Source organism: Camellia sinensis, chromosome 15 (assembly GCF_055761805.1).
Source record: "Camellia sinensis isolate YWXY chromosome 15, ASM5576180v1, whole genome shotgun sequence".
Lineage (NCBI taxonomy): Eukaryota > Viridiplantae > Streptophyta > Magnoliopsida > Ericales > Theaceae > Camellia > Camellia sinensis.
In genome coordinates, this window is record NC_138975.1 from 125,326,270 (window position 1) to 125,398,358 (window position 72,089).

At 37.3% G+C, this 72,089-nt stretch overlaps 1 protein-coding gene, 1 long non-coding RNA gene, 1 other non-coding gene and 1 pseudogene across 9 annotated transcripts in view; 2 read left to right on the forward strand and 2 right to left on the reverse strand.

Annotated features, from left to right (window-relative positions):
• Window positions 1-1,053, forward strand: part of LOC114280211 (uncharacterized) — a 9,470-nt gene extending 8,417 nt beyond the window's left edge. Inside the window, exon 5 of the long non-coding RNA XR_003649937.2 lies at window positions 669-1,053. This is a non-coding gene — a long non-coding RNA (uncharacterized LOC114280211). The remainder of the gene's footprint in view (window positions 1-668) is intronic.
• An 11,124-nt stretch (window positions 1,054-12,177) lies between these two features.
• LOC145813269 (uncharacterized) lies at window positions 12,178-21,726 on the reverse strand. Its single transcript, XM_082908551.1, has 3 exons — window positions 20,589-21,726; window positions 20,000-20,479; window positions 12,178-12,710 (listed from the first exon to the last, which is right to left on the reverse strand). Exons 1-3 carry the CDS (start codon window positions 21,724-21,726, stop codon window positions 12,178-12,180), a joined length of 2,151 nt encoding a protein of 716 aa, XP_082764677.1.
• A 2,231-nt stretch (window positions 21,727-23,957) lies between these two features.
• Window positions 23,958-31,896, reverse strand: LOC114320557 (uncharacterized). Of its 6 annotated transcripts, none has more exons than XR_014356286.1 (4): window positions 31,629-31,896; window positions 29,390-29,467; window positions 25,846-26,328; window positions 23,958-24,904 (listed from the first exon to the last, which is right to left on the reverse strand). It is a non-coding gene; the product is annotated as an uncharacterized LOC114320557 (transcript). The 6 variants fall into 6 exon arrangements; XR_014356285.1 differs by lacking the exon at window positions 23,958-24,904 and adding an exon at window positions 25,188-25,565; XR_014356283.1 differs by lacking the exon at window positions 23,958-24,904 and adding an exon at window positions 25,188-25,411 and having other exon boundaries at window positions 31,629-31,895.
• A 19,605-nt stretch (window positions 31,897-51,501) lies between these two features.
• On the forward strand, window positions 51,502-53,219 carry LOC114320588 (UDP-glycosyltransferase 89B2 pseudogene; annotated as a pseudogene). The gene has a single exon (XR_014356254.1). The product of XR_014356254.1 is annotated as a UDP-glycosyltransferase 89B2 pseudogene (transcript).
• The last annotated feature ends 18,870 nt before the right edge of the window (window positions 53,220-72,089 follow it).

Genomic DNA, 72,089 nt, shown 5'->3' on the forward strand with positions numbered 1-72,089 from the left:
GCTCGAGCGTGGACCCCTATTTCAACAAATTTTGAAAAGTATTTTAAAGTACATCTTTGCATCCTCATTCCATCCTAGGCATTCCTAGGCCTAGTTTAAGGCATCTTAATGAGGATAATGTTATAGAACCACACCAAGTCGAGTTAAGGGGCTAAGTTATTGATTTCCTAGTGTGTAACTTAGTGTGTGCTCGTTCTATTACTGTGTAAGGTTGGCATCCGAGGATGCTCATTAGCTTGTCTGTAGCCCGGAACTCTGTGAGTAACAATGTTGTAAGGATATGTTCAATGATGATTATTTTCTGAACAATTAATTGTACTGTTTTCTGAAGTGATACTGTTTACCGAATGAATGATGTCCTATTTATGAACTGTACTCGTGGTATCCATAGCAACTACTGTTACTGTACTGTTACTGCTACTGTCACAGAGATCTCTGTCGGTTCCAATACTTGGAACCAATACTGTATACTGTTATGATGGCCATCCACTAACTGTTCGGTCTGTTAAGACCTACTGTACTGTTTGCTATTGGATGTACCACATATGACTGCTATGGTTTCTAACTGACTGAAATGACTGCTTAATTATTGAAAGGACATTCATTCTTAACCTCTTACGCATTTGTTATTCACTGGGCTTTAGCTCACTGTTTATATTTTTATGTAGGTGTTCAGGCACCGGATCGATGCTAGGGGCGTTAAGTTAAACTTTCGTTTTGTCAAGCCAACCATTGTGCCTCACTGAGAGGTTCCAATTCTGTCAAGCCAAGGCTATCTTCGGGGTGTTTTAGACTCACCCTTTTTGTCTCTGTTTTGTACTGACTAAATAAGACTAGACTGTACAGTTATAGTGAAGGGATTTGGTCCCTAACCTGGATGTTTGTGTATATGTTGTAAATATGTTTTGGTAATGAATGTGCGTATGTTCAGGAAAGTCTTTTTGGCATACAGAATGCCACAGCTCGTTGGACATCTTTATTTACTGTTTTGGCTTCTGCCAGCCCCTGTACTCTGTATTATTGTCTTTACTGTTAAGCAGGCCTTTGGTAATCACGGATTATTGGCTGGTTGCGATGCTTAAACCCATAGGGGCGGGTTTGGGTCGTGACAACAGTCCTTGATTTATTTTCGAAGATAATTGAGTTCCTGTTATTCCATAGGCACCAACATATAGTAATAAATAAATTCATGTGCTCCAGATCATTTTTGGCCATAAGATTGCAAACCCACTCAAAACAATTGGTAATAGGAGTAGAATTGATAACCATATATAGTGAGCTCGACATCCAAACTTGCATTGCAAAGCAACAGTTGTGGAAACAATAGCCCTCGGTTTCAGCCTCAACTCCACACCCCGCACATAAATCCATATTCACGATATGTCGTTTCCGCAAATTTGCCCTTACAGCTAGCAACCCAAGACACATTTTCCACCAATAGTTGCACACCATAGAGTCAATTTCATGGCACACTCCATCAGGAAGACGAAAACAAGACATAATATAAGTGGGTATTTCTTGAGCAACAGATTTAATAAGTACCTCTCTACCCGCAACCGATAGGGATTTTTCCTTCTAACCATTTAATCGATTCCATACGCGCTCCTTAACAAACCCCAAAACTGCTCGTTTAGAATGCCCCACACAATACGGTAACCCCAAATACTTCCCGTAAGGCGCTAAGAAACCCACCCCAAGAATGGATGTCACCACTTGCTGAGTAGCCAAGGCCGTATTTTTACTAAAACAAACAGCAGATTTTTGGAAATTAATTTTCTGCCCCGATGGTTGCTCATACATTTGGAGGACATCTCGCAACACACCCGCCTCATCTTCATTTGCGGTCGCAAATAGAAGACTGTCATCTGCAAAAAACAAATGCGATAAGCATGGACTACCCTGGCAAATTGAAATTCCCGACAACCAGTTATCTGCCATAACATGTGCGAGGAGCGCCGACATTCCTTTCACACAAATAGTGAACAAATATGGCAAAAGTGGATCCCTTTGGCGGAGGCCCCTTGTCAGGTGAAACATTCTTGAAGGCTTCCCATTAACAAGCACTGAAAAGGATACTGTCGACACACAATTCATGAGTAGTTGCACAAATCGTTGCGAAAAGCCTAACTGGATCATCATTTGATGAAGGAATGGCCATTCCACTCAGTCATAAGCTTTACTCATATCAAGTTTCAACGCAAGATATCCATCTTTTCCCGCCCGCTTGTTCTTAAGAAAATAAAATGCTTCAAAGGCCAACAACGCATTATCTGTAATCAAACTCCCTGGTATAAAAACACTTTGAGTGTCTGAAATTACAGATGGCAACACCCCTTTAAGACGATTGGCCAACACTTTTGCAATTATCTTATAGACAACATTTCACAAACTAATTGGCCGAAATTCTAACATAAGCTTGGGATTCTTAATTTTAGGAATCAACACAATAAAAGTATGATTAATCTGTGAAATATCATCAACCCCATTCAACACCCCAAGCACCGCAGTACTCACACTAGGACCTACCACTTGCCAAAATTTTTGGAAAAATAAAACAGGCTTACCATCGGGCCCGGGAGCCTTCATTGGATGCATTTGGAAAAGCTCATGGTGGACCTCAATTTCAGAGAAAGGTTTATTTAGTTGAGAAACACTACGATCTGAAACTCTCGCCTGAATTAACTACAAAACTGGGCCCATATTCAATCCCTCACCCGCCGAAAATAACTCCTGAAAGTAATTCACAAAGTTGTCCTCCACCACTCTGTGATCCTCCTGCCAAATTCCATTAGGATCGACAATCCCATCAGTCTTCTTCTTCTTATGATGTTGGGTGGCCTTAGAATGAAAGAAACAAGTATTACGGTCCCCATCTTTTAGCCAATTAGCTCGAGCACGTTGACCCCAAAAAATAGATTCTCGTTCTAAAATCTCATCAATATTGCACCGTATCTTACACACTTCTGCGATATCTTCCGAAAAATTAGAACACAGCGTAAGCAACCGCTGGAGATGATCGGTTTTCTCCTTCAACTGCCTCTTGACACGCCCAAACACATTACGTTCCCACCGTCTCAACGAAGAACTTACATGTGAAATATTAGAAACCTGTAGACACCCCATTTTTGACCGCCCTTAAGACTTGGGCACTACTGATGGTTTGCTCGGTGTTGAGAGATGTGCAGGGCAAAGAATCAATTTCTTCGGCTAGAAGAGAGGCAAATCTTTCAAAACACTTTGTTTAGGGTTTTGGAGTTGAAGAAAAGAGGAAAGGAGAGGAGAAAACTAGTTTGGGAGAAGTTCGGCATGAATCCGGGTAGAAGCGAGTCGAGCAGCCCTCGCTGAATCGGGCTTATCTGTCTGTACACTTGGAGTTTAGCTATGGGGCCACCACCATCGGAAAGCTTACTTCCGAGGCTTCATTTTGCACTCAAGAATCTCCTAGAGCCAAGTCCGGGTGGGGGAGATATGATCAGTTGAAGTCGGGCATCATCCCGGTTGGATCGAATCTGCGCGGCTTCACGAAAAAGGGCATAACTTTTTGCACAGGAGGAATTTTGATGCAAGGTTTGCGCCATTGGAAAGCTAACTTCCGGGGCTTCAATTTGCATACCCACCGGCCGTTTTTTGACATTGGAATCATCTATCGGCAATCTATTTTTCCGACCGGAAAAATGTTATGCTGACCGGCACTTTATTTTGGCCAACGACCAAATTTTCTGGCCGGTTTGCACCATTTGCACTCTCCAAGCCGGGTGCATCCCAGCTGTGCCAGTTGGAATGCACCAGCACACTCCCCCGTGCATATATGTTGCTATTTTGTACCTTGTGAGCCTTTGAACCCCCCTAACCTTCTAGAAGCTTGAACCCTTTGGCCAAGCTTCTTGGAGAAGCTTGGCCAGCTGTTTTAGCTTCCTCTAGAAGCCTTGCACCCCCTTAAACCCCTTTGACCCTTTCCCTTTACTTAGCTTGTAAGTTAAAAGCTTCCCTTGCCTTATATAAGCACCTCTCCTCCTCCTTTGTTTAGGTTAGAGATTTGAGGCAACAAAAAACCAGAGATATATAGATATATCTGATATACATACACACAACCCTTGATCTCTCTCTATATCTCTCCCATCCAACCATCAAACACCCTTGTTCTTGGGCCATTTCTTCATCAACTCATAGCACAAGGCATCCAACGCCCATTCCAGTAGCTTGAGGCTGTTCTCCAAAGCTTAGGAGCACCTAAACTTGGTCCAAGAGGTGCTGATTTGCTGGTCTTCAAGGGTGAGTCCTCATCTTCCCTTTTCTAGCCTTTTCTTGCTTCATATCTAAGCCATAGTTGCTTGCACTTTTGGGCTCCGACCCAAACTTCAAATCATCATATTTTGAGGTCCTCTTCATGTTTGATTGAGGACCTCTTGCTGTTTGAGGATAGTAGCTAGCACTTCCTTCTTTATCTCTCCTTTAGGCCCTAATCTTGCATGTTATTTTTGGCCTATGTGTAATCTGTTTTTGGGCATGTAGTAAACTGTATATAGGCTTATTTTGAGCCCTTCTTCAACATTGAAGAAGGGCTCAACACTGTTTGGGACTTCCATGTTGTACTTCCCTTTATATCCTCTTTTTGGTCCCATTTTTGTATGTCTTGGCAGCCCCTGATGTTGCTGTTTTTGGACCTTGGTCCGAACTAAAAGTGGCTTTATTTTGACCTCCTGAACATGTTTTATTAAGGGAATTTTCTTGTTTGGTGAATGTTTTGTATACCTCATGTTATAGCCACTTTTGAGCTTCATTTTTGCATTGCATTTCTAATATATTTGTATACTGTTTTTGGGGCTGCCATAAACTGTAAATAGTCTTATTTTGGGCCCCTCTTCAATGTTGTTGAAGGGCCCTAACCTGTTTGGAGTTAGAAGCCGTGAGTTGCTTCATAACCTCATGTTTAGGGCCATTTTTGCATGCCATTGTTGCCCTATCTTTGCTTGTTGTTTGGCCATGACTTGTACTAGAAAAATGCTTATTTTGAAGCTGTTTTGCTTCTGTCTTCATGCTCCATGTCCATATTGTGCATGCTTTGTATAGCTGTAAGCCATTTCGGGTGCCAAAAGTCCATGTTTCGGGACTATTCCATGTATCGGTTGTGTTTTCGCCTCATTTCGGGGCTGTTTTCCCCCACATTTCAGTGCTGAAATTCCATTAGCATGATTGCATGCCATTTCCATGCCATTGCATTGCGTATGCCATTGCCTCGGTTTGCGTGCCCGTGTGCACGCATTTCGAGGCACTCCATTTTCATTCATCGGCCTCTTATGTGAGTGTGGCTGAGGCTCTCTCATGTTAGTATAAGTCTATGTTGCATTCTATATGCCGTTTTAGCCATTGCATTGCGTATGCCATTGCCTCGGTTTGCGTGCCCGTGTGCACGCATTTCGAGGCACTTCATTTTCATATTATGGCCACTGTTTTGGGCCTAACTAGAGCTGCCTAATTCATGTTTAAGACCATTCCTTTGCTTATTTGCATGCTTATCTTGCATGTTTGCTTGTATCGGCATGTTGCATCCTTAACTCGTATGCCTAAGTTGCATTGCATCTTGCATGCATCACCTTGCCTCTTGAGATGAGTATGATAGAGGTTAGGCCTCCTTGTGTGTTTATTTGGTTTGCATTGCATTTGAAATCAAAGTTGCATACTTGGTTCTTTGGGCCATCATGCATGGAAATGCGTGATTGGTGGTCCGAGAATCGAGGCACATGTCCCTTTGAGTCATTACAATGATAAGAGACATGGTTGGTGCATATATGCCTTGAAATGTGCTGCCATGCTTTGCCTTGTCCTCTGTTGCTGTGGGTTGCAGGTTCTGCAGGAATACTCTGCCGACCGGCAGTGTAAGGTGCCGGCCGGCAATATTTTCTCTGCCGACAGCTTCAATTTTGTGCCGGTGGCAACATCTCAGTGCCGGTGGCAATTTCACCCAGCCGGTGGTGTCTCCCAGCATCCAAGGAAGCAGTCCTGAAATTTTGGCAGCCTCCAGAAGAGCACAGGAAAGAAAACAGAGGCAGCCTACGCATGGCGGCGCGCTTCCCGAGGCGGTTTACTGTTTTCTTAGAATAATTAATTTGTTAATTAATTTGTAATATTTAATTAGCTCGCGTAGTTAATTAATTTGTAATATTTATTTGGTCCATCCGAGCGAGGGCAAACTTGTAATAAGTGTGGGTGTGTGTGTGCATGTCTTCCAACCCCCACTTCTTTCTCCCTTTTATTTACCTGCTTATGATAGTAGATTAGGGCACATTTATTTTAGCATACCTTATGCTATGCATGCGTGCATCCATACATTTGTACTGCATGCATTAGGCTCGGTACATCACGCTAACTGCATTCGTACTTCAATTCAAAAATTGACTATGTGATAGTTGATCGCATTTCACATGCCATGTTTAGGGTCAGCCGAGCCTGCCTAGATTGCATTTTTGCATGTGATGCATTAGCCATTTTTAACATGAACTAGGACATGCATGTTTTCTAACTAGTTTACTATTTTGGCACGGAGTACGATGTAAGTATTTTCGCTTTAGCATCTCGCATGCGTGTGAATGCTAACATGACAGTATAATTACCATGAGGCTAGCTGCTTATGTGATATAACTGCTTGAATGCCTGTGGATGGAGGCCGAATTGCTTAAATTGGGATAACACATTAAAACTGTGAATTTTAAAGCCCACTAGATAGTGGCAAAACCATCTTTTCTAAAAGCCCACTTGAGGGTGGCAAAACCTGCATTTTAGCCTACTTGCGAGTAGCAAACCATTTTCAAAACAAACATGAAATGTTTTGTTCCAATTTAGGCGATTTGGTCTATACTTGTTTGCTGTGCGCATAACATAGTAATTCTAGGCTAATAACCGGAATAAGAACACATAAAGTTTTCAAAATCAGATATCATGGTTAGTAGAGGCCGGTCTTCGGACCGGGCGAAAGGGGGTGCTCATAGCTGACCTTCCCCGATCGTACCCAAGCTCCCGAGCCGAGACAACTCCGGTGACATGTGGCCTTCGGCACCGAGTCAGGGTTTCCTAAATTCTCCCATTTTAAAACATTTAGGTGGCGACTCTGTATCTGGCAAAGCAGTCCATGTTTGGCACTACTTTTTCAAAAATCTGTTTCTCAAAACGATTTGCCAGATTTGGACTCTTTGCAGATTAAGAACCGTGACACAAATCGAGTCCGAACTGTAGCATGAGGCCCGCGGGCAATGTTACAAAACCAAACTCCGAACATCCGCAGTAGGAGGGGGTAGCCAATTATCGGTAACTACTTGCTCACAACTTGCATTCCGTAGCCACATAGCTTCGAACTGATACATGTGTTAAACAAGAAAGCAACCCAAGCAGGGGGGTGAATTGGGTAATTAAAAATTTGATCAAAAAATAAGGTTCAAATGAACTTATGTAAATAAATGCAACAGATAATCAAAAGATTAACAGAAAGTAGGGAGAGTAGGAAAGAAGTACTTAACACAGAGACTTATAGTGGTTCGACTCACCGGCCTACGACCACTCCTCAAGAATCCTCCTTGAGAATTTATTCACTATGAATCGATACACCACCAAGTTCTTCCAACTTGAGTTTTAATTTTACACAAGGACTTACTTCAATCTGTTGAGGAACTCACTCAACAAAATGCCTCACTTTACAACTGTTTTACTCAGAAACTAAGAACTGAGAAGAAGAGGTTCAACAGTCTTCTTTGGCTATTATAATCTCTCAAAAGATGGAATATGAAAGTGAAAGATCTCACAAAGTTTTGGACTTGTTTAAATTTGAAAAATGGGAGAACACAAGTCAAATCACAGATATACCAGTGATGCTCAGAATGTTTGGAGCTGTTGCAGCGGAATGTCGTACCTGTAGTTGTGGAAAACTTCCTGATGTATAGCTTTCTTGTTCGACTCAAATCGTTGAAGAAGGAACATACTCACGTAAGTAAACTATCCGTTGGAGCTAGACAAGGAGAACCGTTTTCAGCTGTTGTGAGTGGAGAATGTTTGGTGCAAATTGTTTTCTGACCATTGAAAATGAAGCTTCCTCAAAAGAAGTGATGCCCATGCTTGGAAGATAAGAAAATGGTGGAGGGACATAATGTTGTCTCCATGTGCTTTCCTTTTTTTGATCTTGGGAGATGTGTGAGTGGAGAATATTCCCTCAATTATGTCAGAAAATGTTGTCCCAAGATTTCTTTTGATTAGTATAAAATATGTTTGAGAATGATGTCACAGATTCCCTCTTTGAGATGGAAGATGGCTGCGATAACCCTGTTCCGTACTATGCTAAGTAGTCTTAATTGTGATTGTGATTATGTGTTTGATATGATTTGGTGTGCCATTTATATGAATATATGTGGTTTTGAATTTCTATCTGTTCACCGTAGGAAAATCTGTTTGACTTTCTGCTTTGGAATTTAAATTGAAGGCCCTAACGGCCACATCAACCGAAATTGATTACGCCATTGTGATTAACGTAATTTTTAGAGCCTATGGTGAAATTTAATTGAAAATTGATTCAGATAAAATTAAATAGATTAAATTGATGAAATAGTGCTCAATTTATTTGTATTAAAATAATTTGATTAGGAAGGGCTATATAAGGGCCATTATACACTCAATTCCTCTCTTTTTATTCAATTTGGCTGAATTATGCTCTAGAGAGCGAGAGGAGCTGAATTTAGTGAGAGAGGAAGCTCAAGGTAGAGATTTGGCTAGGGAACTTGGTGATCTTGAAGACACACTCAAGAATTTACCATAAATTGGGAAGATTGAGTTTCTAGGTGAGTAAATTCATGGATTCTAGTTTGTAACTTTGTGAATTCAAAGTTAAATAATGATCAAGAACATGAATTGAATTGATTATGATGAAATTGAGTTGGTTTTGTTGAATTGGAAGTCAATATGCACATGCATATGAGAAATTGCTTTGAATTTGCATGTTTGAGCATAAAATGTATAATCCATGTGAGATTTTAGTTGAAGCTCATATTTTTGACCATCTCTTCATCATCTAAGTTGAGAATAGAAGTTGTGTTCCACATGCATGTACAATTCATAAGAGTATGAGTTTTGAATGTATGAAATTGTTATGTTGGAAACAAGTTTGGTGTAATTTGGGGCATGCATGTAATTAATTTATGAAATTGAGCTTCATAAGGTGATAAATTTGGTGTGAGATCATGCTACTAAATGTATATGTGAAGTTTGGGTCATGATATGCAAGATATGTTGATTTGAATGCAAGTTTGAAGCTCAAGAACAATCCTGGATTTTCCAGAATTTGGCATGTCCGCTCGAGCGAGGAGATTCATGCTTAAGCGGGGAATACGAGCTCCCAGAACTTTTTGCAGACATGGATGTACGCTCGAGCGGGGAAGTTCACGCTCGAGCGGGGAGCTATGTACAGTGACTTTCAGCTCGAGCGTTCGAATTCACGCTCGAGCGTAAAAATGATGTAACCAGTACTTTTGTAGACCAAATGGGTCCGCTCGAGCGGGAAAGTCCACGCTCGAGCGGGGACCCCTGTTTCAGAAAATTTGTAGAAATGTTCTATGTTTCGTTTTCCGTTCTCTTTCACTTTTAAACACTCTTAGGCATGCATTGAGCATTATGAATGAATTAAAAGGATAAGAAAGAAGCCTAAGAGGAATGTATGGATTAAGAACGGATTGAATTGTTTGTGACCCATATGTGTTATGTAATGTGTAAGGTCGAGCTCAAGGGTGAATCCACCGGCAGAACACTATGAGCAATATCTTGATAAAGATATCTGAAGTATGTTATTTGTCCAATTGTTTACCTCTATGTAAGTCTTATAAGTTTGTTAATTTGAATGAATGGGTCAAAGGCCAGTCTGACATGAATGAAAGAATGAATGGGCCAAAGGCCAGTCCAACATGAATGGAAAAATGAATGGGCCAAAGGCCAGTCCGACATGAATGAAAGAATGGATAGGCTGATGGTCGTTTGACATGAATGAATTGGGCCCGAGGCCGTCTGATGTGTTTGGAACCGCAGTTACTTGACCTATATATATATATATACTAGATAGAAATATGAATTGGACCCAAGGCTGTCGGGTGCATGTCATTCTAAATACTGTTCGTGTATCTTCTTTATTTGATATTATTCACTAGGCTTTTGCTCACGCTCATTCATGTGTCTGTAGGTGAGCCAATGGAGGTCCAAACCCAACCTCAGTGAAGTTTGTGTGAAATGGTCAAGGTTTTGAAGAGTCAGCCCAATGTCTCACGCACGAGACTTGTCTTCGCCTCTTTTACTCTTTTGATATAGTTTTGTTATATTGGCGAGAACTTTGGATTACAGTTGTATATAGTTTTGATTGGCTGACTTAGACTTGAATGATCCTGTATGTACAAAACTTTGTGTTATTACATATTTGGATGTGAGTTATTAACATGTATATGTATAGATTGTTATGACGTGCCATGTAAGCATAGCTCTATGGACAAAAGTTTGAAATTGCTTCCGTTTGGCCCCTTAACTCTGTTAAAACATATTTGATTTGGTTTAAGGCCATAGGCAATCTCATGATTACTGGCCAGTTATGTCCTTAACCCATAGGGGCGAGCGGCTAGGTTTTGTTCAACCTAGACATAAGGGTGTCGACCCCTGCAAGTTGGGTGTCGACCCTTTGCTCTGATTTTTCTTTCCTGAGTTGAGGTACATGTGTTCCAAGTGTCGACCCTTGCTGCTGTTGGTGTCGACCCTAGTGGCTGGAGTGTATACTTTTTTTGGTGTCGACCTTTGCTGCTGTTGGTGTCGACCTTTACCATTGGAGTGTATACTGCTTTTTGGTGTCGACCCTTGCTGCTGTTGGTGTCAACCCTTACCACTGGAATGTATACTGTTTTTTGGTGTCGACCCTTGCTGCTATTGGTGTCGACCCTTGCATTTGAAACACTTAGCCATTTTTTCAGTTTCTTCCTGGTGTCGACCCCTGCTTTTCTGGTGTCGACCCTTTGTTTTGGAATACTTTAACTTTTTAGAAGATTATTATAGTATCGATCCTTGGACCTGTGTTTAGAAAGAGATAGAGTTTTGCAACCAAGAGCTAATGCTTATGCTTTTGATATTTTAAAAGGTTTTTTGAAACATAATTATCTTGAGTCTCAAAATAATTTGAATCAAGAAGTACTAATGTTAATTTTGAAAACTTCAAATAATAAAGTGTCCGTCATAAATCAAAATCAAATTGAAATTCAAGTTTGAGTAACCTTGGGGCTAATAATCTCCCCCTTTTTGATGATGACAAATAATTAAAGTTTTCAAATGATATGTTTCAAAAACAAGTGTTGAAATAAATCAGGAACTCCCCTATCAATAGGGCTTCATGACCAAAGTAAAGAGAGTCAGAGATGAATAGATAAAAAGAAGGTTGTGAGCTTCCCCTTGTCAATGTGTGTGTTTGTATCACAAGTATTGAATGAAATCACAAGCTAACATAAGTTTCCATGAGAATGTGTGTGAAAGGATTAAATTATTGCTTTCTCATCAACAAGATTCATAAACAACATGAGACATAATCTTTCAACTTGTGTTACCAAAAGTGGTTTGTAGTTAAGATAATTACAACCATTCAAGACAAGTACAACCATCCAAAAGAAAACAAACTGTGCATCATACATATATATCCAGTGCTAGCAAAAAAAAGGTGAAGTAAAAGTCTTAAGGACACCAAAAAGTTTTCAAGATATTGACAAAAAGTTTTAACCCTTTGAGACACCAAAACTATGGACATGAATCCTAAACCCATAACTATTGACAACTGAACCCAAAACTATTGACAAATAGACAATTGACAAATTTGACAAAAGAGAGGCATTCTTCTCCCCCTTTGTCATCAACAAAAAGAGGTACGCAGCTTTAGCGAGGCCAATGTGGGGCAGCTTCGCGCCACCCTTGGACAAACCACAGCATGAATTTACGGATTTGCTCACCCAAATCGGCTTCCCAGCGTTGGTTAAAAAGTTGCCAAAATTCTTCGTTGGAGGCTTTGATCCCATAGACTGCTATCACCGTGCTCTCAACACTTTCTTTAGTAGCGGCAATGACTTGTTCTTGCTGTAGCTTCATGCGGTCATTGTCTTGCTGCATGGCAGTCTGCTGAGTGACAAGTTATAGAACCAAGGCGCTCAATTCATCGATCTTTTCTTCCATGGAAGAGGATGAGGAGGCAGGTATAGTGTGAGAAGAGGATGGAATGTTAGAGGCAGAAATAGAATGAGAGGAGGATGGAATGTTGGAGACAGGAGCAGAGGTGGTCCCTAGGTCGAGATTATTGAGCCTAGAGTTGATTGAAGCAATCCCATCAAAGAGGGGACCCTGAACTAAGGAGTCAAGATGGTCAATTTTAAGAGATAGAGAGGAGAGATCAAAAGAAGATGGTGGAGAAGAGAGGTTAGGAGAGGAGAAGTGTCGAGTGAAGGAACTGGGAAGAGAGGAACCGGGGGTAGAGAAACCAGGGGAAGAGAAACTAGGTTTCTTGGTTTTGGTCCAGGTTTGATTGATTAGAGAGTACCCCATATTACGCAGAGTGTCAATCCCATACCGAGAGGGATCTCGAGGGATTTTTTCTTCCCCCTTTAGGTCGATGTTGAAATGCTTGAAAATCATACCAAAAAGAAGGGCTCGATTATTTGTTTGTGAGCCTAAATGATAAATGAGTTACCAAAAACCCAAAATCAATAAGGTAGCCAATGGCTAGAGCCCAAATGAGAAATGTATGACCGTATGTGATGGCATCGAAACAGCCAGAATGTGAAAGGATGTTGTGTGTGATAATGTGATGGAGTAGTCTCAGTTCAAGGGAAAGGTCTTTCCCTGTTCCCTGAAATGGGGGCATTACCCTGTAAATCAAGGTTATTTGTGATGAACCGAAGACCACGAAGTTGGGAGTAATTTGGCGAGTTAAGGGAACCAACCGTTAGTGTGACCCTTCCACCGTCATTGGAAGTTTTCAAAATCGAGTTTATGACAGAGGGATTTAAGGTGAAGGACACACCCTTGACAAACACTCTAGGGTATGAGAAGAGGATTGTGAATCATAAGAGAGATTAGCAAAGAATTCTTTGATCAGTGTGGGGTAAATGACACAATGTCCTTGTTGAAGGAGGATCGAGCGTCATTGTTCTTGAAGCGTTGGACAGAAGAAGAGGACGTACCAGCGACTGAGGAGGTGGAGGAACGAGGGCATTTTCTAGTTAGAACTGGAGGAGGACTCCATGGTGAGAAGAAAGAGGGCGGTCGCTAGAAGGTGGGAAGATGATCGGAATGTGGATCGCCGGAATAGAGAAAGGGGGTTAGGGCTAGGGATTTAATAGTGTCGTGAGAGAGAGATGAAGGGTCGAGGAGTATTTAAATATATTTGAGCGGGTGTCGACCCTAGTAAAGAGAGGGGTCGACCCTTCGACAAAAAAAAATTCGCGCGGCAAGCCCTTGGGTAACTAACATTTGTTGACCCTTAGGCACGGGGGGTCGACACTAAAAAACAGTGTCCTCAATAACATCAGGTGTCGACCCTATGGAGCAGGGGGTAGACCAGGTTCCGCAGAGCCAAAAAAAAAAAAAAACAGGGCAAACCTCAACAAGTTCCACAAAGACGTATAATAATACATAGGGACCATCATGTAGGAATATTTAACATGCCAAGTTCAGTTCGTATAAGATAAAATTGTTTCTCATTGAGAGGCTTGGTAAAGATATCGACCAGTTGTTGGCTTGTAGGCACAAATTCGAGTTCAATGTCACCTTTAAGTACATGATCTCGTAGAAAATGGTGCCTTATTTCAATGTGTTTAGTGCGTGAGTGTGTAGACACCCCATTTTTGACCGACCTTAAGACTCAGACGTCGCCAGTTGAGCACTTGGTGATATTGCATGTTGTGCTTGTTCAGAAGTCTCAGAGTCGCGGCTGCGAGCCCTGCCTCCGGACTTCCGAACCCTCTTCTGTGCCTTGCCTTGGTTGGCGAACCAGACTCGGTTTTCTCAGTTTCTTTTCCTGAGGGAAGGGAGAGGTCCAGTAGACCATCTCTCAGTGGCCGTGGGCTACATTTTGTGGCCGCAGGCCATTTTGCCCATTTCGGAGTCCGGTTTCCGATTTTTCGGGACCGTTGGCCGTGTGCCTCGGGTCGGGATCGCTTAACCATCTCCGTTTGCTCTAAATTTTGGCATACATCTTATTTTCTCCCTTTTGAGGGACACTGGGGTCTGAGAAACCCACTTCGTGGCCGAATGCCACTTTCGGTGCTTAACAGCCCATTTTCGGGACCCCGAACTGCGCGTTTTGGCCCCCGAACATTTGTTTTGCAACGGTTTTCGTTCATTTTTGGCAGGTACCTCTGTTTTATCATTGGGAAGGCCGTAGAAGGGTGGGAGGCCAGTAATTGTTGCAGCAACCAGTTATATATCCTCTGACGCCCTCCGATGCCCGTTTTTCACACTTCCGGGCTAATGTTGAACACCTTGGGGCCACTTTCTTGAACTCTGAACCACATACTTGTGATGTACACACATGGGAGGACCCTAAAAGTTGGTGGCCGGCCACTAATGTTGCTTGACCCTTTTGAACCCCTCCTTCCGGGCTAATGTTGAACACCTTGGGGCCACTTTCTTGAACTTTGAACCACATATTTGTGATGTACACACATGGGAGGACCCTAAAAGTTGGTGGCCGGCCACTAATGTTGCTTGAACCTTTTGAACCCCTCCTTCCGAGCCAATGTTGAACGCCCTTGAGCCACTTTCTTGGACTTTTAACCACAGGGTTGTGTTGGGGGCACATGGGAGGACACCATTATGTGGTGGCCGGCCACTAAACCAACTTGACCCTTTTGACCCCTAGCCGGCCGGCTAGGGGATGTGGCCGGCCGGCCACCTGAAACAAAAATACCTGGCCGGCCATGATCCTCACACTGTTCACTTTACAGCTGTATGGCTTTATCCCCCAGAAAATATCTCAATCCGGGGGATATTTTGTGGGGGAAAGCTTGTCTCTTTTTTCCCCCACCTTTACTCCCTCTTTTTGTTCCATATAACCAGCCTCCAACACTTGAAGAAGGGGTTAGAAAAAATTGCTTCAAGCCTTGATACACTAATCTCCCTCTATCTCTCTCATTTTCTCAAAAACACCCAAGTTTCACCTCATTTTCTTCATCACCACCAAGCTCTACCACCACCACTCCATTCCAGCAGCAAGGGGAGGAATTCCAGCAGCTAAGAGGCAACAAATTTGGTCCAAGAAGCAACAAAAGTATTGATCTTCAAGGGTGAGTCCATTTTCCCTCTTTTCTAGTTCATTTTTGCACCATTCCTCTAGCCATCATGCTTGCTGTTTTGAGCTCCGACCAAAACTGAAAAGGTCATTTTTTTGAGCTCATTTTCATGTCTCATTAAGGGCTCAACCCTGTTTGAGTCCTCCATCTTGCACTTGCTTCAATACCCTCTTTGTATGTCAATATTTTGCATGCTTTTTCTAACCTACGTGTGATCTATTTTGGAGTTTCTCATGAACTGTAAGTAGGCTTATTTCGAGCCCCTCTTCAACATTGAAGAAGGGCTCATCTTTGTTTGGGACCTCCATGTACCACTTGTCTTTATATCCATCTTTGGTCCCCTATTCTTGTATGACTTGGCAGCCTATCTTGGTTCCATTTTTGGTCATTTTACAGAGCTAGAAAAGTTCTTATTTTGGCCCATTCTTCATGTTTCATTAAGGGCCTTTCATGGTTTGAGGCATATTTTATACACTTCATGTTGTATCTCTCTTTTAATCCCCATTTTTGCATGTTTTTCTAGCCTATCATGCTTCGGTTTTTGGCCTTTTTACAGTACTAAAAATAGTCTTATTTTTGCCCATTCTTCATACTTCATTAAGGGTCTTTTGCCGTTTGTGGAATATTTTGTATACTTTGTGTTATAGCCTCTTTTGAGCCTCATTTTGCATTGCATTTCTAGCATGTTTGTATACTGTTTTGGGGTTTTTACAGTTCTGCAAATAGTCATATTTTTGGTCCCTCTTCAATGTTGTAGAAGGAAATTTTTCAGTTTGGGCTTTGCATATACCACTTGCCTCTTTGGCCACCTTTTGGCCCTTTTTCTTGTATGGGAGTGCAGCCATACCTGTGTTTGTTTTTGGGGTTTTTACAGTTCTGGAAAACATCATATTTTGGGCCCCTCTTCAACTTTGTTGAAGGGCCCTAACCTGTTTGGAGTTAGCAGCTATGAGTCGCTTCATAATCTCATGTTTAGGGCCATTTTTGCATGCCATTGTTGCCCTATCTTTGCTTGCTGTTTGGCCATGATTTGTAATGTAGAAATACTTATTTTGAGGCTGTCTTGCTTCTGTCTTTTCATCTCGTGTACCAATTATGCATGCTTTGTATAGCTGTAGTTCATTCTATGCGCCTAATTTGCATTTCGGGAGAGATTCCATTCATCGGGTGTGTTTTCGCCTCATTTCGGGGCTGTTTTTCCCCCACATTTCATTGCTGAAAATCCATTAGGATGTTTGCATATCATTTCCATGCCATTGCATTACATATGTCATTGCCTCGGTTTGCGTGCCTGTGTGCACGCATTTCGAGGCATTCCATTTTCATCCATCGACCTCTTATGTGAGTGTGGCTGAGGCTCTCTCATGTTAGTATAAGTCCATGTTGCATTCTATATGTCATTTCCATGCCATTGCATTGCATATACCATTGCCTCGGTTTGCGTGCCCGTGTGCACGCATTTCGAGGCACTTCATTTTCATCCACCGGCCTCTTATGTGAGTGTGGCTGAGGCTCTCTCATGTTAGTGTAAGCCCATATCACATTTTCATGTCATTTACATTGCATATGTCATTTTCTCGGTTTGCGTGCCCGTGTGCACGCATTTCGAGGCATCTCATTTTTACAGCATAGTGCATACTAGGTTGTATCTTAGATCGCATTCTGTCATTTTCTCGATTTGCGTGCCCGTGTGCGCGCATTTCGAGGCATCTCATTTTTACAGCATAGTGCATACTAGGTTGTATCTTAGATCGCATTCTGTCATTTTCTCGGTTTGCTTGCCCGTGTGCACGCATTTCGAGGCATCTCATTTTCATAACATTGTGTATGTTAGAATTGTATCTTAGTTGCATTTCATGCATGTCATGCATATTGCATCGTGTTCGGAATAGGAGTTAGCCCGGGCACGGGAAACGAGGTGCGTTTCGTACTTCGAGTGACGGAACGTGTCTCAATTCCCAGTCACCGACACTCCGGATTACCCATGATGGAGTTAGGTTCTTGTTGTGTTTACACGTGCATTCATTCTATATTGAGTTGCACATTTCGACTCCTCTGCCATCATGCATCGATATGCGTGATTGGTGGCACGAGGATCGAGGCATGCATATATCTGTGAAAATACATTGCCATGCCCCTTTCCTGCTCTCTGTTGCAGCAAAATGAAGAATCAGCAACTTTTTGGAGTTTGGCACGCATTTCAAGAAAATGTGTAAACAGAGGCTAATTGGGGCATCCCAGTGGATTTCCGCGCAAGGCAGCCCAAACATACATCATTCATCAGAAGCAAGGCAGTCCCTGGCTTGCACGCCAGTTTTACAGCTTTCTTAGTTAATTTGATTAATTAATTAGGAATTTGTATATTATTCGGACTGTATTATTTGGACTGTAATATTCTTTTATTCGGGACTGTATATTTATTTGGACCCACCGCGCGAGGGCACAACTGTAATAAGTATGCGTGTGTGTGTTGTATGTCTTCCAACCCCACGTCTTTCTTCCCTTTTATTTACCTGCTTATGATGGTTAGATTAGGGCATATTTCAATTAGCATAGAGTATGATAGCATGTTTGCATTCATTCGTCTGTTTTGCATGCACCGGGCTCGGCGCACCATACTAACTGCATCGTACTTTCAATTCCAAATTGAATACATGTTAGCTGTAGCATTCCATATGCCATCTTAGAATAGCCGAGCCTGCTATAGTCGCATTTTTGCATGTGTTGCATTAGGCATTTCTGTATACCTAGGATCATGCATGATTTCTAATACAGTTTTTGTTTTGGCTTGGAGTACTCGGTAAGTTTTATGCTTTAGCATCCTTGCATGCGTGTGAGTGACTGCCATGAATAGCATGCTTACCATGAGGCTAAATGCTTATGTGATATAACTGCCTGAATGCCTGTGGGTGAAGGTTGGGTTATTTGGATTGGAACAAATCATTGACTGTGAGTTTTAAGCCCACTAGATAGTGGCAAAACCATCTTTTCCAAGCCCACCTGCGGGTGGCAAAATCTGCATTTTAAGCCTACTTGCGAGTAGCAAACCATCTTTCAAATAAACAAGTATGAAATGTTTTGTTCCAATTCGGGCGACCCAGTCTATACTTATATGCTGTGTGCATCACATAGTAACCTAGGCTAATAACCAGAATAAGGACATACAAAGTTTTCAAAAATAGATATCATGGTTAGTAGAGGCCGATCTTTGATCGGGCGAGCGGGGGTGCTCACGAAGTGACCTTCCCCAATCGTACCCAAGTTCCCGAGCCGAGGCAACTTTGGTGATGACGGACACGTGGCCTTTGGCACCGAGTCAGGGTTTCCTAAATTTCCCATTAAAAAAACATTTAGGTGGCGACTCTGTATCTGGCAAAGCAGTCCATGTTTGGCACTTCTTTCAAAAATCTGTTTTTCTCAAAACGATTTGCCGAATTTGGACTCTTTGGTTCAGACTTAGAACCGTGACAAATTTGAGAGTCCTGAGCTGTAGTGACCCCAAAATGAACAGAACGGGAGCTCGTTCCTCCCGGGGCGTTCGGGGACGTCTACAGAGTGCTGTATGAGATTTTTAGAAAGATTAATGGCACTGGTGTTATCACATTTAATGGGAATGTGATCAAAGTGAAAATCAAAATCAAGAAGTTGTTGTTTCATCCAAAGTATTTGAGCACAACAGCTAGCAACTGCAATATATTCTGCCTCAGCAGTAGATAATGCCACTGAATTTTGTTTCTTACAAAACCATGAAGTGAGTGAATTTCTAAGAAATTGACAAGTACCACTAGTGCTTTTTTGGTTAAGTCTGCATCCCACAAAATCGGCGTCTGAGTAACCATAGAGATCAAAAACATTTGTTTTAGGGTACCAAAGACCCAAAAGTGGAGTGCCAATGAGATATCCAAAAATGCGTTTTACTGAGGTGATGTGTGATTCTTTTGGAGTTGATTGAAAACGAGCACACATACACACACTAAACATGATATCAGGTCTACTAGCTGTTAGATAGAGTAAAGAGCCAATCATACCTCGATATTTCTTTTCATCTACTGGTTTACCTTGTTCATGTTTGTCGATTTTAATCGATGTGCTCATAGGAGTAACTGTGGGTCTGGATAAGTCCATTTCAAATCTTTTGAGAAGATCTTTGATATATTTTGCTTGAGATAGATGAATACCATCTTGGGTTTGTTTTATTTGTAACCCGAGAAAGTAGGTCAATTCTCCCATCATACTCATTTCAAATTCCCCTTGCATATCCTTAGCAAATTCCTCGCATAAAAATTCATTAGTAGCTCCGAATATGATATCATCGACATAAATTTAAACTATGAGCATATCATCATTTTCTATTTTTATGAAAAGAGTGGTATCAAAATTTTCACGATAAAAACCTTTTTCAATGAGAAAATTGCTCAAGCGTTCATACTAGGCTCTAGGAGCTTGTTTTAAGCCATATAAGGCTTTTGAAAGTTTAAACACGTAGTCAGGGTGTTTGTGATTTTCAAAACCAGGAGGTTGTTCAACATATACTTCCTCCGAAATAAAACCATTTAAAAAGGCACTTTTCACATCCATTTGGTAAAGTTTAAAATTTCTAAAACAAGCAAATGCAAGCAAGGCTTCAAGGCATGCAACGGGTGCAAATATTTCGTCAAAATCAATACCCTCTTCTTGGTAACCTTGGGCTACAATTCTAGCTTTGTTACGAATAACAACACCGGATTCATCCATTTTGTTTCGAAAGATCCATTTAGTTCCAATAATAGAGTGTTCTGTAGGGCGAGGAGACAAATTCGAAACTTCACTTCTTTCAAATTGATTTAACTCTTCTTGCATAGCAAGAATCCAGTTCTCATCAAGTTCAGCCTCAGAAAAATTTTTTGGTTCAATTTGAGAAACAAAGGCTAAATTACCACAAATATTATTAAGAGACGAACGAGTTCTTACTCTTTGAGTAGCGTCTTCTATAATGAGATTTTTGAGATGTCCATGAGCATACTTCCACTCTTTGGGTAGATCATGTTCCTTTATGGGATGGGCATATTCTTTTTGAAGATCTTCCATAGAAATTTCAACATTGGGTTTCCAGGAATGAAGTTTATCATTTTTTGATAAGTAAAGGCTTTCAATCCTTAAATTAGAATCTGTAGCATCATCAATAACAATATTCTTGGAAGCAAATGAGTTAGATTCATCAAAAGCAACAAGTATGGATTCTTCAACGAGTAAGGTTCTTTTATTAAAATGCTTTACTAGAGTTTGCATATCCAAGAAAAATAGCTTCATCAGATTTTGCGTCAAATTTCCCTAGATTCTCTTTATTGTTATTTAGTACGAAGCATTTATAACCAAATGCATGAAAATGGCCAATGTTGGGTTTTCTACCTTTCCATAGTTCATATGGTGTTTTCTTCAAAATGGGTCTAATCACGGCACGATTAATAACATAGCAAGCAGTATTTACGACTTCTGCCCAAAAATATTTTGGCAAATTATTTTCACAAAGCATAGTACGAGCCATTTCCTCAAGAACTCTATTTTTTCTCTCTACCATACCATTTTGCTGAGGCGTTCGAGGACCAGAAAAATTATGATCAGTGCCATGCTCATTATAAAATAGAATAAATTCATCATTATCAAATTCTCTACCATGATCACTTCTAATGGTACAAATAGTAAGACCAACTATATTTTGAATACGTTTACAAAGAGCTGAAAAAGCAGAGTAAGTATCACTTTTGTGTGCCAAGAAAATCACCCAAGTAAATCTAATATAATCATCCACACAAACAAGGAAATAAGATTTTCCTCCAAGACTTAGAGTTCTAGATGGACCAAATAAATCAATATGCAATATTTGAAGTGGTCTAGATGTGGAAATGATATTTTTGGATTTGAAAGAGACTCGTGTTTGTTTTCCTTGTTGACAGGCATCACAAAGTCTATCATTTTCAAAAGTAATTTTTGGCAAGCCAATGACCAAGTCAAATTTTGAAAGTCTTGAAAGTAAATCCATATGAGCATGTCCTAGCTTCCTGTGCCATAACCAACCAGATTCATTTAAAGCAGATAAACACTTAACATTGTGATTATGAGATAAACTAAGCAAGTCAAAAGTATACACGTTCTCATCCCTATGACCAACAAAAAGCACTGAGTTATCATTTGAATTTTCAATAGTGTAGAAGGACTTATCAAAGGAAACATGATTGCCTTTATCACACATTTGACTAATACTAAGCAAGTTATGTTTCAATCCTTTAACAAGCAATACGTTCTCAATAATGGGTGACGAAGTTTTACCGATACCACCTTCACCTATGATTTCTCCCTTACTATTGTCTCCAAAGGTTACATGACCTTCGTCTTTGGATTTAAGAGTTGAGAACATTGCTCTATTGCTGGTCACGTGCCTTGAGCAAGCACTGTCAAGTTACCACCGGTTGTTGCTGAATTTTGACCTAAAGCACACCTGCAAGAATCAAATTTTTGTTGGCTTTTTGGTACCCATTCTTTTTTGGGTCCATGAAGGTTAGAAGTTGAAGTGTTTTTGGGAACCCACTTCTTTTTCATTTTATTGAATGAGTTTCTCTTAGCAGGGCATAAAGGAGAGATATGGCCTTTTTTTCCACAGTATATGAGTATGGTTAGATGAAGAATATCCAAAGGATTTTTGGGAAGTTATAGCTTTCGAAAATGGTTTATAGCCAATCCCCATTCTTCCAAAGGTTTGAGTTTGACTTTTGAGAATTTTGTCTAAGGTATCTCTCACTTGAGTAAATTTTGAAAGAACATTTTTTAGATCTTCTATGTTTTCATTTAAGATAATTTTCTTTTTTTTTTTAAATTTCATTTTGCTTTTGAAAAACTTCTTTTTCCTTTGAGAGTTCTTTCTCTTTTTCCATTGGCAAGACTTCATTTTCTAAAGTTTTAATTTTAGAAGTTAAGAATTCCTTTTCTTGAGATAAATTTAAAATCATTTTCTTTTGACAATTACTTTTCAAACTTAATTTTTTAAATTCATCATGCAAGTCATCCAAAAGCAGTTTGTAATTCATTGAAAGTAAATGAGTCATCATTTACCTCATCTTCAAGTGTCATTAAGCATAGATTTGCTACTTTATTTTTGCAAATATCCATCTCTGAGTCGCTGTCATCACTGTCTTCTCTCCATGCTGCAATCATGGCTTTCTTCTTATCCTTTTTGAATTGTTTTTTAAGCTTTGGACATTTTGATTTGTAATGACCCGGCTTGTTACACTCATAGCAGATTACTTCAGCCTTTTTATGACTTTCTCCTTTTTGAAGATCTTTGTTGAAATCTTTTCTGAAAAACTTCCTTACACCTTGCTTCTTCTTCACAAATCTTTTGAATCTTTTGGTAATGAAAGCCATCTCTTCGTCTTCTTCCGAAGCATCATCTTCTTCCTCTTAAGATTTTGTAGTGGATTTGAAAGCTATCCCTTTCTTCTTATTCTTGTCTTCTTCTTCTTTTCCTTCTTGCATAATGATCTCATGGGTTAGAAGAGATCCCATTAGCTCATCAAGACTTAATGTTAACAGATATCTTGCTTCTATCACTGCAATGACTTTGTTCTCCCAACTTTTTGGCAATGATCGAAGGACTTTTCTAACAATTTCTGCATTAGAGTAAGTCTTCCCAAGGGATTTAAGACTGTTAATAATATTAGTAAAACGAGTAATCATTTGGGATATGTTTTTATCTGGTTTCATCTTGAAGAGCTCATAGTTATGAACGAGTAAACTCACTCTAGATTCTTTAACTTGAGTGGTTCCCTCATGAGTTACAATAAGTTTATCCTAAATTTCTTTAACAGTGGTGCAAGTGCATATTCTGTTAAACTCGGTAGCATCAAGTGCACAATACAACATATTAATAGTTTTGGCATTTAATTGAATATCTTTATAGTTAGCACTCGTCCACTCACTCTCAAGTTTGGGTACTAACAGACCATCTACGGTTTTAGTGGGTACCTTAAGACCCTCACATATGATTTTCCAAACTTCATAGTCAGTAGATTGAATGTGCATAATCATGCGGGTTTTCCAATAGTTAAAATTTGTTCCACTGAAGAAGGGAGGTCTGTTTGAGGCTTGACCTTCAGGGAGAGAAGAGCTAGGGTTTGCCATAGATCACTCTAAGACGATTAAGTCAAGTTACTAAAAACGAGGCTTTGATACCAATTGTTAAACAGGAAAGCAACCCAAGAGGCGGGGTGAATTGGGTAATTAAAAATTTGATCAAAAAAATAAGGTTCAAAAGAACTTATGTAAATAAATACAGCAGATAATCATAAGATTAACAGACAGTAAGGAGAGTAGGAAAGAAGAACTTAACACATAGACTTATAGTGGTTCGGCTCACCGGCCTACGTCCACTCCTCAAGAATCCTCTGTGAGAATTTCTTCACTATGAATCGATGCACCACCAAGTTCTTCCAACTTGAGGTTTAATTTTACACAAGGACTTACTTCAATCTGTTGTGGAACTCACTCAACAAAATGCCTCACTTTACAACTGTTTTACTCAGAAACTAAGAACTTAGAAGAAGAGGTTCAACAATCCTCTTTGGCTATTACAATCTCTCAAAAGATGGAATATGAAAGTGAAAGATCTCACAAAGTTTTGGACTTGTTTAAATCTGAAAAATGGGAGAACACAAGTCAAATCAAAGATATACCAGTGATGCTCAGAATGTTTGGAGTTGTTGCAGTGGAATGTCGTACTTGCAGCTGTGGAAAACTTCCTGATTTATAGCCTTCTTGTTCAACTCAAATCGTTGAAGAAGGAACTTACTCACGTGAGTAAACTATCCGTTGGAGCTAGACAATGAGAATCCTTTCCAGCTGTTGTGAGTGGAGAATGTTTGGTGTTGACTGTTTTCTGACCATTGGAAATGGAGCTTCCTCAAAGGAAGTGATGCCCATGCTTGGAAGATAAGAAAATAGTAGAGGGACATAATGTTGTCTCCATGTTCTTTCCTTTTTCTGATCTTGGGAGAGGTGTGAGTGAAGAATGTTCCCTCCATTATGTTAGAAAATGTTGTCTCAAGATTCCTTTTGATTAGTATAAAATATGTCTGAGAATGATGTCACAGATACCCTCTTTGAGATGGAAGATGGCAGCCAGGTTTTGTTCAACCCAGACATAAGGGTGTCAACCCCTGCAAGTTGGGTGTCGATCCTTTGCTCTGATTTTTCTTTCCTGAGTTGAGGTACACGTGTTCCAGGTGTCAACCCTTGCTACTGATGGTGTCGATCCTTGTGGCTGAAGTGTATACTATTTTTTGGTGTCGACCCTTACCATTGGAGTGTATACTGCTTTTTGGTGTCGACCCTTGCTGCTGTTGGTGTTGACCCTTACCACTGGAATGTATACTGCTTTTTAGTGTCGACCCTTGCTGCTGTTGGTGTCGACCCTTGCATCTGAAACACTTAGCCATTTTTTCAACTTCTTCCTGGTGTCGACCTTTGCTTTTTTGGTGTTGACCTTTTGTTTTGGAACACTTTAACTTTTTAGAAGATTATTATAGTGTCGATCCTTGGACCTGTGTTTAGCCAGAGATAGAGTTTTGCAACCAAGAGCTAATGCTTATGTTTTTGATATTTTAAAAGGTTTTTTGAAACATAATTATCTTGAGTCTCAAAATAATTTGAATCAAGAAGTACAAATGTTAATTTTGAAAACTTTAAATAATAAAGTGTCCGTCATAAATCAAAATCAAATCAAAATTCAAGTTTGAGTAACCTTGGGGCTAACAATCTCCCATTTTTTGATGATGACAAATAATTAAAAATAAATCAAGAACTCCCCCTATCAATAGGGCTTCATGACCAAAGTAAAGAGAGTGAGAGATGAATAGATAAAAAGAAGGCTGTGAGCTTCGCCTTGTCAATGTGTGTGTTCGTATCACAAGTATTGAATGAAATCACAACCTTATAGAAAATGTAAAATATTTGATATTTATTTCAATAAATAAATAAATACAAAAATAAGATTATAAACTCCAATATCGATATGCGAAGATATCATCACGTACTCAAAAGGGTTGCATCTGCAAAAAGAAAAAAAAAAAAGTCATTTACAATATAATTAATTTCAAGCTTACAGAAAATGTAAATATTTCATGTTTATTTCAATAAATAATAAGATTGTAAGCTCCAATATCGATATGTCAAGATATCATCACATACTCAAAAGGATTACATCTGCAAAAAGAAATCAAAAAAAATAATAGTAATCACTTACAATATAATTAATTTCAAGCTTACAGAAAAAGTAAAACTTTTGATATTTGTTTCAACAAATAATAAATACAAAAATAAGATTGTAACATATATATAAATCAAGTGCCAAACAATGATACTTTACAAAACAACACAGTATAGGGTCCATACTATTGTGAGTGTTCTGTAATCCATTCTATGGTTTGTTTGTGTATGTAGAACTACTGTTATAAAATTAGTTCACAAGGCGCATGGGTCAAACCTTTGGATGTGATCGAGAATGAGAAGCCTTGGTCCAAGAGGGATTTGGACATCTCTAAGAGCACTGAAACATATCACTGTGGAAAATACCATCAAAATATAAATATAGTTAAAATGAAAGTGTAAGGGATGGGTGAATCTTAACTACTTGACTATCGGTGAGCAAAGGCAAAATGGTGTCGGTTAACAAGCCTTTCTTGAAATTCTTCTCATAATTCTGGAGGCCAACGTTGATTAACATGCTTCTCGTTTTCACGTAAAGCACATCTTCAACTGCTGGTTGAGAAAACTTTTCCCCTAGCTGCATGACCACATGGAAAATGCTCTAAGCACGGTAAGTATATCAACACAAAACAATTATAGATTCATCTCAACATCCTCACCTGGCTCAGAGAAGGCCACGGACAATGGCATACACAAATCAATTCACGTGATACACAATTGCTTAAACCTTACTTTTCCAGGACATTCATTCAGGTTTTCCCTGTATGAAAGGTTGAATATAAATAGTTCTCTTCATATAGATTAGATACATTTTCTTCTGCTCGATATTCAAGAATTATTTTAAATTTTTTTATAGCATTCCATGCATATTTTCCTCTATATGGAAAATATTGAAAAAATATCAGAAATCCATGCAGACTTTCTTGGCTAGGGATTTAATCTTAGGAAGGAATGCACAAAATCATGTCAAACCCAAATAATGCAATTGAATACAATAACTTTAAGCATTGTCCAAGCCTTTAATGTTCAGCATGTTACCATCACATTGTAATAGATTGACTATATCATGTTGTTTTTGAAAATCTGTGGAGATGTACATAAAGAATCAGAGACAGCATCTCCAAAAACCTTGCCAATGGGACATAACTAAATATGTCTGTCTTTGCAAACTTATTTAAACTAAAGTTTTTTTCTTTGTTCAAGTAGCTACGGTTTCTGGAAGAACCTGAGGGAGTGACAGTCTAATTAGGCTCTAGATTTAAAATCGGTTGAATTAGTCAAGTCAGTTTGGATTAGTCAAGTCAAGTCAGTGACAGTCTACGGTTTCTTTGTTCAAGAGTGAAAGTGAGTTTTCAACAAACTCAGTTTGGCTCTAAACTTAATTTCATAAGTCTTGTTTTTTGATACAAGTCATTTGTGCCTAATTAGTCAAGTGTGTCAAGTTTCATTGACATCCGACGCTGTTTGACCATTTTAGTGAGTCAACCGGTTCGAAAAAAGAGTTTCTGAAGAACAAGTTTTCATAAACGGAAATTAGGCTCTAGATTTAAAACCGGGAATCAGTTTTGAGTTTCGTCTTCTCTTACAAGTCATTTGTGCCTAGTTCGTCGTGTGTGTCATGTTTCGTTGACATCCGACGCCGTTTGAGCATTTTAGTGAGTCAACCGGTTTGAAAAAAGAGTTTCTAAAGAACAAGTTTTTCATAAACGGAAGTTAAGCTCTAGATTTAAAATCAGGAATCGGTTTTAAGTTCCGTCTTCTCCTACAAGTCACTTGTGCCTAGTTAGTCAAGTATGTCAAGTTTCATTGACATCCGACATCGTTTAAATATTTTAGTGAGTCAACCGGTTCGGACAAAGAGTTTGTAAAGAATCGGTTTTCATTAACGGAAAATAGGCTCTAGATTCAAAATTGAGAATCAGTTTCAAGTCTTGTTTTCTCTTACAAGTCATTTGTGCCTTGTTAGTCAAGTGTGTCAAGTTTCATTGACATCCGACGCCATTCGAGCATTTTTGTGAGTCAACCGGTTTGGAAAAAGAGTTTGTAAAGAATAAGTTTTCATAAATGGAAATTAGGCTCTAGATTCAAAGTTAGGAATCAGTTTCGAGTCCCGTCTTCTCCTACAAGTCATTTGTGCCTAGTACATCGTGTGTGTCAAGTTTCATTGACATCCGATGTCATTTGACCATTTTAGTGAGTCAACCGAATCGAAAAAAGAGTTTCTAAAGAACAAATTTTCATAAACAGAAATTAAGCTCGAGATTCAAAACCAGGAATTGGTTTTGAGTCCCGACTTCTCCTACAAGTCATTTGTGCCTAGTTCGTCGTGTATGTCAAGTTTCGTTGACATCCAACGCCGTTTGACCATTTTAGTGAGTCAACCGGCTTGGAAAAAAAGTTTCTAAAGAACAATTTTCATAAACGAAAATTAAGCTCTAGATTCAAAACTGAGAATCAGTTTCAAGTTTCGTCTTCTTCTACAAATCATTTGTGCTTAGTTCGTCGAGTGTGTCAAGTTTCGTTGATATCCGATGTCGTTTGATCATTTTAGTGAGTCAACCAGTTTGGAGAAAAAGTTTCAAAACGAACAAGTTTTCAAACTGTTTGAAAGTTTTACCGCATCATCTGGTGGTGGTGTATGTGGGTTCTCATTGGCCTCATAATCCATAGGTTCACTGTGGCCACTTAATGCATCCGGTACATATGATATTCATGGTATTCTTTCTTAATCGTATTTATATTCAATGATAGAATTGTGCTGAAATTAGATATTTATAAAACATAATTTATACCAAACATGTTTGTTGTGATTTATACTCCTCTTCTTGGGACACATTAGCCAACATTTCAGCTTTCATTTGTCTTATCTGTGTTGAAAGCTCTGCTCTCATCTCCTCCCTCAATTCTTCTCTAATCTCATCCTTCAGCTCGTCTTAACTCTATACAAACCTACTTGGTGATCTCAGCAACAGTCAATGACTAAGATCCTGACTATGATGACTTAGATGCATCTCCATCAAGTGATAAAGCTAACTTGCAAATGCCATAGGTTTCCAAAACATAAGTATATTATAGGCTTTAAAATTAAAAGTTCCCAGAACATTTTTTTTTTTTTTTGGGAAAACATATCCTAGTGGGAAGTGTTTAATTTATGAGTCCCACAAATTTCTAACTAAATGAACATGGACAAAAGTTATGGGAAAGTTGATTTTTCCTGTACTTTGCTTTTTTTTCCTAACAACTGAATGGAGCCTTTATGATTAGACGATTCATCAAAAAACATTCCATGGTTAGTGCATCACTTGACATTGAATTCAGTAGTGCTATACAAACTAACAGACTCAAAAGACACTTTTGAAATAAAAAAACAATTCTTAATACTTCCAAAACTTCCCCAAAACTTCCACTTCAAGCTATTCACAAATTTATTTGCAAAATCTGTCAATTAGAACAACAATTCTCCTATAAGATTGTATAATTGTATCCTTGCCCTATCTATTTGTTGTTTCCTAAAATAATAACATTCATCTAGGACCTAGGTGGAAGTGTGGTTTCAACATGAGAAATGGCACTCTAATGCCAATGGTGATAGAGAAATAGCATCATTGATCAAACACACCATAAGGGTACAGGACCAATAGGCCAAAAATGGGTTTGTGTCGCAATTATTGAACGATCTACTCCATACAGTTATGATCTTATAAGGCTAGGGAAATTTTTTTTCCATACAATGAAGGCCAGAACCATATTAAAAATAAAATTAAAAAAAATACTTTCTATTCAACAGAAAGCTCAAGGTGCAATAGTAAATAAATACTCACTTGTCCTTGTACAAACTGAAAACCCCATTGGAATGAATTAAGTCATAAGACCTTGGATATGTGGAGAAAGCTTCACTCCTGAACCCAAAAGATTATAATTTGTGAATACGTAATTTTTATCTCTGTGTTGAATACAAAGAAAGGAAATGAATAGAGTAATAAAACTTGGACTTACGCCAAACAAATAAATTTTGTCCAACTAACAGTGAGCATATCATGTCAACAGAAGGTAAACAAATCAAAACCTTGCCAACCCAAGTCATTAATAAATAGTTTGTTATCCCCATAACAGATCTTCCAAAAGACTGCAAAGGTCAAAACTGAAGTGTGACTAAGGAACCTCACTTCTTGCATAGATACAATGGTTGACATAAACTACTAGGTAATTTACACATCATACAAAATCTCTTTTTTGGGTTGGGTTGGTTTAAAAAACATGTAAAATAGAGTCATATCAATTAGCCGAGCAGGATAGATATTGATCAATTAGGAGAAGTGGTAATGTGGGTTTATACCATTTCTTATCTTTCTTTAAGTGAAACAAAATTGAAACCAACATCAATATTATATGAGCAACACAAATGGACCATAAGATAAGAAGCCGTGTTATAGCATAGCAAATTAAATTCAACTAAAGGACTCAAAATTGTGTAATAAGAAGATCGTTAATTTTCTCAATTTTTCACGTTCCTTGGGTTTAGCCATCCTTTGTCTACACGTTCTATCAGTGTCAAGCAAATAGGTATCATTCAATAAGGGTGCAAAAGACTTGGTTGGTGGCACTTATGTGCTCGATGTGGAGTTTATGAAGAAGCGGAATAAACATACTATAGAGTATATAAATATGACAATACATAGATTGAAGATATCTCTACTTCATAACTTTTATTTTTGAAATAAAAGAAAATTTTGTGAATCTTCTTTTCCTAACCACAAGTCAAAAGCCATTTCTTCTTTTAACATTTCTCAAATATGAACTATATTCCACTGTTCTAAAAGTACTGCTAAATTGCCAACCACATGAAAAGAATAGATGTCACCTCAAAGAGAATTAAGAGAGAGAAAGAGAGTTTATAACAAAAATTCTCTACCACGAATGCAATAACTTCCTTAAAATAATACTCTGAAGAAATCCACTACTTTGTGACATCATAATTCAAAACATAGATTCTTAAAATGAAACCAAATCTAAAGTGTTTTTGTTTATTAATGTTGAAGAAAATCTCATAAATTTTTAATGAAAATACTAACCACAGTCTAATGTTGATATACATATAAAAAGTATTAAAATATAAAAAAAACCAACCAACAATAGCCAAAAAAAACCAAGCACAAGCCCAAAAAGTAGCACTGCAACATCCAAAAAAAGAAAAAATAGGGAAAAAAAAAACACCAAACAACCCTCCAGCTGAAAATGCTACCCAGCAACAGCACACAACAAGTCCAACTACGAGCTTGAAGCATTACTCCAAAAGACTGAATAATTTCCTCCAAAATTGGCCACTCTTAGTGTAAAATGTTATCCAACCAAGCATCAATTGATATCTATCATTGATCCACTCAATTGTATGAATCAATAGGGCCAAGAAAGATGAAAAAAAAATATTGTTCATAATAAGCCATACCCAACCAAGTTCTAAACATCCTTACAAATCTACAGCCTACATTATCAATGCTCTCAATTATTACATTGACCTCTAAGACATTTGGCATCCATGTTAACTACCATTCCCTTAATTTTTAGTTTCAGAGGAAACTCCCCTATACCAACATCACTAACAACCTCTTTGTTGCTCTTGCCCAAAATTCTTGCAACAGTTCATTACCAACAAAGTTGTGGGATTATTTCCATGTCTAAAACAGTTGGAGCACCTAACGTGTCATTTCCCTTAATGGATTAAATAAATAATAATAGTTTCACATGTATGCAAATTAGTATTATTTATTAAAACTAAATGCATTGCATCTTAGGGTAAAAAAAAAAATAAATAAATAAAGCAAATGAAATAGTCTAAATTTTCAAAGAAGTTCTGCTTGTACATTGTGACATTTGATCAAACACGTAGCAGACACAAAGGGAAGTTAAAGAAATCTAAGAAAATAAAACCCAAACAGAGAGAGAATAAATATATACAGAGGGGTGATCAAAAATCAAAGCAATCATAAAAAGGAAATGAAACAAAATATTCAAAACCAAACTGAGAGAGAGAGAGAGAGAGAGAGAAGGGATCTAAAATACCTCATGATATTTCTCAATATCTGTCTCCAATTCTTGAATACTCGAAGCGACGACGGCGGCGCTAACGCTTGCTCGAAGATACGACGTCGGTGGTAGCACTGAAGGAGAAGAATATGTGACATCGGCGGCAACGCTGAAGAGAGAGGAGCTAGGGTAGAAAGCGAGGAGGGCAGAGAATGAGCGTGTGTTTTAAGAGAGAGAAGGGGGAGAAAGAATTGTGCGAAGATTTGGGGCAAAAAATTGGGCGCCATTATGAAATTCGGGTATGGGGTCGAGGGCGCGAAAGTAATAATAAGGATTAAGTTTTTGCAACGAGTTTAAGGACCGTCGCCAATGAGTAAACATAAAGTCTTTTGTGATGGACTAACAAAAGGTGTCACACAAAAAAAAAAAAAGATGAAATTTTTTTTTGCAACGAATAACATACCGTCGCGTATAATATTACTTTTTACCACAATCTTGGATTTTCCGTCTCTAATAATGGTATTTCTTTTGTACCTTTTTTGCAACCATCAATTGTCATCACAAAACAATTAATTTCATGACAGTTTCTTTGACCATCGCAAAAGCTTGTTTTTTGCGATAATTTTTAAACCATCGCAAAAAACTCCGTGTCTAAAGCCTCCTTTTCTAGTAGTGTCGTACCTACACCCATACGAAATATTTATATATATATATATATATAACTAAGACAATGCTAATCTTTGAGTAGCACTAGTGATGCTACTTTTGTTAAATTTTGTTGTTAAATTGTAATCATAAGATTAGCCTAAGACATTTAATTACACGAGGGGGAGTGGTTAAATTTGATTGAGCCCTGACCTATTAAATTCAAATGTATAATAGTTGCCAATTGAACTAGCCTAAGTAAAATAAAATTTACCTTATTAGCTTTGTTAAAAAACCTCACTATTTCCACGCTAAATCTTGGCTAAACCAAGCATAAATCAACTCAGGCTGGTTGGTAATCTAGCAACCAAACACCAAGGCTCTATAGTTGAAGATTCATAAGATTTTTAATTTATAATAATAATAAAAAAAATACATGTCATGAAATCATTGGATTTTTCACTATTTATTAGGCTAGCTGCTTTTCCTTAGCTGTATGGGTCTACTAATTATTTTTTAACATTAATGCATTTCCTATCATTTTGGCAAAACAAAAAAAAAACAAACAAACAAACGAACAAACAAAAATCTTTGGATTTCTCGCCTCAAGTCATGGATGGGTCTAGGGGGTACGGTGGCATACCCAAGATTAGAAAAGTTATATATATTATATTACTAATAATAAGATAATTCTAAAAAATGAGAAGTTACATGTTTATTTATCTTTCTAAAATTTGAATTCTGAATCCCTCATTGCCTCAAATATAATTAGTTGTTATTTGATCAATATGATAATATCGTTCTATTCCTTTAATAAAAGGTCAATTGCATTTCTAAAGTTCTTTTTTCTGTTTAAATTTCACTATTTTCATTTAGAGACTTAAAAACAATATATGTCTCTTCCACATATTCTTTATATACAAAACAAAATTTTAAAAATATAAATTAGAGTTCAAACAAAATATATGTCACAAAATTGAGTTATTTTCATCTAATACTTTTGTTTTCAATTTTATGTCACACAATAACTTCTCTTTTCTTTTTCTTTTTCTTTTTCTTTTTAATAAGAGAATGGATTTTTCGCATTAAAAAATTTGGTGGCTCTTTACTACAAAATTTCAATATAGTAATCTTATTGCAGTTTTAAAATATGTATACTAAATTCCTTTTTCAAACAATTTATACACATGTAAAATAATAGTCCTCTTCTGAATAAAAATTACAAATCTATTATAATTCAAAGTAAACCGTATTAAGCGTAAAACCTTTTTCTTTTCTTTTTTTTAAAGTAGTTTTATTTTTTATAAGTATATGTTTCTAAATTTCACATTTTCATTTTGTTCATAGCATGGGTGCACTGCTAATACATACAATGCAAAAAATATCAATTCTCTTCTTGTTTTCTTCGGATTAATTTCCCGTTGTACCACATATTTTAAATAATAATAATAATAAAAGAGAAATTCTATTTATCACCGATTTTTCATCCTTATTTTGTATCACCACTTACATGTATATTTATGATTGGCTCCCTTGTTTAGAAATAATTCTTAAGAAATTAATAAAAGTAGTGAGCATCTTGCCATGTATGCACTTATATAAAAACGATGAAAAAAATAAGTGATATATAAAAGCACTCGTATAGTAAAATCAACAACGTTTGGGAAAGCAAACCGAATTCAAATAGAAAAGGTTTGGGAGGGAGCATTGATAGGACAGGGTCGAGTATAAGGGTCGGTGGGGAACAACTGCCAAGATTTAAGATGAAAGTTTGAAATTATCTTACTAAAATAATTGAGTTTTACCTATTTAAATATTATTATAATTAAAGTGTATATTTTATTTTGCTTATTAACTGTTTCATATTTCTATTCCAACCATATTCTTTATTTTAATTATTTATTCAAATACTATTAATTTTGGAATGCCACGTCAGCAACAAAGATGGAAGGAAATGATCCTAATGATTAAATACATTTTGCCTAGTTATATGTAGCTAGTGAATGTGAGTTGAGCCAAAATGTCTAATCATATATGCCTAGTGTATTGGAGTTGAAAAAAGTAAGTCACACTAGATATTTTGACTAACAAATATTATATGTTTAGTAGGTTGGAGATACTCTACACTTTCATTTTAACTGTATTTATATTTTGATGATATTTTTCACGGTGATATGTTTCAGTGCTCTTAGAGATGTCAAAATCCCTCATGGACCAAGGCTTCTCATTCCCGATCACATCCAAAGGTTTTACTTATGCGCCTTGTGAACTAATTTTATAACAGTAGTTCTACATACACAAAGAAACCATAGGATGGATAATAGAATACTCACAATAGTATGGGTCCTATACTGTGTTGTTCTGTACAGTATCATTGTTTGGCACTTGATTCATATATACGTTACAATCTTATTTTTGTATTTATTTATTTATTTATTGAAATAAATATCAAATGTTTTATATTTTTCATAAATTTGAAATTAATTATATTGTAAATGATTATTATTATTATTATTTATTTTTTTTTGCAAATGCAATCCTTTTAGTATGTGATGATATCTTGACATATCGATATTGGAGGTTACAGTCTTATTTATTTATTGAAATAAATATCAAATATTTACATTTTCTGTAAGCTTGAAATTAATTATATTACAAATGATTTTTTTTTTTTTTTTGATTTTCTTTTTGCAGATGCAACCCTTTTGAGTATATGATCATATCTTCGCATATCAATATTGGAGTTTACAATCTTATTTATTTATTTATTGAAATAAATATCAAATGTTTTACATTTTCTATAAGCTTGAAATTAATTATATTGTAAATCATTTTTTTTTTTGGTTTCTTTTTGCAGATGCAATCATTTTAAGTACGTGATGATATCTTCAGATATCGATATTGCAGCTTATGATCTTATTTATTTATTTATTTATTGAAATAGATATCAAATGTTTTACATTTTCTGTAAGTTCAAAATTAATTATAGGGTAAATTATACTGGCACCCCCTGAGGTTTAGGTTTATTACAGTTCCCCCCTCAACTATTGGAAATTACATCTCCCCCCATGAGGTTTAAAGTTTTATTACAGATTCCCCTCTCAGCAATTTAATTTTTTAAATACCAATTTTGTCCTCATTGGGTAAATTACAATGACACCCCTCGCATTTTAAAAATTACAATCCTCTCCCTAAGGTTTAAAGTAGCATTACCAATTACCCCTTCGGCTAGTATTAGTTGGAAAAAAAATTTCATTGAAAAAAAAAATTAATTGGAAAAAAAATTATTTGAAAAAAAAATTAATTGAAAAAAAAAATTGTTAGTAAATTTTTTAAATTTTTGTTTAAAAACCAACGTAAACTCATTTTTTGAATTTACGTTTTTTCCTCAAATTTACAAATTGAGACAACTATTTATAAACCAAAAAAATTATCAAACAAGTTTTTATGACAGTTTTTAAAAAATTTGTAAATATAAATTGAAAACTAAAAACGAAATGGTTACCAAACAGGCCTCAGATGGTAAAAATGTCGTAAAATTAACAAATAATTAAATAAGTTACCAAGTAAGAAATGACTTATCAAAAGATTCTTATACATGGTTTGATTTTTAATTTTTTTAAAAATTAAAAATTAATTTGGTTAAGAAATAAAAAATAAAAAATAAAAAAATAATTATCATTTAAGGGTAAAAAATAATTATCATTTTAACTTTTGGGCAAGTTATATACATATGTATGGTTGTTTCAATTTAATTTGTAAAAAATTATTTCTAACCACTCGAAAGATAAAAATTATATAAAAATGATAATTATTTTTATTTTTTATTTCTTAACCAAATTAATTTTTAATTTAAAAAAAAAATCTAAAAATCAAACCATACATAACCTAAGAATCTTTTGATAAGTCATTTCTTATATTGGTAACTTATTTAATTATTTGTTAATTTTACGACATTTTAAACCTTAGGGAGGGGATTGTAATTTCTAAAATGTGAAGGGTGTCAATGTAATTTACCCAATGAGGGCAAAATTGGTATTTAAAAAAAGTAAATTGCTGAGGGGGGAAATCTGTAATGAAGCTTTAAACCTCAGGGGGGAGATGTAATTTTCAAAAGGTGAGGAGGAGAACTGTAATAAACCTAAACCTCAAGGGGTGTCAGTGTAATTTACCCTTAATTATATTGTAAATGATGATTTTTTTTGTTTTGTTTCTTTTTGTAGATGCAATCCCCTTTTGAGTACGTGATGATATCTTCATATATCGATATTGGAGCTTATTGTTGCTATTAAAACAAGTTATAATATATATGTTTTTTTATTTGTATTGTCGCTACTTTTATTTTGTTTTAGATACAAAATTTGAGTTCTTGAATATCAAAAATTAGTATTGTTGGAGGATGTTTTATATATTTTTGTAAATAATATTTGGTTTAAAATTGTTACAGGGTACATATATATTATCCTTCATATGATTTTGTGAATGTGAATATGGATGTGAACGTTGATGTGGATGTATGTGGTTGTGGATGCATTTTATTTTAGAAAATATTAATAATTTGTACAATGAATGAATTAATAAAATATATATTGATTTTATGAAAATAATTTTATTGTGACTATTAAACCGTCGCTAATGTAATTATCATTTCTTTACATTTTAGGGTAAATTACAAATACACTCCCTGAGATTTGCTTAAAGTACAGATTGTCCCCTGTAGTTTGAAAATTTACAAATATCCCCCTTATTAGAATTTTTTATTTGACAGAACTAACTAAAAGAATGAAATTCATAATTGCTCTCTTATACAATAATAAAATTACCTAAATTATTAATTGAAATATATTTCTAACATAATTCAAAACTGTTAATTGACTTGATAATTTGTTATGAAATTAAAAATCTCAGGGGGTGGAATGTAATTTAAGAATCACAGGAGGTGATTCGTATTTTAATTAAATCTCACGGCATGTATTTGTAATTTACCCTACATTTTATTAGCAACTGATTAACCCTGTTGCATATACATATTAGTTCAAATATTTAGTGACGGTTTAAACTGTTGCAAATACGGTATTAATTTAATTTTTTGGCGACATTTTAGACCGTTGCTAATAATACTTTGCGCGACATCAAATATTGTCGCTAAAAAAGTTTTTGACAACGGCAACCAATATCGTCACTAAAAGTAAAGTTTATTTATTTATTTTTTTTATGGCAGGCTGAACCATCGCAAAAATCATTGATTAGTCGTCGCTACAAAAAAACGAAGGTTTGTAACTGTCGCTAATACTTTTTGTCACGCCCCCTTTTGCCACCCCTAATTTCCTGTTGCTACTCTGCTGCAAAAAGTCTTTTGCGACGATATGCGAACCTTTTGCGACGTTTAAGAACGTCGCAAAAGTTCTAGTTTTTAGTAGTGCAAGTTAGTCTTGTAAACTGGACTTATTTATCAAAAAGTTATACTCTAACTTTCGGTGATAAATTTAGTAGGTGTTTGGCATTCCTTAAAAAAGTCCATAAGTCACAAAAAAAAGCAAAAAAATTAACACTATTCACATGTTTGGGTGGGAAATAAAAGTTTGAATAGACAAAGGGTAAAAGACATATATGCCCTTAGTACCCTCCCTTTCCAATAGTTACTTTTTGGTGAAAAAAAAAAAAAATCAAAATAATGCAGCACAGTGCACTGATGCAGTACATTGATGCACAATGCAACACATCACAGTCATTGATATGCACGGAAGCATGTCAGTGCTCTGAAGGGTATCAAAGTGATTTTGCTAGTTGATACAATATTTTAATATATATTTTTTCGTAAAAGTTAAAAAGTTATCTCAAATATACAAATTTTTTTCTCTACTTTTTTAGTTAAAAAGTGAAAAAATGTACTTATATAGTTCATCCCAAACAACCCTTTATTATTGTAAAAGTAGTTAAAAAATAAAAAAACAATTCAATTATCTACACTTCTTACATCATATTTGAATAGAAACCAACTCAAATCATAAAAAAAAAATCAAAATTCACAAACATAAGTCAAAATATCTCAATCATTTATCACTTCGATATAGTTATCAATATCATTCTTAATCACAAAATACCATTCCATAAAAACAAAACACATCTAAACATGTTTTAAAATTGTATCATTATCAAAATAAATGACATATATGTATAAAAATAATAATAATAAATAAATAAAATAAAAAATTACTCAAGACTTATGAGTAAGTACGTCTAATCAATAGGACATGCTTGTAATGATTTTTCGGCCCTTTTGGGCCCAGGTGTCTGGATCAGTTGATAGCCCAACTGTGTGGATTGAAGAATTGTCACCTGCTCTCTATCATAAATTTATTTTTTAAATTCATTTTTTTTAAAAATAATTTTAAATAAATTAAATTTATTTTTAATCCTATTTTAATTTTAATAATAAAAATAACAATTTTTCATAATGACTATTTATAAAAATTGGTAATGCTGAGCATTGTTATGTTTTTTGATAAGTAAAGTTTATTAAAAAGTTTAGTTGATCCCAGGCCGGCCCAACGTAATTTGAGGGTTAAGATGAAATTTTTAATTGAGGCCCATCTATGAGTTCACCCTCAAGCTCTAATAAATTAATAATTTTCAATTTTGACATGGCAAACCTTAGACCATCAAAATTTTAAAATAAAATTAATTATTTCCAAATTATAAACCCGACACAAGTAAATTAAACTAGGAAAGTAAACTAAAAAGAAATATTATTTTTTTGCCTTAAATAGTTAATACATAAAATTAAATTAGTCAAGCAATAGTGAATCAATCAACTTCAAAATATTGTTAACAAATACAGAAACCACAAAACATCCCTCCTAGATACAAAAACAACCACAAAACATCGAGTTTTTTTATTTATTTTTTTATTTTTAGAGAAAATAATTTAGAGAATTGATCTACTTTTCAAATTATTTAGAAAATTAACCTACTTTTTAAAATCACATTTTGAAAATGCAATTTTAAATTGAAATTATATTGTCAACTTGTAATTTCATTTTGAAATCGCATGTTGAAAATGCAATTTATGATGACATGGACTTTACTTTTTGAAATTACATTTTTAACATGCGATTTCAATGTGAAATAGCATGTTTTCAAAATTATATTTTCAAAATGCGATTTCAAAAAGTAAGTTAATTTCTTAAATAGTTTGAAAAATGAGTCAATTTTTTAAATTGTTTTTTTTTTTAGACTATTAAAAAAAAAAAAAAAAAAACTCCAAAACATCACTCATCATTTGACCCTATCCTATTGATCCACCCCCGGACTATCCTTTTTCTTGTGCATCCATACAGTGTGCGTGGCCAATTCAGTTCTTCACATGACTTCTCCATTCTGAAACATTCGTTGATTGGTAATATCATTGATACAACTCATTCTAAGGGTCAGGGAGAGTCGGGAACTCAATGAGTTGGGATATTTTATCATCCCTATTCATGCCAATTACCTTAAAATGCATTTATATTTTGAGAATAAAATTGACACAATTAAATTGTTAGAAACCAAAATGATACTTAATATATATTTTAAAACTAAAAATAATAAAAGAAAAATGCTACCTGATATAATATCTTGTATTGTTTAGTATCAAAATTAGAGTGAAAATTATTTTTAAAATATTAAATGCTAAAAAATTTTAAAATTAATAAAATATCCCATCTGTTTTTAAATTTTTTAATCTTTTATTCTTGACGACAAGTGCGAGGTAGAAAGATCCATGATTAAATTTTTTAAAATTATTCACAAAGCACGTGTTTTTTTATTAAAAATAAAAAAATAAAAAATTTTCTTGTTGTCGAGAAGTGCATGCTAGGAAGATTCATTGTTAAAAATTTAAAATTAATTAAAAAATCTCGTGTAGCACTAATAAATTTTAAATAGATTTTAAATAATGATTTTATGAATTGCTTAATTATTATTATTATTATTTTTAATTATAGACTCAAAGGTTCCATTATGGTATGAATTATGTAAAGGGCCAAACATAAACGAGCGTGTGTTATGTGTTGAGACATAATGTTGAAATTACTAAATATAACTGTAGGATTTCAGTGCCTACCATCTCACAAAAACTCACAGGAGGTGGTGAAGGCACAACTTTATTCCCCTAAAGGGTATAGCGCCAAGTGCCTCAAGTCGACTGTGACTCAACCTTACCCTGAACTTCCGCCACGATAGGATACTGGCCTAAACTCAGGTCAATAATTCCCCTCCATCACCGGCGCGACGCTGGCCCAAACCTAGGCCAACAATCCCCTCCAGCACCTACCTGTAAGCAGCATGTCCTCCAAGGGAATCAAATTTGAGGGCTTACTCTAATACCAATTATAGGATCTCAGTGCTTACCATCTCACAAAACCCATAGGTAGTGGTGAAGGCGCAAATTTATTCCCTTAAAGGGTATAGCACCAACCACCTTAAGTTGACTGTACTCGGCCTTACCCCGAGTTTCCGCCACGGTAGGATGCTGGCCTAAACCCAAGCCAATAGTAACACTTTAAAAAAATTGTTTAGTGTACTTTTTCCATACGTAACATTCCAAAAATGTAATACTCATATAATACAAAAAAATTTCTTAGTGCACTTTTCTCAAACGTAACAACGTAACAATCCAAAAAAATTCCTTAGTATACTTCCAAACGTAACACAAAAACTACTTAGTGTGTTTTTTTTCTAAATGTAATACTCTAATATAACACAATAAAAAATTCCTTAGTATATTTTTTTCAAATATAACAACGTAACATTCCAAAAAAATTCATTAGTGTATTTTTCTCAAATGTAACACTCCAATCAATGAAACACACAAAAACTCTTTAGTTTATTTTTTCGAAATGTAACACTCTAATGTATCACACTAAAAAACTCCTTAATGTATATTTTTCTCAAATGTAATAACATAACATTCTAAAAAAATTCATTAGTGTAGTTTTTCCAAACGTAACACTCTAATCAATATAATACATAAAAACTCTTTAGTGTATTTTTTTTCCAAACATAGTACTCTAAGGTAACACCAAAAAATCACACTAACAAAAATGTACATTTTCACGCTCGACAACCGATATTTTAGCCACCAATCCCCTCAAAAAAGAATATTTCACACTTCATTTTTCTATTCTCATCACAAAAATGAATCAGTAAATTAAAAAAAATGAATCATAAAAGACATTCGCTTAAACTCAAACGATACCAAATCAACTAAATATAACTTTTTAAAAGAAAAAGAACTAATTAATTCACAAAAAAAAAACTCTAAAAATTAAATAGATTAACATTTTTCATATAAAATTTATGGATAAATTTTCCTTAAAATTTTAAACTTTTTCTTGTAGTCGAGAAATGCCTAATTAAAAAAAAAAATAGCAAAATTTGTTAATGTGTGTTGTTTTAGAAATGATAAATTACATTCCACCGCTATATGTTTGATTATTTTTTTACTTTGGCTGTCGAATTTTTTTTTCTTGCCTACTTTAACCTTTCATATTTCAATTTTTTTTATAATTTTTTTAAACTAAATTTTATTCAAAATTCTAAAGAAGATGTCACATTAGATGACATAAAAAATATATTTTATATTAAGATTTGAGTTTGTATCTAAGGCTTTGAATGTCTAAGACAACTCCTCTCTCTCTCTCTCTCTCTCTCTCACATCATCTTTAATTATGAACTAATCATCTCACTTATCTCTCTCTCTTATAGCATCTTTAATTATGAACTAATCATCTCACTTATATATTATTGTGTTTAGAATACCGGATTTTATATCATTTTCAAAAAAGAATTTTATGCCGCGCGATTGCTAATGTATTATTTTCTATTTAATTTTGGATATAAGTTAACCTTTAGAATAAATTGGAAAAAAAAAAAAAACATGAAAAACTAAAGTGAAAGAAAAAAAAGAAGCTAAAGTGAAATAATATCAAACATAAACTATACAAATGTAAATTGAATATATACATTTAAATTGGTGTTATGTGAATTGCATGTATGGAATACATGTGCATTATACAATGATAGATTTGAATAAAATTTTAAAATAAAAATTCCGAATTTGTTGGAACTCATTGTCCAAACATATGCCAAAACGGCAAAATGAGATCCACCTCATCATTATTTAATACTGAATAAAAAATTCACATAGTGGACAATTAAAAGTGACATACAAGTTTTTTTTTTTTGTTTTTTTTTTTTGTTTTAATATTGTATAAGTGAGATGATTAATTAATAATTATAAAAAATATTATAGAGAAGTAACGCATGAAAATAATTGGTTGATTGATTATTAGGCTTGGAGGGTGGATATAATTTTTGAGTTTAAATAACACGATTGTTTTGGGGACAAATTACATCGGTGCTCTCTGTATTTTTCTCTTTTTGTCATTTTGATCTCTTCACTTTTAATTGATTCAATTTTAACTTCTAATTTTAGATTTTGTTTCAATTTGATGAAATTAATAATATCATTAGTATTTTTAAGAAAAATTATCACTAAATTAGTTGAGGTTAATAATTAAATTGAGTAAGTTTAAAATTTTGCCCTTAAAATATGACACGTAACATTTATGTGCATATTTTTTATAAAAAAAAATATTAAAAATTGTAATCAATTGAACCAAATTAAGATAAAATCATAAATTCAAGATCAAAATCGAGCTAATTGACAGTACAAAGACCAAAATAATACAATGACTAAAGTACAGAAGCTTTGTTTGGGAAGTGGGATAGCTTTTTAACTCTTTTTTTTTTCAGGAGAAAATAAAGAGTTTATAAGATAGCCATGGGATAAGTTAATCCCTTATGGAGCTGACATTCACCATGTCAGCAATTAACAAAGAAAATATACAATCAGGTGGATTTTCCAGAAACACTAAATGTTCCTGTTGGTTGACTTCTGTATTGGCCAAGGCATTAGCACATTGATTGGCCTCCCTAGGTGTGGTTTGAATGGAGCAGTTGCATCTTTTTAAAAGGAAATTGGCATCTTCTATGATTGCTCGGTAGGTGAGTTCCCTACAGCACCATTTTGTACCAGCTCCATTGTTGTTTGTGAGTCCGTCTCTATCTCAATACTTGACAATCCCTTTTGCATAATGATTGTCAATCCTTTGTAGATACCCTAGAGTTCAGCTTCTAAACTTGTGCAATGGCCCAGGTAGCCATGATAGCCCCATACCCATGTACCCACTTCATCCTTGAGAAGTTCTCCATAACCTGATTGCCCTGGATCTCCCTTGGAGCTGCCATCAGTGTTGAGTTTAAGTTTACCTGCAGAGGGACAAGACCAGATAGTTAGTTTTGGTGCTGAAAAATTAGGATATAGCATGTTAAGAAAGGCTTTTCGAATTGCCATGGCTTTATTAAGAATGGATTTGACACTGATATGAGGAGGTTGGGTTTGGTTCTCGAACACTTCTTTATTTCTATCCTTCCATATTATCTAGAGTGCAGTAGCAAAGACCACAAGCCACTGAATGTTATAAGCATAAACCTTGCTGCTCATATTAGTTTTGATCTAATCATGTAATGGTAAATTGTTGCTATCTTACCACCAGATATAGTCCTTGAGATTCAGCCAAACAGCTTTGGCTTTGGGACAACTTTTGAGAAGATGATGTATGTCTTCTCTGTTAGTTCTGCATCTGGGACAAAGATCAGTCTCAATCATATGTCTGACCAGTCTCATGTGGTTAGTTAGCAGCCTTTCATGCGTAATTAACCAGAGAAAACTTTTGAATTTTTGTGAAATTTTGAGTTTCCAAAGCCATTGCCAATCAATACCAGTATTAGCCTGCTCAGTTAAAGTTTGGTAGGCTACTGAAGTAGAATACTCACCACTAATAGATCCTTTCCAGTGAGGGGAATCAGTAAAGGTAACATACCTGGGTCTGTGAATGCTAAGGAAGGCATCTTTTTCCTGTTGATTAAGAAGGTCTTGAATAGGAGTTAGATCCTAATTGCCCTCATCATCAATTATGGAGCTGACCTTTGTTATGATGTCAATATGAGGCCTTTGATTAGTGTAGCAAAGTAGTTTGAAAACACACGACCAATCAGTCCATAAGGAGATAGATTCACTAGTACCAACAGTCCGTTTTATATTATCCTCAAGAAAGGCTTTATTTCTGATTATACTCTTCAAAGTGTGGGAATCTCTTCTATTATTAGGCAACTTAAAGAGAGAATGATTCCTGAGATACTTAGATTGGAGAATTTGGCACCACAGTTCAGTAGATTTGCTGGCTATCTTCCACCCCAACTTAGAAATAAGAGCAGAGTTTTGATCCCTAGATTGCCTTATGCCAAGACCACCCTGTTTTTTTGATTGGCAGACTTGGTGCCAATTCACAAGATGCACTCTTTTCTTGGTCTCAAAGCTGTCCTAGAGGAAAGATTTGTTAACTTTATCAATATGATCACAGACAGATCTGGGTAATTCCATGGTTTGCATAAGGTGGTTTGGGATTGCAGAAGTGACAAATTTAACAAGTGTAAGTCTACTAGTAAGGGACAAAGTTTTGGCTTTCCATCCTGAGAGTCTTCTAGCCATTTTATCAACAATATCTGTTAGATGGTTTTTGGTGATCCTACTGTGAGGAATAGGGGTACCCAAATATTTTCCCAAATCATTGGTGAGGGATATACCACAACTGTAACTGAGGGGGAGAGCTTCTCTTCTAGGTATGTTGGGGAACACAAACATTTTTGGATTTTTGAAGGTATATCTTTTGGCCAGACACATCACAAAACTCAGAGAGCACATTCATAATACAATTACAATTCATTCTATTAGCTTTAGTGAACAGAATCAGATCATCCGCAAAGAATAGATGGGAAATAGGATGACAGTTATTAGAAGCCTTAAGTCCCTTCCAATCACCACTTTTTAGTTTTAATTCTAATCATGTTTGATAGATTTTCTATACAGAGAACAAACAAATAGGGGGACAAAGGGTCTCTTTGTCTTAAGCCCCTTCCCATACTAATGCCAGGTAAAGGCTCTCCATTCCAAATAATAGTAGAGTTAACATTAGACACACAATTCATGATGAGGGTAATCCAATCAGTATTAAGTTTAAATTGTATCAAAGTATGATGAATGAAGTCCCAAGAAATGCGATCATAAGCCTTTTCAAGGTTAATTTTAATAACGATCCCACCCATCTTCCCTCTCTTGCTTCTTAAAGTATGGATGATCTCTTAGGTAATGATAATGTTATCAGTGGTGGTTCGACCAGGTATGAAGCTGCTTTGGTTAGGGCTGATAAGGCCAGGGAGAAGAGGTCTAAGCCTATTAACAATGAGTTTAGTGATGGTTTTATAAGTGACATTACAGAGACTAATAGGCCTAAATTGTTTAATGGTCTCAGGGTTATCCAGTTTGGGAATGAGCACAATTTGGGTTTCATTGACTTCATTAGGAATGGTTTTAGTCTGGAAACAGTTAGTAATGAAGTGACAAACAGAAGGGCCAATGATATGGCAGTTTTTGTGAAAGAAAATAGCTTGAAGACCATCTTTTCTAGGTGCTTTAAAGGCTTTAATATTTTTGATAGAATTCCACACCTCAGAGTTGGAAGTAGGGGCAATGAGTCTACTGTTATCCTCAAGGGTAAATCTGATTCTAGCTATATTGATCCAATTATTCAACAAGGGAGTCTCTACCTGTTGAAAAAGTTTTCTAAAGTGATCCACTATGTGGGTTTTGAGGGCAACAGTGTTGGAAACCCAATTACCACTATCATTCTTTAAAACATGGATTTTCAATTTCCTTCTTTTGGTAATGGTAGATATGTGAAAAAACCTGGTATTTTGATCCCCCATAGTGATCCACTTACTTCTAGATTTTTGATACCATAAAAGTTCTTCTTGAAAGAGAGTTACATTATATTGCTTTATCAGGTCTTGTTCAAGGGAAAACAGGTTAGGAGAGAAAGAATGAGCTTGGGCTTTCTGAATTCCTTCTATATGAGCAAGGAGAACTCTTTTTCTTTTAAAAATATTCCCAAAGACTTCTTTATTCCAAATTTTAACATTAAGAGTAAAAGAATTAATAGCTTCAAGAAGGTTAGAATCCATATTAGACCAAGAATTGAGAACAACATCAATAAAGTTAGGATGGGTAAGCCAAGCAGCTTCAAGTCTAAAAGGCCTATTTTGAGGGTTGGATGGATGCATACCTTGGGTATAGACCACCAGTGGTGAGTGGTCAGAGTAGGTTCTTGGGAGCAATGTTGTGAAACCCGGACCGGACCGCCCGGTCGAACTGGTTGGATCGGGAACCAGGCCTTGTTCCGATCCGGTCAACCCCCTAAAACCAGAGTAGAAGGAAAACCGGGAGACCCGGCGGTCGAATCGAGAAAATCGGTGACCCGGACCGGGTCTGCTGGGTTGGACTGGTGGTTTTTTATTTATTTTTTATTTTTTTTCTTTCTTTCTTATATATTTATATATATATATATATATATATTATAAATATATTTTAAAATTTTGACTAAAAATTCTTACTTCAAGGGTCTCCTCTCATAAGGAAGAGTCTCATTGGAAGTCGGAGAAGATTATGAAAGTCTATTCCTATTTATAGAAAAAGATTTTTCAAAAAGAACCTACAAAATTCTATGTGAGATTCAATCAAATTATTTGAAACATATTGATTGGAGGGAGAGTTGAAAATTTCATTTCCCTCCAAAATTAAACCTAACATTCAATTAATTTGTTTGGAGGGAATGTTTAAAAAATTTAATTTCTTTAAAACAAGTGACTTTTTTTTTATCAATTATGAATTTATTAAATATTATTAATAAATATTATACAACAATTTTTATTTTTATTTTTATTTTAGTATTTATATATATTTTTATTTATTAATAATTTTTAATTATATAATATTAATTATGACGTCACGGTTCGACCGCTTTGACCCCACGGTTGAACCGGTGACCCGTCCACCCAGTCCCTTTTCCGGTTCGCTCACCGGTCCGGTTTTCAAAACATTGCTTGGGAGAGTTCTCACAGTATCTTCAGGGAAGAGAGCTCGCCATTGGTCATTACTCATAGCTCTGTTTAGCCTTTTCGTGGTATTTGCTAGTCCTTGTCTGTTGTTAGTCCAAGTGAGTCGAGGGCCCACGCTTCCTAAATCAATGAGATTACAGTTGTTAATCCTTTCAGTGAATTGGCGGAATCTGTCATGGTTTTGAGGATGGGAGAAGCTTCTGCGCTCACTCTAGTTTGTGTAATCATTGAAGTCCCCAGTAACCAGCCATGGCTTGTTGATGCTATTCTTAGTGTCTTCAAGTTCTCCCCATAAGATCTCTCTGGCAGAGGGGTTAGAGCTGGCGTATACTGCAGAGAGTATTCATTCCTCCTAATCTTCTTTGTGGACTGTGGCCTGGATATACTGGTTCGAGACTACTAAAGCTCTGACATTTACGTGGTCAGTATTCCATATCAACCAAATACCTCCAGATCTGCTAACTGGGTCTACAACGGGGAATGCTGAGAAACCTAGGTTGTTGAAGAAGTTGCCCATAGAGTTGAAAGTAACTTTGGTTTCCATCAGTATAAGGATCTCAGGTTTGTGGAGGTGGATGAGCTCCTTCATATTTCTTCTAAAGGTGTTATTACCTGTCCCGCGGTAACTCCAAATTAACATGTTTAGAGAATTCATGGACGGGTATGGGGGAGAGGGTCGGTAACCAAATTGGGACAGATACTTCGGATCCTACGATGATCCTGCTCTATGGACCTTAGGGATGCCATCTGAAATGAGTGGATTGGAGGACCTGGGATGCTGCTCCAACCTGGTTCTATTCTCAACTTGATCTGCTCGATCTACCAGATTATGTCTACGCAGTGAATGGCTTCTATCCCTGGTTCTAAGAACAGCCCCGTAGCATTGCCTTCAATCCTGTGGACAATCGTTGTTGGGCGAGTGGGCTCTTTGTTCGCTATAGCTAGGTGGTTTTCTCAGTCTGGTGGTTTTCTCGGTCTGGAGTTACCCTTATTTAGGGATAAGGCTTGAAAGGAGGAGGTGTGAGAGGGGTTAGGTGGGATAGGTGGATTGTGAGATAACGGTAAAAATAGAGGTGGAAAAGACTTACAAAGAACCTCCAGTACCTCTGCTATGGGGATTTCTAAAGATTCACTGGTAATTTCTAGAGAACTAGGGGTTGTAGATAGCAGGCTAGACGGCATGGCTCTAACCTCGCTAGGTTCTGGGGCTTGAAGTGATATATCATGAGACATGGAGTGGAAACATGATGAAGGGTTACTTTGGGTATTGGCTAGGCCTTTAACTGGGCTAGAAGTCTTCGAAGTAGGCTTTGGATTAGTGGACCAAAGAGTATCTGAGTGGGTTGCTGGCCTTACTGGGTGGTTGACTTTAGGTGGATCAGAAGTGGAGACCCCTTTCTCATGGCCCATCTTAATGGGCTTTTTACCTCTGGTGGGTTCCTCTTTTTGATGGATAGGTCTGCCTCAGCAAATTTATTATTGTTTGGGTTTGGGTTGGGGCCATGGGACTGGGTTTTTCTATTAGAATTGGGTCTACGAGCCCTCTTAGTAACTAACATCCATGGCCCAAAAGTAGCATCTCCGTCCTCAGAGCTATACAGGTTACCGTTGCCCTGAATTTGAGCCGTTTGGACGGACCCTGAAACGACTAGATGGTCTCCCACCGGCGGTGGTTCAAGTCTGGTAGTTTCGTGCAATACTGGGTTTGCTGCTTTGAATCGACAAAGTTCCTTTCGATGATCAATCCTACCATAGAAGAAACAAAATGAATGGATTGATTCGTACTCAATATTATAACTTTTCTTACCTAAAACAAATCTGGGGCAAAGCTGTTTGCTGAGATCGACTTTGATGCAGACTTGAGCGAATTTGCCTCTTGTGGCCATGGTAGTGGTAAGGTCGATCTTGAGTGGTTTCCCAATTTGTTTTGCAATGATATAGAGGACTTTCTCTTGGAAATACTCAATCGAAAGCTCGGGAAACCTAACCCAAACAGCGGTTGTGGTTTCAAAGGCTTCCGAGGCCTTAAAGTCAGGTTCCCATTTCCGGACTGTGAGGTAGTGGTCCATTATAACCCAAGGTCCTCTCGAATACACTTGCGCACAGTCTTCCTGAGAAGAGAATTTAAACAAAAAATAATTATTGCCCAGATCAATGGCAGAGAAATCATCCATTAGACCCCATAAGTGTTTAAATCGCATATACAACATTCGATAACCAATGTTTTTCCCCAAGAGCCTAATGATGAGGGTGTTGACCTATGGTTGTCTGATCTGCTGTAGAAGCTTTTTGGGGAGGGAGATGCTGGGTATCCCATTTGTATCTTTTTGTGATGTTTTTTCATAAATGTTTGTGTCCCCATCTCCATTCTTATCGTCAGGTGAGATTGTATTTGTTGTTTGATCAAAGTAAAAATCCTTACTCTTAGGAGCTGCTACGGCCTCCTTGAAAGATTTGATCTGAGGCTCTTCAACTAATAGAATTGGCGGAGGTGGCTTTGGTGTAGAGTTATTAGGAGGTTCTGCTATTGAGGGTGGAGAGGATATTGCTGTAGACGTAGCCTCATAGCTTTGTAGGACAATCTTCACTGTATTTAAATAAATTAAATTCTGTTGTGTACTAAACAACAACTAGAATATAAAGAAATAAAGGAAATGAGAGAATTTGTTTGATTACAAAAATCATACTCGAAATAAAAATAATCAAATAAAAACAGATTTTATTTTGTTACAAAAACAAAATTAAAATCTGATTTAAATAAACAATAATAACACTGAAAATAAATTAAATAACTTACTTGATTTAATTTCTTCGAATTATAATCTGATCAAGTCTAGTGTTTGACACTGTGTCCTTAAGACAGATTCGTCCTCTCCACGGTGCTTTCAGAATTTGGACGTCTATCTCCCAGGATGAAATGATCTACTACAAACAATAGTAGCACTACAAATTGTTTGTCTTACGAACTCACTAAGTGTTTACACTCTTTCTTTCAGAAAATAAATGCAGCAAAATGCAGAGATTTATAGTAGAGGATGGAGTACGAAAATTGGAGTAAAATCCAAATGGGAGGCTAGTCTATTTATAAATGTAAATGTGGCTATTGGTTTTGAATTGAACAGGTATGAAACCTGTTGGTTTTGAATTCAAACAGATTTGAATCTGTTGGGTTCATAATTTAAACAGATACAAAAACGGGAAGGGCCCTGTTTGGATGTACGTTAAAAACCAGACTAGTTTATTTCGGGAAGGGCCCTGTTTGGATGTACAGTAAAACCAAACCAGTTTATTTTATACAAAAGCCCAGGCCCAGGCCAGGCCGCCCGACCCAACGACGGTGGCGCGTGCGCGTGTGTGGTGATTTTTGGGTCCAATGGGTCTAGCCCATTTTGCCCATAATTTCTCCCTCTAAAACACTTGGGTACCCCTTGGGGCACACCCCAAGTACCAAACCCAAGCCTTATAAACCCATTCAAAACCTCCTACCAAATCAATGTGGGACAAGCCATTTTACAACCTTAAGGAATTTTCATCAAAACTCCATTTCCATGGAGCACACTTTGGCTTCAATTTTACATTCACTCGGTAATGGTTTTGAGCAACCAAATATACCACGTGAATCACAACGCGGCATAAAACGCGTTACCACTTTGACCCGTGAAAATTGACGCACGGGGTCTATCTAAAAAATAAACCAAATTTAAAAAAAAAATTCTGATTTTATTCAAAATTTTATAACCATTTCCAACAATATCCATGTCTGTTTCCTCCAGTGAGCCCTTGTCTTTAATCTTCTTGGTACTACGAGTCAGATGATCTGCTTCCTCTTGTGATTAACTGGTTTGTGGTTTGTCTAGAGTCAGAAAATGGAGTGGCACTCATTCAAGAGAGAGTGCGTTAATAGTGTTGTTTTTAACTTTTTAGTCAAGATTAAAAAATCTCATTTTTGACATTTTAAACTTTTATAAAAAAAATAATTAAATATTTATGATTTAAATATGATATTTTTTTTTTTATTTTTGATTATTTTAACATTTCCACCTCTCAACTTTGAATGACAAACGAGAGCAGAGACCATTGTCGTAATTTCTCTTCTGTTTTTATTTTTTTTTTATTTTTCAATAAACTTTAAAATAATAATAATAATTTGCCTCCTTCTTCTTCTACTTTATTTTTTTATTTTTTTGGGTACAACAATTGAGAAAGATGCTTTGCAGAAGAGCATCCGATTCTCCACAATCTCTCTCTCTCTCTCAATATGTACTTCTCTTTACATCTATATAATCTGCATCCTTCCTTGTAATATTAATTTTATTTTTCAGCTTCTGAATCCATTCCATACACCTCCATGATGATCACCGGTGATGGCACACATATTTTGGTTTTCCCTTTTCCTACGCAGGGGCATATGATCCCACTTCTGGACCTAACCCACACACTAGCTTCTCGTGGACTAACAATCACCATACTAGTCACCCCCCAAAACCTCTCTCTCCTCACCCCACTTCTCTCTGAACACCCCGCCGTCAAAACTCTCATCTTGCCTTTCCCTGCGCACCCTTCCCTCCCCCCCAGCGTAGAGAACGTCAAAGACATGCCTGCATATGGCTTTATTGCTATGATGCGCGCCATGGGTGAACTCTACAATCCTCTCCTAAATTGGTTCCACAACCACCCTTCGCCGCCTGTGGCCATCGTCTCCGACATGTTCTTGGGGTGGACCCACCGCCTCGCTTGCCAGCTTGGCATTCGCCGCCTTTTGTTCTCTCCTTCCGGTGGTACGGCCTTGTCTGTTATTTATTCCCTGTCGCGGAACCTACCCAAGAGAGATGATCCCAACAATGAGGACGCTCTGATTTCTTTCCCAGACGTACCGAATTCCCTGATTTACCCTTGGTGGCAGCTCACTCGCCTGTATCGTACCTACGTAGAAGGAGACCCAGTTTTGGACTTCATTAAAGATTGTTATTTGTCTAATATGGCAAGTTGGGGACTCGTGGTTAACTCGTTTAGTGAGTTGGAACGGGTTTATCTCGACCATCTAATCGAGGTATTGGGCCATGATCGGGTTTGGGCTGTTGGCCCATTGCTACCTCCTGTCAATGATCGATCTGGCCCAACTGAGAGAGGTGGGTCCAGTTCTGTGTTGCCAACACATGTATCGACTTGGCTTGACAAGTGCGAAGATCGCACGGTTGTTTACGTGTGCTTTGGGAGTCAAGTAGTGCTGACAAACAAGCAAATGAAGATGCTAGCACTTGGGTTGGAGAAAAGTGGAGTCAAGTTTATATTGTGCGTCAAGGAGCCCACCAAGGGACACGTGGAAGGTCAATACGGTTTGATTCCATCTGGTTTCGAACATCGTGTGGTGAAAAGGGGACTTGTTATAAGAGGATGGGCTCCTCAAGTGTTGATTCTGACTCACCGAGCGGTGGGTGTATTCTTGACTCATTGCGGGTGGAACTCGACTCTGGAAGGAATATTTGCAGGGGTCCCAATGCTAACTTGGCCCATGGGAGCTGACCAATTTGTAAATGCAAAATTGTTGGTGGATGAGCTTGGGGTGGCAACTAGGGTTGTTGAGGGTGCTCATGCTGTTCCAAACTCGGATGAGTTGGCTCGGTTGTTGGCTGGAGCGGTGAGCGAGAACGGGGTCAAAATGATTCGATCCTTGGAGTTGAGTGAGGCAGCGTTGGAGGCCATTAAACAATGTGGAAAGTCATCTAAAGATATGGATGAGTTGATTAGGCGTCTTTCTGAAGAGGCTAGGCATGACAAATCTTTGATTTCTTCCAACTCAAACTCTCAAACATAGCTACATATATTAGTTTTTTTTTTTTTTTTAATTGATGTGATTTGTAATAAAGAATTTACATATGGTATCAATCAATATATATATTCAGTATTATAGGGATTTGAAATAAATGTTTTTCATGTTGTGTGGATATAATCATGTGTAATAGTAGTGTTTGGAAATATCAAAATGGCATCAACTGATAGAAATTAGAATTAATTACTTAAAACTCTTATTTACAAATGTTATGGTAGCTTAGGTTCTATTTAAAAAAATTTAAATCAATAAATTCTATTTAGTAAAATTGAGAATATTATCAGTTTTTTTTTTCAATTTTTAAAACTAAGAATATTATAATTTTACATAGTAATGTTCCAGATAATTGTTTTACTAACTGATGAAAAAAAAAATAGAGCATGAGATTAAACGTTTTTGCAATTCTATTTATTGGTTTGATTCAACTATCAAATAAAATCAAGAATATTATTTTTTTTTAATTTTAAAACTGAGAATATTTTCAGTTTTTTCTTATTTTTAATTTTTAATTTTTTTTTTTAGTTTTGCATATCAATGTTTCATCATCATACTCCTTTATAAACACAAAATTTTCAGTTTTGCATAAAAAAATAATTCAGTTTTTTCAATTCTAAAAAAAATAAAAACATCAGTGTGTTTGGTTTTAATTTTCTGAATTCAGTTTTTTGAAAACTGAGTTTTTTGTTTTTCTTGTTTCTTTGTTTTTAGTGAATATTTTTTAAATTTTAAATAATTTTTTTTTTATTTTTTTAGATGCACTTACTTAGATGTATTTAAATAGTAAGATATTTGTGAAAAAAATATTTTAAAAAATTAATAAATACACAAAAATACGAAAATGTATTAAATTTTCATTTTTTTGTATTTTTTGATATTTAGTGTATTTTTAAAATACTTTTTTCACAAATATTATACTTTTTAAATGTGTTTATGTTAGATGTGTCTAAAATTTTTTTAAAAAATTTGCTTAAAATATTAAAAAAAAATTCATTGAAAACATTAAAATACGAAAAATAAAAAGTAGAATTTTCTGAAAATTGGAACCAAATTTTTTGTTTTTTGAACGTATTTTTTTCAAAATTTGAAAATTGATATTTTAAAATTTTAAAAATCAAAATAAATGTCAAATCATCATGTTCTTTTATAGATGATCATAAATGATGAACAATCATTATTTGAAGGATAATTTCGACTATTAAAAATTTAATGGGATTTGAAGGTCAAAAAAATCTTAATTAAGACCTAATGAAATATAAATTCATATATTAAGAATTATGTGTAAATGTCCCCTAGAAATTATTCACACCTGTAAATTAAATTCATAAAAACAATTTATTTAAATAACATATATTACTATGATAAAAGAGAGGCAATGGTCAAATATAGTATTAACATCATAATACATTACAAATTTTTTTTTTTATTAGCACAAGAAATTCTTTTTCTGATTCTTCAGAATAATACAATATTTTAAGGTATTGCTTTGTGCAGTTTATAGGGCTATTCATTGAAATCATTTTTATTATTTATTTTTTCATAGACAAATTTAATAAAATTATGTAGTTATATCAGATTGAATTATTTTTTGTGTAGATGATCTACACAAAATGACCTAAAAAATAAACATTTGAATGATCGAAATAGAATTCATAATGAACTCTACAAACCCAAATAATACCCGTCCAGTCCAAAATCCATTACTTTACAATTCTACTCTATCATCTCATACTCTACTCCCCCCTCTCAGTTCTATCAGACTGAATTGATTTTTTGTGTGTGAATAATCTTCACAAAATAACCTAAGAAATAAATTATTCGAATAATTGAAATATAACTCATGATTAAGTTCACATATTCAAATAATACCGTCCAGTCCACAATCCAATACTTTACGGCCATGTTTGTTTGAGTGGACATGAGTTTGGGATTGGACTAATAGTCCAATAAAATTATTAATCCGATATTTGGTTAAACAATTGAAGTATGGACTAATTATTTTAAACTTGACTATTAGTTAAGATAGGATACATAATCCAACGAATTGGTAGTCATAGGACTATTAGTCATGAAAATGTTAATCCAGTCCGTCTAAACAAACATGACCTACAATTTACTTTACCATCTCATACTCTACTCCCCCCTCTCTAATTAACACCACTGACCAATAGTACTCCCTCAGCCTCCCCAGCCATCTTCCCACTTCTACTCCTTCAAAATAAAGCAATATTAAAAATTTCAACAATAAATTTAATACAAAGAGAAATAACTCTTAACAAAAACCCAACAAAAGGCCAATCAAAACTCAACAATCACAATCACCAATCAGAGTGGAGTGGCCATGCTAGCTTGGCTTATGGGGGCAAAATAAGAACAACAATTTTAATACAAAGCGACGAGATAAGAGAGAGGGAGGGAGAAGGGGATGCTCAGTGGCTAGTAGCCATGGCAATCAACAAGGGCAAAATTAGAACAACAATTTTAATGCAAAGTGACAAGAGAGAAAAGAGAAGGAGGGAAGAGGGGATGCTTAGTGGCTAGTAGCCATGGCAATCAACAATCAAATCCTCCTCCCTCGTCAAAAAAAAAAAAAAAAAAATGTTAATTTTGATCTTAAAATAAAGTCTGGAAATAATTTTGATCTTAATTTGTATTTGATTAATTATTTTAGTCTTAAATTAATTGAAATGAGATTGAATGGAACAATCATTTTATCATAATATTCATTTTCACGTTTGATTTGTTAAAAAAATATTACAAATGAAATTATCATTCGTCATTGTAACAATCCAGCCTGTTAATTATTCTTTAAAATTTATGCCAATATTAATTAATCACAGTTGAAAAAATATACGATTTATTTTATATTATTATGTGTAATTATGTAAAGTAATATAATTATCATTGTGCAAAGTAATGTAATTATCAAGAAGTTTAGGGGCAAAGTGTAATTATGGGATGTGAAATTGCCACCTCTCATTTGGAGAAGAGCCATGTCCCTCGTGCGTTTGTTACCCACCTATACATATAGGTGTGGCGTTCATTTATGAAGGAAAACAAACGAAGAAGGGAGAAAAAAATAGTAGTAGTCAAGGAAGTCTTTGATAGTGAAAAGAAAGCGGGAGATATTATTTTTAAGGTGGATTATATTATATTTTGAGTTATCATAATATATTTTACATATGTTTTGGATTATTATAATTTATTTTATGTAAATTATGTTTGACATGGATAGGCCCATAAGGCTTACAGTCCACAGCAAACAACCCCAAACCCATCGCTTGGGACCCATAGCATAACCCGGTTGGCAAAGCCCAGGACAGCTGGAGGCCATCTGGGCATGGAGGGCCAATGACATTCGGGCACATGGCAAGTGAAACACAGGCCACATTAGCAGACAAAGATCTGCAGAGTTACTGCCACAACACATCACCATTAATGCAGCCCATCACAGCATTTATTATGACAACACCTCCCCGTCGGAACAGAGCCCCCTCACCCTGAACAAGGTAAGTTACGGCACAGGCTTTCGGCGGAAGGGGATACGTCGCAAGGGACAGTGAAATGATTACCAAAAGGATATAAGCAAGAATTGAAGACAAGAGGAAGGTTAAGCTTTTCTATCTCTCTCTCTCTCTATATTTCCTTCTTCCTCTACTGATTTGCCCGCCGGAGGGTTCACTAGGGGACTACCCCGTTCCCCTTTGGACTTGCTTGCAGGTCATCTGGTGGAACCATCCGCCTTGGACTCTCAATGTCGACGGTTCGTCTCGCAGAGAAGGAAATGGGGCCGGCCTCATCCTCATCTCCCCGAGGGCGGCTATTTCAAATGTGCCCTCCGTTTTTTGTTTGAAGCAAGCAACAATGAGGCCGAGTATGAGGCACTGATAGTAGGACTCTGCCTTGCCAAGGACATTGGTGTCAGCCACCTCCGAGTATTCAGCGACTCCCAGCTCGTCGTCGGTCAGATGACGGGAGACTTCGACGCTAAGGAAGACACAATGCGAGCTTACAGGGATATGGCACTCCCCCTTGTTCGCCTCTTCAATACCTTCCACATCAGGCACATACCTTGGGCGGAAAACTCCAAAACAGATGAGATGGCTCAGCTGGCCTCTGTTGACCATCCTAATCTCAGCCATGATGTCCGTCTCAAATACCTACACCACCCGGCCATTTCACCCGACCTGCAAGCTGTACAGTTTATCCAAAACGAACCCATCCCTTGGGCATCCGACATTCTTCTATTCTTGACCACAGGGGCACTCCCAGATGACCAACAGCAGGCAGCCAAAGTCCGATCCCGAGCATCCAATTACATCATTGTCGATGGTATATTGTACAAGCGCGATTTTTCTCGGCCATATCTACGGTGCCTCAGTCCAGCTCAAGCAACTTATGTAATGCAGGAGATCCATGACGGAATTTGTAGCAATCATTCAGGCGGCAGGTCCCTTGCCCACAAGATACTCCGTACTGGGTATTTTTGGCCAACTCTTAATCAGGATACAACCGATTTCGTGCTCAAATGCGATAAATGTCAACGTTTCGCCAACATCCCCTATGCTCCTCTTACAGAGTTAATCATACTCTGCAGCCCTTATCCGTTTGCCAAATGGGGGATCGACTTGGTTGGTCCACTTCCCACCGGTCGAGGCTAGACCAAGTTCACGATTGTCGCCATTGATTACTTCACCAAGTGGGTCGAGGCCGAACCCCTTGCCACAATCACCGAGCGAAACACCACCAGGTTTATCTGGCAATCGATCGTTTGCCGATTTGGCATCCCTCAAGCCATCATCTCTGATAACGGCAAACAATTCGATAATGCGAAGTACAAAAAATTTTGTGCAGATCTCCAGATTCAACCATGCTTCTCTTCCCCCGGTCATCCCCAAGCAAATGGCCAAGTCGAGGTCACCAACCGTTCTTTTCTGAAAATCATCAAAACTAAGCTCGAAGTTGCTAAAGGCCTTTGGGCTGAGGAACTACCAAATGTACTCTGGGCTTACCGAACCACTGCTCGCACTCCCACTGGGGAAACCCCTTTTCGCTTAACATATGGCGCTGAGGCGGTTATTCCGGTAGAAGCCGGTCTGCCCACCCCCAGGGTTTTACATCCGGATCTCGCCTCAACCGAAGAGCTCCATCGAACAGACCTGGACCTCATCGAAGAGCTCAGAGAGACTACTGCTGTCAAATTGGCTTCGTACCAGCAGAAAATGAGAACACACTACAACCGCAGAGTTCGACCACGAGAGTTCTCTGTAGGGGACCTTGTCTTGAGAGAAGCGACTCTTGCCACAAAGAATCCAACCGAGGGCAAACTGGCAGCCAAATGGGAGGGATCCTACGTTGTGAAAGCCCGACCACGACCAGGCACTTACCGACTTCAAGACATGGAAGGCCGAGACCTCCCCCACCCCTGGAATGCGGAACATTTGAAGCGTTACTATCAATGAGTTCATACTTTTGTATTGTCAACATTGTTGTATTTTCCTCTTTAATACATAATGCAAATTCCGACTGACGTTCTCAGCTTTTATAATTCAAATGTCTGTATGTCACTCTTATGACACTTTTACTTACAGTACTCAAAGCCTCGGCCAGACCGAGCACCCAAAGCCTCGGCTAGACCGAGCACCCAAAGCCTCAGCCAGACTGAGCACTTCAGAAGCCTCGGCCAGACCGAGCACTCAAAGCCTCGGCTAGACCGAGCACCCAAAGCCTCAGCCAGACTGAGCACTTCAGAAGCCTCGGCCAGACCGAGCACTCAAAGCCTCGGCCAGACCGAGCACCCAAAGCCTCTGCCAGACTGAGCACTTCAGAAGCCTCAGCCAAACGGAACATTCAAAGCCTCGGCTAGACCGAGCACCCAAAGCCTCTGCCAGACTGAGCACTTCAGAAGCCTCAGCCAGACAGAGCATTCAAAGCCTCAGCCAGACTAAGCACTCAAGGCCTCGGCTAGACTGAGCACTTCAAAGCCTCAGCCAGACTGAGCACTTCAAAGCCTCAGCCAGAACTGAGCACTCCATGCTGAGATCATCCTATCCACGAAATTTCGTAAAGAAGGACCACGTTTTTAACACTCAATCACATTTTGAAACTTATTTACAACTCCAGGACCACGTTTTTACTTAGTTAGATTCCAAAGGTATTCTCGCGTATTTCATTTACTAATCAGATTATCTCCCACCCCACCCAGCTTGTTTCTCCAATCTCTTCTCTACAAGTTTACAATCAACCGTTTAGTTACGATTTGCATCCTACTTTTCTGTCCTCTTCCATGGATTCTTCATCCGTCCTTATTAAACTGGAAGTACTAACCCCATTCGAATATTATGTTCTACAATTTCATAATCCAATTTTTCAATAAACCACTATCATCCTTTTAATTTTCATACAAATCCAATCTCACTCTGCAGGGAAGAACTTTTAACTTAACTTTGCACGAAATTTTTATTGCATAATTTTTATGACTAGTTTTTATAACAAGACTTCATTCATTTTAAACAATACAGGCCAACACAGTCAATTGACAACATAAACGAAATTTTATTCATTTACAATGTGTACACAAGTTCATTACAATAATAATAATAAAAAAAACAGACACAGAGAAGAAGCTCTTCTTGCTTATTCCTTGGTTGTTCCTCCTCGCTGGATACAAGCTCTTCTACGTCAATGCCCTCGTCCAGGGGGGTTTGGGCCACATCATCTTCACCAATCGTTACATTACTCAGGTCTAAGTCTGGGAACAGCTCTTCAGCTCTGCGTTTGAACATCTTCCAACCGCTGTCCCAGAACTCAGCCATTTCGTGCTTATAGAAGTCTGACTGCTGGAAGCTCTCAATAACTTTTACCTTCGTTCTACCTCCAGCAGTCGTCGTTGATGGGCCCACCCCCCCAGATTCTTGCCCAGCCAGATTCCTGGCGACTGCGGCATCTACTGCCATCTGAAATTCGGGAGACCCTTTGTATTGCTCCACTGCTGTGACGCACAGATCGAGGTAGGCCGCCCTCTCAGAAGCCGCCTTCGCCCTCTCTTCGTCCAGCTCTCTCTGCAGGGCCCCCCTTTCAGCAGCCGCCGTTGCCCTTTCCTTTTCTATTCCCTTTCTCAGACTCTCCATCTCCGCCATCGCCTTCGCCTTCTCTACTTCCAACTCCGTCACGAGCCTCCCCTTCTCCTCCTCTGCTTTAGCGCGCTCATCCTTTAACTCCTTCAACAGATCTCCAAATCTGGCATCTGCCTCATCTTTTTGCCTGACCAGCTCTTCATTGCTGCTCATGGCCTCTTCATGCCGCTTGACCGCAACGGCGTAGGCTCTTTCAGACTCCTCCAACTTTTTTTGTTCGCCAGCCAGTTGGAACTCGAGCGACACGACCTTATGGCGTGTGTCCTCCAGCTCCAACTTGACTGCTTGCAGCTCAGCGTGGGTAGTCTTCCAGTCGGCACTCTCCTTCTTCAACTTGGCCAACTGGGCCTTGGCCTCTTCAGCTCTTAGCTTGGCAGCCCCTGCTTTCCTTAGAAGGGCCCCTGCCAAGGTGGTTACTCTATTTGGGCGGAGCATAACCCCCTCAACAGGTCAGCTTCGTTGAATCCAGAGGCCGAGCGCAGGGCTGTCTCCTCCACAATCTTCACCAAGCGGTCTGCCCCCGCCCTGGCTGGCCCTTCTTCTCCCTCCAACCTTCTCGCTACCGCGCGAGCGTGATAGATTGCCATGGCCAGACGGACCCCTCCTTCCTGAGGTGCAGGGCCCCTTTGGGTCTGCTCCCTCCCGCTCGGCTCAGCCTCAGTCAACCCCACTCCTACTTGCACCGTTGGGGTAGTCTCCACAACCTTCAGTGTTGGGGTGGACCCCACCACCTCTGGGGTATCCTTGGCCACGGGGGCCTCTACCTCAGTTGGGGCCACCTTAGCCCTCTTGGCCCTAGACTCATCTGCAGCTCCCTCTGGAGCACTCTTCTTCTTTTTTTTCTTCTTCTTCAGAGCCTCCCCCTCTTTTCTGGCCTGTTCTTTTACAGGATCTACTGGGGGCGGTCGTGGCTCAAAACTGCTTAAGTCCTTCCCCCTAGCGGCCTTGGGCGCGGTCGGATCCTCTCCCGCGCGATCGGTTGAGGCGGTCGGTCTCCTCGCGTTTCCTTCAACTTCGTGGCCTTGGCAAGTATGGCCTGATCCTCTGCTTCCTGAACTTCTCTTCTCGCCTCCAATTTTGCTCGGTCGAGGTCCCCACCCCTCGGCTGCGGTCCCAACCCTGCCTCAAACAATGCGGACGGTTGAACAAGCTCGTCCCATTTGGCCTTCTCTCTCTCCCTCCACTCCTTCACCCTCTTTTCCGCCGCTGCCCCCAGTCTTGACTCCATCGACCTAATGGGCACCTTCCTGATGGTGCGCACTCCCAATCCCCCATTGGCAGACACGTAGAACCACCGTGGCCGCCACCCCTTGATCGATGTCGGCAGCCCCGAAACCTTATAACAAGAAAAGAACTCGTCTACCGCCATGGCTTCCCCTCCATTCGCCTTGGGCCACGCGCTAGCACAGGCCAGCAGAATCTTCCATGTATTGGGCATCAATTGCCCCGGCGCTACCTCCAGACGGTTCAGTACGTCAACCACCACTTGGGGCAGTGGCAACCTCAACCCACCTTTTAGCGCTTCCTCGTAAAGGGAAAACTCCCCTGGCCTAGCATCAGACGGCCTTTCCCTTGATGTTGGCAGCAATAATTCCACCTCAGCCGGAATTTGGTATTTTTCCCTGATAGCCTCCAAATCCGCCGCAGTAATTGTGGATTTGTCAGCCTTAGTGTGCCACTGATCCGGTTCTACCTGGCTTATTGGCCTTGGAGCCAATATCAGGGCTGACGCCCGCGATTGTCCCACCGGTTCCCCCACCCCCACCATTCGTGTCTCCGTCCTATATCGCGCTGCTAGCTCCTCTGCATCATCGTCTCCCAGAGGGTCCACCCTCACATTCACCACTTCTTCTTGTGCCATTTTTAGGGTTTGCTTACGAATCACTTCTGATGCAGGAGCAAGGAAGTTGAGAAAATGTTGCACAGGTGTGTCGTGCGCAATGAAGGAATTAACACTTGGGTATTTTGAGTTTTTGTAAAAAGGTAGGTGAAACGAATTATACCAAAAACCCATGGTTTACCCATATTCCATGGATCCACATTAATTTTTGCCCGTTTAAAAACCTTTCAAATCAACCGCCAAAACCGCCTTTTAAAAACCCCCATCGTGACCTATCGTTTCATTTCTGCTCCAACGCTTCACTTCTCCCACGATATTGCCACGTGTATGGCCACGATGCACTGTCCCCTCCCCTTACCCCGTCCTTTCCATTTCACATCATCACATGGCACGCCCCCTCTTTTTTGAGCCCCGCGCCGTCCTGGTCAGCACGCCTAACGGTTGACCTCTCCCGCTCGGCCACCCTCACGGTCAGCTCCCCCCGCTCGACCACCCTTGCGGTCGGCACGCCTAATGGTCGACCCCTCCCACTCGGCCACCCTCACGGTCAGCTCCCCCCGCTCGGCCACCCTTGCGGTCGGCACGCCTAATGGTCGACCCCTCCCGCTCGGCCACCCTCACAGTCAGCTCCCCCCGCTCAGCCACCCTAACGGTCAGCCTCTCCACTCGGTTCGCACTTCTCTTTCTTATTACTATTCCCTTCGTTGGACTAAAGCTGCACTCAGAAATGGGGGACTACTGACATGGATAGGCCCATAAGGCTTACAGCTCACAGCAAACAACCCCAAACCCATCGCTTGGGACCCATAGCATAACCCGGTTGGCAAAGCCCAGGACAGCTGGAGGCCATCTGGGCATGGAGAGCCAATGACATTTGGGCACATGGCAGGTGAAACACAGGCCACATCAGCAGATAAAGATCTGCAGAGTTACTGCCACAACACATCACCATTAATGCAGCCCATCACAGCATTTATTACGACAACACCTCCTCGTCGGAACAGAGCCCCCTCACCTTGAACAAGGTAAGCTACGGCACAAGCTTTCGGCGGAAGGGGGCACGTCGCAAGGGACAGTGAAATGATTACCAAAAGGATATAAGCAAGAATCGAAGACAAGAGGAAAGTTAAGCTTTTCTATCTCTCTCTCTCTCTCTCTATATTTCCTTCTTCCTCTACTGATTTGCCCGCCGGAGGGTTCACTGGGGGACTACCCCGTTCCCCTTTGGACTTGCTTGCAGGTCATCTGGTGGAACCATCCGCCTGGATCGGAACTTGAGGAGCTTGGACCAGCCCGACCTATCCACCTAGGACGAACTGCATCATCAATGTTTTATATATTATATTAGTATTTTTAATTATGTTATTTATTTATGAACCTTATTTGATATACTAAGGAAAATCTATGGATATAACTATTTATTAAAATATGTTTTGAGTAATTATTTATAAATATCACCATGGAGGTCCTATGCCTTGCGGAACTTAAATAAACCATTGGCCCCTGTTTGGCTACTTTGTGGTCTTCTGTTTGTTTTGGATTCATTGACCCATGTTCTGATTGTCACTCCGGTGACCCTTGTTCTGTTATGTGTTGTACCGTCGTTATAGTTATTTACGTAATTTCTGTATTATATGTCAAATGATTCCCATATTATATATTCTGTATTTTAATATAAAGTTTTGTTTAGCCAATAATTATCTATGGTGAATTTTATGTCCTTATGCTCTTAGTATAATATTTCTCACTCTACCATGTGCTTATAGTTGTTTACTACTTTCAGGTGACATGTCAAAGCCAGCGCGTGGGGTAGGCACAAAGCACTTTGTAGACATAGTTCAGCTCTGACAATTTAATTAAATAGAAACTCCAATGATTATTTTGATACCCTCACTTAAATATTATTTCTACTCGCGTTTATTTATTTGTTCAAAAATTGGCCGGAGATAACTTCAGTTACTGGCCATCACGATGTTTAACCCTTGGATACGGGGAGCGGGTCATGACAAGTGGTATCAGAGCCTAGGTTTTTAAAATTATTTTTATAAAAGCATTGGAGCATAAGGCACATGCACAAATACGATGGGAGAAACGTTGAGTTAGATTATGGGTTGTATTTAAATTAAATATAGTTAAGATGAGTTTTTGTTACTTTATATATAATTGTGTATATCTTTCATGTATATGTTAAATAATTTGAAGAAAAAAAAATTCAAACAGGCATACTAAATCGTTAAAAAAAAAAAAATTCATTTAACTCTTTGGAAGTGGGTTCAAATCTCTAATATTTCAAAATTTATAAAATAAAAAAAAACAAAAAAAAAAACAAAAAACTTTATAAAAAAAATATTAATTTTGAAACTATTTCCCATCAATGAAAAGTTCATCTCAAATCCCTTCAATCCTTGCATATAATTTCGTCATTGTATTCTCATTTTATTTTTATTTATTTTTATCGGAAACAAAACCAGTGAAAAGTTTTTAAAGTCACCCATTGTTTCTTACTTTGGCCCAAAAAAGTTTTGACAAATAGACAGTGATTTGTTTTGGTAAAGTTTTTTTTAGGTAATATTTTATATCAGATTAATCATCAAAGATATATTTATCAGAATGCGCAGTGGATAGCTTATGCATATGACAAATTTCGAGGACGAAATTTTTAAAAGGAGAAAATATTGTAATAACCTAAAATTTTAATTATTCTTTAAAATTTGTACTAATATTATTTAATTACAGTTGATAAAATATACGATTTATTTTATATTATTATGTGTAATTAGTAATATAATTATCAAGAAGTTTAGAGCTCAAAGTGTAATTATGGGAAGTGAAATTGCCACCTCTCATTTGGAGAAGACATATAGCAGGCCAGATGTCTCTCATGCGTTTGTTACCCACCTATATATATAGGTGTGGTGTGCATTTATGAAAGAAAACAAACGAAGAAGGGAGAAGAAAATAGCATAAGTCAATAAGGTTTTTTATCGTTGAAAGGAGTGATGTATTACTTTTAAGGTCAATTATATTATAATTTGAGTTATTATAATATATTTTACGTATGTTTTATATATTATATTAGTATTTTTAATTATTTTATTTATTTATGAACCTTATTTGGCATATTAAGGAAAACTCATGGATGTAACTATTTATTAAAATATATTTTGAGTAATTATTTTATAAGTACTATCACGGGAGTCCCATGCCTTGGAAGACTTAAATAAACCAGTGGCCCCTGTTTGGTTATTTTGTGGTCTTCTGTTTGTCATGGATCCATTGACTTATGTTCTGATTGTCACTGCGGTGACTCCTGTTCTGTTCTATTCTATATCGTGGTTATAGTTATTTACGTAATTTATGTATTATATGTCAAATGATTCCCGTATTATATATTCTGTATTTTAATATCAAGCTTTGTTTAGCCAACAATCATCCATGATAATGTTATGCCCTTATGTTCTTAGTATAATATTTCTCACTCTGCTATGTGCTTATAGTTGTTTACCACTTTCAGGTAACATGTTAGGGCCAGTGCGTGGGGTAGGTACAAAGCACTTTGTAGACATAGTTCAGCTTTGACAATTTAATTAAATAAAAGCTCCATTGATTATTTTGATACCTTCACTTAAATATTATTTCCACTCGCGTTTATTTATTTGTTTAAGAATTGGCCGGAGGTAACTTCAATTACTAGTCATCATGATACTTAATTCTTAGGTACGGGAAGCTGGTCGTGACAGTCATTATGAGGGAATAGTCATTGTATAAAAATACTAAGGAATAACTATGTGATACAATTCAATTTTATTTTAGTAAATCAAACAATATATTATAGTATTAATAGTTTAAAAATAAAGATTTATAGAATTAAAAAAAAAATTGAATTGGTGAATTATTTAAAAGTAATGGATCATTACTAAATATAAATTATTTATAGAATATTATTTGACTATACTAATTGCAATTATTTTTGGGGATATAATTTTTTTAAAGTTGAAATTGATCAAATTTTATAATCCAATATATTATATTAGGAAAAAAGTGTCAATAAATTAATAATATTAACAATAAAAAGTAGGGGAATTTATTTATAAATCTCTCTTTATCTATTTATGTTCTGAACTTGGCTAAAACCTAATTAGTTTTTAGCTTATTTTGAGTTACGTCACATCTTTATTTTTTTTTACATATTTTTTTAAAAATGTCAAAAAGTTTTTTAATCAACTTTTCAAAACAAGTCCAATATGAATTATTTTTTTTTATGTATTAATAAGTCTTATGAGTAACATAATTACCAATCAACAATCAAACCTCCCCCCTCAAAAAAAAAAAAAAAAAGATACTAATCAAAATTTGACAATAATAATCGACGATGGAGATGGCGAGTAGCCATGGTGATTGACGCCCAATTTGCCATGGTGGTTCAGTGATGGAACTATGATTTTAATTTATGGGACGCATCATTCGATTTATAGGTGTGTGAGTGATTTTCTGACCACACTGCCCGCTTAGTAACCAGCTGGAGAGCACCAGCAGAATAGATGGCACCTGGCTGACCTGTAACAGAAAGAGAAGATTCCGGCGGTGGTTCGTCCACCCGGGTGCACTCCGACGATCAAGTCAATATATCTCTCAAAGATAAATCAAGTACTAAACTCACAAGCTTGAGTATCAAAAGCATACCTTAGACCTATGGAGTTGCCTCTCTTTTATAGCCAACATAAACATAGTCCCAATAGAAGCCTAACTTCTATAGACTCAAGATTACTGCTAATCTTGGACTCCCAGTAAGATTAGGATAAACTCTCTAAGAATCTTATCTTAATACAAACTGAAGTCTTCTCTCATTCTAGGACTCTTGTCCCTCATCCAGGTTGAGTTCCATTTTCATTCTAGGACTCTTGTCCCTTATCCACTTATCTCGGATTCCGATATCTTCAGAGATAACCTCGGCCTTGCCGAAATCACCTCGGCGTCACGACCCGGACACGTGGCACCTCGGCTGATACGTCGGCGTCACCTTGCCACGTGTTGGTACTTAGAAAATATATCTCCACAACTGCCCCCTAGGTTCTATTACCTCGGCATTCTGAGGTGATGGAACCTACACTATTCGTTCATCTATGCCCCTCTGTCCGAGATCAAACTCGCCGACCTCAAAGTTCCCTTTTACTGTCCACTGGAGTCAAGAATCAAGTTTCATGCTTTCCATGCTGCTTGAAATCGCACCTCCTAGCCGAGGTTCTGGTTCTATTAATTCGTAAACTCTAAGAGCTTTGCAATTGCTCCACTCACACTCTCTGGTGAGTTCCCGATTTCCAGTCATCTATTTGACTCTGGCGATTTTCATATCGACGTTCATTTCACTTGGTAGGTTCATAAACTCTTTACTTGCTATTAAGCTCAATCTTTCATAACTCTTCTAAATCTGTTTATTTGCCATCTGTTGCCTTTTACTTTCGTCTGTCTTCAAGTTTTGAATTGTTTTGAATGCCTGGCACTGTTCTTGTCATATCCGCTTTCTGTTGCTAGCATCGTGTCTGGATCATTACTTTCTTGTTCTTCACATACTTACTTAGTGCCTGTGCACTTGGCTTTATTCTTGAACTTTGTCGTCTTCTTGACTCTGATTTTTCTCTTTTTTCATTCAATCCTCTGGCTTTTTCTCTTTCTAGCTCTTTTGCTTAAATCCGTCATTGTTCCAAGCTTTCAAGCTCTGCAATTGTTTTCGTTCCTCTCCTTCTGTGAAGCTTACGTCATTCTGTAATTTTCGCATCCGTCGTCAGACTTCGGCAATTCTCATTCCGCCTTCCCTCTTTTTGGTAACCCACTGTTCCTCCTGGTTTTATTTCTTGTTGCTTTCCAAGAAGCTCTGTTTCATTGTTAATCATCATTGCTGTTTTACCCGTTGTTTCCAAATCATCTTCTTGAATACACACTGTTCACACATCTGTTGATTTCTACCACTGTTCTTGGCTTGACACACCTGTGTAATCTTTTTGTCTTGATTTCCTGATAGCTTCATCATCATTCTTGATTACGAAATACATTCTTGTTTCTGTTTTCTGTGTCTTTTTCCAGATTCTTGCTTTCAATCCTTGTCTTCAAACGCCGATGTGCTAATCGCCGAGAAGAGCTTTGATCAAACTCTTCGGGAGATCGATGCTGAGCTCGAGGCCGAGAAGGCTGCTGAGAAGTCATCCCAACTGTCTTCTATATCCTGCCATTGATGCCGAGTAGTTTTGTTTCCTTCTTTTACTCCTTGTACCTTGTACCTTGTACTTTGTCCGTCTTTGTATGCTTTTAATCCGGCCGACGTGCCATTCTTGTAGTCTGAATAATTTATTTTTCAATATTCAGGCCGAAGTGCCTTTTTTCTTCTTTTAAATGCATTTCTCTGATTTCTTCTTTGAATGTATGTCTTCTTTTCTCTGCTCTTGTATAATTCTATACTTAGAATAATTTGCATGTCTTGAAAGTACGCCTTGACTATGCAATCTTTTCAAGTGAAATACCTCTGTCACAACTTCTAATCTTGCTCATCTCGGCCCTGTTCTAACACTTGAAAATATTGTAACAAATATTTTCACAAGTGTTGCTTAGGACTTGTCATTGTCTCAATGTCTTCTATCAAGACTTCAGTTTTCCATATTTCAAGTTTTGACAACCTGGTAGTCTCGGCAAGTGCGCAGATATTGCTTGAGCTTGACTTTAACTTGTAAATTTTTCAAAAATTTCAATAAGTGTTTAACCATTATCCTTTATCATAACCTCGGCTTAACTTCAGCTTGTAAATTTTTCTCAAAATTTCAACAAGTGTTAAACCATCTTCATTTATCATAACCTCGGTTTAACTATAACTTGTAAATTCACACAGAATTTCAACAAGTGTTTAAACCAATCTTCTTCCGATACGACCTTGGTTTAACTTCAACTTGTAAATTCACATAGAATTTCAACAAGTTTTAAATATCACATCGGTTTAACATCAACTTGTAAATTTACACAGAATTTCAACAAGTGTTAAATATGACCTCGGTTTAACTTCAACTTGTAAATTCACACAGAATTTCAACAAGTGTTAAAACATCATCTCGGTTTAACTTCAACTTGTAAATTCACACAGAATTTCAACAAGTGTTTAAATATCACATCGGTTTAACTTCAACTTGTAAATTCAGACATAATTTCAACAAGTGTTAAATATCATCTCGGTTTAACTTCAACTTGTAAATTCACACAGAATTTCAACAAGTGTTAAATATCACATCGGTTTAACTTCAACTTGTAAATTCACACAGAATTTCAACAAGTGTTAAACATCATCTCGGTTTAACTTTAACTTGTAAATTCACACAGAATTTCAACAAGTATTAAATATCACATCGGTTTAACTTCAACTTGTAAATTCACACAGAATTTCAACAAGTGTTAAACCTGACCTTGGTTTAACTTCAACTTGTAAATTCACATAGAATTTCAACAAGTGTTAAACATCATCTCGGTTTAACCAACTTGTAAATTGCTACAAATTTCAACAAGTAGTAAACATCATATCGGTTTAACCAATTTGTAAATTGCTACAAATTTCAACAAGTGGTAAACGTCATATCGGTTTAACCAACTTGTAAATTGCTACAAATTTCAACAAGTGGTAAACATTATCTCGGTTTAACCAACTTGTAAATTGCTACAAATTTCAACAAGTGGTAAACATCATATCGGTTTAACCAACTTGTAAATTGCTACAAATTTCAACAAGTGGTAAACATATTCTTCTTCCCTCTGCCCCTAGCATGGCTTCCACATACTCCTTTGCGAACCTTATAAAAGGTCTTCAACCTGGCTAACTGCAGTCCAACCTTGTGTGTTTTCTTTTTTATTTTCTGGGATTTGAGATTTGCTCACTGAGCTCTTCTCTTTTCGAACTTAAGTGCCAAGATCTTGTCTGCTAGAATCTTGGATCTGCCCACTCAGGTTGAGCTATTCTCTTCTTGGACCTACTCATCTAGGCCGAGATCATGTCTTCTAGGATCCGGGATCTGCTCACCTAGGTTGAGCTCTCGTCTTCTCGAGCCTACTTGTCTAGGTTGAGATCATGTCTTCTCGGATCCCGGATCTAGGATCTGGAATCCGGGATTTGCTCACTCAGGATGAGTTCTTCTATACTTGAATGTTATCTCCTTGGGAGCGCTCATGCCCCCTGTCTTTGCATCCCTTCTGGAAGGGTCTTTGTTCCTCTGCAGGTATCTATCCTTCCATACCTGGAGGTCATCTTTGTTGTAGTATCCGCTTCGATCTGTTGTCTTTGGTGCGTCACCTTCCTGGCCGACGTCTTTCACTCCGTGACTCTGGTCACGAGTTTCTGTGTTGCGGTTGTCCCCTTCAACGTTGAGGTTGATAGGTCTCACATTCCCAGCAGGAGCATTGTCTCTAGTCTGATCCTTTTGTCTGTCATTAGCCATCTATTCTTCTTTCTTTCATTGGCCATCTATTCTTCTCTCTTTCCCACAGACGGCGCCAAATTGTGTGAGTGATTTTCTGACCACACTGCCCGCTTAGTAACCAGCTGGAGAGCACCGGCAGAATAGATGACACCTGGCTGACCTGTAACAGAAAGAGAAGATTCTAGCGGTGGTTCGTCCACCCGGGGGCACTCCGACGATCAAGTCAGTATATCTCTCAAAGATAAATCAAGTGCTAAACTCACAAGCTTGAGTATCAAAAGCATACATTAGACTCATAGGGGTGCCTCTCTTTTATAGCCAATATAAACCTAGTCCCAATAGAAGCCTAACTTCTATGAACTCAGGATTACTGCTAATCTTGGACTCCCAGTAAGATTAGGATAAACTCTCTAAGAGTCTTATCTTAATACAAACTGAAGTCTTCTCTCATTCTAGGACTCTTGTCCCTCATCCTGATTGAGTTCCTTTTCATTCTAGGACTCTTGTCCCTTATCTACTTATCTCGGATTTCGATATCTTCGGAGATAACCTCGGTCTTGCCGAGATCACCTCGGCGTCACGACCAGGACACGTGGCACCTCAGCTGACACGTCGGCGTCACCTTGCCACATGTTGGTACTCAGAAAATATATCTCCATAATAGGATTTTGATTTGATGATTTTTTTTTTAAATTTTTTATTTGCAAAAGAGAAAATTTTATTGATAAAAAAATATACATTATATATAAATATGTATCAATAAAAGCGAGGTATGAACAAAAATATATCATAGTATATTTTCATAACCCTAACAATATTGGAATCAAGAGAAATACATGCTCTTATACACTCAAGCCAACGAGGTTAATAAATAAGAAACGAATAAACAAAAGATTCAAAACAAGACCAAAACAAATATTGTTTCGAAAGTAGATTAAAAGTTGATTTATTTATTTATTTATTATTTTAATTTTTTTAAAAAAAATATATAAAAAATAATGTGAATTTAAAAATTACAAAAATTACAAAAACCACTTTTAACTAAATTACCAAAACAAGCTAACATAATTTCCTAGACAACACTACAGATAACAAAACATCAGGCAGGGACAACTTCAACAACAACCGTAGCACACTGGGTTTGGGTCGTTTTAAGAAGTTGGTTAGTCATTTGGCATTGATTAATGTAGTTAATTTTTTTTGTGTGGGGATTTTTATAGCTAGACTTTTTTAGCCTCGTTTGATTTTTGTTTTGAGATTTTTTTGACTTTTGTGAGAGAAAAAGTGTAATGCTTATGGATACAAAGTAATATTTTGTCTTATTGACTTTTATAGTCAATTTTATCCTTTTGTGATTATTTAGCCCCAATGAGAAAACCAAACGAGAACTGAAGGTTGATTTTTTTGATTTAAAAAAAAAAACGTATAAAAAAGTAGAGAGATAATATGATCTAAATTAGGTTAAAAGTCAAAAAAATAACTTTTTATTTTTGTTCCTAATATGCTCTGCTTGACCTGCTCCAATCAATAAGTCGCCGTTTGGTA

What these genes read in the sequence shown, in the direction of transcription:
- LOC145813269 (XM_082908551.1), bottom strand. Translation starts at nt 21,726, where the DNA reads ATGTTCTCAACTCTTAAATCCAAAGACGAAGGTCATGTAACCTTTGGA. An exon ending in TCTTGGATATGCAAACTCTA is followed by an intron (nt 20,480 to 20,588) that starts GTAAAGCATTTT and finishes ATGATGCTACAG; the next exon opens with ATTCTAATTTAAGGATTGAA. An exon ending in CCAAGGTTACCAAGAAGAGG is followed by an intron (nt 12,711 to 19,999) that starts GTATTGATTTTG and finishes TTTATCATTTAG; the next exon opens with GCTCACAAACAAATAATCGA.